Consider the following 71021-nt stretch of genomic DNA (forward strand, 5'->3'; position numbering starts at 1 on the left):
AGGCGCTTTTTAAAATGTGGATTTTAACCCAATAGAGTAGAATGCCTCCCAGGGAGCCATTCTAATTTGTGTGCTGTGCAAACCCATTTTAGTCCATAGATTACTGACCTGGTAATAATAATACTTAGTATGTTGCCTTTCTGGAGTACTTTGCAAGCATGAACAACTTTAATCCTAACCATCTCTACTACCAATCTGGGAAATGTTACCTTCTCCGTCTTACACAGGGGGGAGAACTGAGACGGAGGGCGGTGAAGTGATTTGGCCCAGGTCACAGACCAAGTCATTGGTAGAGCCAAGAACAGCACTTCAGAATCCTGGCTTCTGCTCCTCATCTCAGACCCATTCCCTGACTGCCACCATCATCTCTATTCAATTTTTGTTTAAAAAAAAACAAACAACAAAACACCCCAGTAACATTTACCTGGGAGAACCTGGATGTCAAGCTTCAGGCCTTATGGAATTTATACACCGCACGTGTAATCTCCCACAATGACAATGGGTTTGTAATTGAAAAGCCGCTATAGTCTTAAAGTGATATTGATCAGACTCGGCGTGAATCTGAGAGCCAGCAGGAGATGTGACAAAAAACTTTGCCCTCCCTGGCCTGCTCCTTTCCCTTTCCTGCCCTCTCAGCAACAAACAGATGCACGTTTAAGGCTCGCTTAAGTTTTAATAACTAAGGCCAGGATCCTGGAAGCTGCTCTGTGCTGGCAAACCCCTGCTTCATGCACAACCCCATGGCCTCAGAGATTTGTCTGCACGCAGCAGCAGGGAATATTGGAGCCTACAGCCTTCAAGCCCATTGAAGTCACTGCTTTTCAAATGAGTATTGTTGGAAGGTCCTGAAATGTTTGATTAATCTTTTCCTTGTTGTTATTCATTCCTGAGCCCCAGTGTGGGCTGGACCGTGATGGGACACTGAAGCACCAGCATATGGTAAGAAAGTTTGTTTTCAGGGTATCCCTGGTTCCTGCAGATTCCAGAAATCTAATGAGACTGATGTCTTAGAGATTTCTAGCCCAATTTTGCTGACACGAGGTTTTGGATCACCTGAAGAATAGGGTGTTGATCTGAACCCAAACTAGGAACCTTCCTGAGGATCCCCCAACACTTTTAATGAGGTGGGGATTGGAGAATGGAGTCCCAAATGATTTAGGGCTTCCCCACTTGACAGGCTGCCTCTCTCCTTGTGTGATCCAACTGCTATTGTGATTGGTGGCCGGAGGTGAGGTCTCCTTGGTTTAAACTGGAAAGAGGCTGCTGCCAGAGTTACCTCTGTGAAGGGAACTCTCTCCTTGCCCCAGTCCATCTGATCCTGGGCTTGTTAACCTCCTGGATGTGCTACAAGGCTCCGATTTGCTCCCAAGCATTTGATAAGGCTAGGCAGGCAGGTTGAAATCTGTGCCAAACTCTGTGAAGGCTGACTGGGGGCAAGGGGTGTGGGAGAGAAATAGCGACATCCTTTATTGTGATTACATTTAAAATGTGTAAGGGCTTGTCGACACACAGAAATTGACTGGAATAGCTATTGCAGAATGTGCTTAGTTAGACCAAGGAATGAATAGAGATTGAACTGCCTTCTCTCCACTAGCAATGGGGTTTCCAAGGTGTAGGTGACACCCACTGGTGAGATGGTGTATAGGTAACTTGCCCAGCATGTTGTACTTGTTCCAGAGGACTTCAGTGGCTGGGTGTGGGGGTGAATTGAGTTTAAATAGCTTTGGAGTCCATTGTATTATAAATGCAAAGTTTATGTAATATTGTGGGATTGGAACTTCTCTAGGGGGAGATATGGCCAATGTAAACCCTGAGCAGCGTTATGAGTTTTAAAGGCCGATATGAAACAAAATGCAAGACAAGGATGAACTTTGGGGGCAAACAGAGTTAAGAGTGTTTCCCAGGAAATTTCTAGAGGAAGGTGTATGCAAATGTACCCTCTCCTGCTATGCAAGAACTCAGCCTTTTGAAGCTTTCTCATAAAGGTTTTATTTAAACAGACACATTTTGGGCTTTCTCTTCAACCTCTGTGGCCCTGCTTATGTGCAACACAAGGCTTTCCCAGGATCCCACCCCCGACTTGATTCTGGGCACATGTGCAATTCACAAGGTCCTGGGAAAATAAATGGAGGTCTTCCCTGAAAACATGGTAACTGCCTAATCCAGTAGCCCCACACCAAGTGCCAACAACATCCCCTTTCCTCACACTGAGGTACTGGGATGGTTACTATAGCCCAATGTTGATGATTTTCTTGTGAGTAGCAATATTTGGTATTTTTCTTAAAGCCCCAGCTCCTGCAGTCATGTGATGAGGTGAGAATCTCAGCTTTCATCTGAATAAAAGTAAGTTTCTAGGCCTTGCAATTGAGAATAAAAGCTTGAAGACGTGATCAGAGCGCACTGTAAAGGCTCAACAGCCAGAAGGCAAATAAAGAGAACCCCAAAGTTATTATTAAAACAAAACAAACAAAAACCACCATCATGATTTTTTTTAGCCAATCTTATGCTTTTGGGGGCCTGGTTCATGATTTCTGAATGCCTGGAGCCATCAGGTGAGGTGACAATATCTCTGCTGCTTGCCTCCAGAAACAAAAATTATGGGGTCTGCGGTTCCTGTTCCTCAAATGGGAAGGGGGCTGGGCTGTTGTTCGGCATAGCGTTGTTATGGGTTGCGACCCCTGCCCTGCCCCCTCGGTGTTCCACTGCCCCAGCCTCCTCCAGCTCCTCGCCCAAACCTTGGGTCCCACAACAACCCCTCTAATGCTTCTCCCTGCCCTGAGCCCCCACAACTCTCCCAGCCCCCCAACAGCTCGCTAACACCTCCCAGGCCCTGCCCCCCTCAGCCTGCTGGCCCCCCAACACCTCCCCCTGCCCTGATCCCCCTAACACCTCCCAGGCCCTGCCCCCCTCAGCCTGCTGGCCCCCCAACACCTCCCCCTGCCCTGATCCCCCTAACACCTCCCAGACCCTGCCCCCCCAACCTGCTGGCCCCCCAACACCTCCCCCTGCCCTGATCCCCCTAACACCTCCCAGGCCCTGCCCCCTCACAACCTCCTGCCCTGGTCCCCCAATATCCCTCTGCCCCCCAACACCTCCCCGGGGTCCCAGCACTCCCCCTGCCTACCAGTGTGGGGGGGGACTGGAACGGTTACCATGGTTTCCCAGGCAGGACGGGAGGGGGGGGTGGCGCTGAGTTCCGGTTCCGGGTCAGCGGCTGGCGAGGCCGCGGGGCGCTGAGGCGGGGTGAGTACTGTGAGTGCCTCGCAGGGCCGGGGGGCGGCGGGCGACCGACCAGGGCGCGGCTGGGCTGCTGCTGGCGGCAGAGGCCGCTCGGGATCCCCGGGCTCGCGTGGATGGCCGGCCGGCTAGGATCGGCCCGCGGGGTAGGGAGACGGTAGGCAGCGCCCGGCCGGGGGCGGAACCCCTGGCCCCGGGGGGGGAGTGGGAGGACGGCACCCCCCAGTTCTGGGGAAGGGGGGCAGCGGAGTAGGGCGACGGGACCCCCCCAACCCTGGGGCAGGGCGGCAGAGGCTAGGTAGGGGGACTGCACGTACACCCCCCCCCCCCAGCCGGGGGCAGAGGGATCCCGCCGTGCAAGGCCGTGGCTGCGATGCCTTGCGCGGTCCTTGGCACTGGATGCACGGGGTATCCCGGCGGCTCTTTCCTCAAACGCCTCCTTGCTGCTGAGAGCTGCTGCTCGAACTCAGCCCCGCTCCCGCATCGGCTTTACAAATCAGATTTTGTTTTAAAGAGGGTCTCCAAAGGGATAGCAAATCACACCGCGATCCGCGCAGGACAGGACAAGCCAGGCCCGGCCGCAGGAAAGCTGGGCCCCTCTGGTAGCAGAGTGCTGCTGGTGTGCGGCAGTTTGCTGTTAAGAGGGGCAAAAGCGTTCTGGTTAAAAGGAAAGTACCTTTATTTCTATCCTAATCAATTGCTCTGCACCATACTCATTCATTGGAAGAAATGGCTGCTTAGAAATCTGTTACTTATGCTTAAGTTTTTGGGCTTCTTTCCCCCTTAGGTCTCAGCATCCACTTCAGTGACTTCCACAAAGATCAGGTGATCTGAGCAGGAGCCAAAAACACCTTAGAAAACCTTTTAGCTCTGTGATTTAAGCTTCTTCAGGAACAGCCAGAATGACACATCACCTGAAATTTATAGCCAGAACGGTGATGGTTCAGAATGGGAATGTGGATACTGCTTACAGGACACTAAACAGGTAAATGTTAACGGCTGTCGGACTCCACTCCAGAAGTGGCTGCATTTTACTGTGAAGGGTGGAGTGAGTCCTCTCTGGGCCCATGCTATTTGTTTGTGGCAAATATTGTTATGTGTGTCTCTGGCTGGTTACTTGCATTCAGAGAAGTTGTGATTTGTATTTTTTTTTTGCATACTATTAGAGCAAAGATACACTTGAGCAAATCACATTATCAATCCCTGCTAGGGGAAGGAAGATTTCTAAGAGGTAGTAATAGTTTTAATCATATGTGGGCTAGTGGTTAGTACAGTGGCTTGGGGGTCAGGAGCCTGGATTCTATTCTTGCTTCTGTCATTGAGTGACTGTGTGACCGAAGGGGGTGGGGACACCTGAGAACACAGAAAAATCAGAGAAGCAATTTAACAAGCTCTGGTAAGTTTGCATTTTCTGTTCCCTGACTTAAAACTGTAGTGAATAGAATCCTAGGTGGCTTTAAAGGGCTCTGATCCAGTTAGTCTGGATATAGAGGAGCTGTTCTGTCATGTCTTTATTGTGCTGTGAGAGCAGACTCTGAAAGAAGGTGACTAGTCCTGGGCATGGCAGACCTCCCAAGCAGAGGGAAGAACTCATTAACCCTGATGGGAAATAACTGAGTTTCAATTAAATGGAGTTCAGCAAATTTGGGTTCATCATCTAAGTGAAATGCACAACACAAGCACAGTCTTTATTTAACATTTTCATTTTGTCCCATAAAAATGCATGTCCCAACACTGCATTAATTAAAATCACTAAATTTAAATTTGTATTACTTTGCATTTCAAGGGGAAAAGGTAACATTTAGCATAGATTAAAGCCAGTAATCCTGTGAAAGGATGACTATTTCACACTGATCATGTGAGAGGGGACATAAAAAACATGCATGTATTTAAAGGGTGTAAATAGCAATGAGGGGAAGGATTTGTTTAGAGCAGCACAAAAGGATTCTAACTAGAAAATAGGGATGACAATTTAAAGAAAAGGAAAACATGGGCTGCATACTGGGAAGTATTTACTAATATCGAGATTTTGGACTGTGACATTCTATAGGATTTGAGTGAAGCTCGGTCATTTAAAACTAGAGGGGACAATCCACTAAAAACTGGACTGGAGGGAGTAATCCTGCACTGGATTGTACTAGATCAGTATTTCTCAATGACTGGTCCAAGGACTGGTGCCAATCCCTGAGATCTCCCTGAGTCAGTTTAGAAAGGCAGTAAGCCGGCCCCTGATATCAAAAAGATTGAGAAACACTGTACTAGATGACCCACTAAGCCTTTTCCACATCATATGAAAGAAGGATGATTTTGTGGAATAGAAGTGTGGTTTCATTTTCCCAACCTGCTGCTGATATATCACCTGGATAAACCTGTCCTGTCCAACCTTGGTAAAGTCACTTCTCTCTGTACCTCAGCTTCCCCCCGGGAAAATGAGGATAATGCCCACCTTGTAGATGTGTTGGGAAGCTTTGAGATCCTAAAATGGAAAGCATCAGAGAAGGATAAAGCAGGTTGTGAGGTTATTATGGTGAGCTGTCAGCACCCATGCATTCCAGGGCTCTGGCTGTCAACCCAACTCATTCAGTGCTGGGTGGCCGGAGAACAGCAGCTGCTGGTCAGGTGCCCAGCTCTGAAGGCAGTGCTACCCCCAGCAGCAGCACAGAAGTAAGAGTGGCATGGCATGGGGAGGGGATCGTCACTTTTGGGGGGAGTTCTTCATAGCCTGAAATATTTTTAAAGGGGATCCCAGCAAAAACGAGTCTGAGAAGCCCTGGCTTACAGCGTGGTCCAGCATTCTGTGTGCACCCCAAATTGCCACTGACTGAATGCAAGATCAGACCTTCAGTTTGCAGTATCTGTAGTAGAAACGAAGGTATCCACTGTATAGGGACAGTAAACTTCTTGCTGTGTTATTAACCCTTTACTTATTCTTCAGAAACAAACTAAAATGCTTAAGTGTTTTATCTCACTTGATCATTGGGCAGTGTTTGCTTATTGGACTGTGACACTTGCTTTCTTATTCCGAGCGATACTCTGAAAGGGCATATGTCTTACCATGAGGTCTAGCATACATATGCTAGGATGCCATTGTTTGGGACACTGGAAGGCATTAAGGATAATGCTCATCAGATCTGGATGAGGTCTTAGTTCAGTGGCACATTAACATTCATCTTTTCTTTGATCAAAACTGTCTTGGGGAAAGAAATATTAATTTATGCCGAGCCTTTTCATTTCAAGATAAATTGTCAAGCCTCATGGCTGGACCATGTTTAGAATTTAATGTCTTTTTCACTTCCTTTCCCTTATTCTTCTCTGACCACCATTTGATTCTTCCAGGTTAATGTGAGTTCATTGGACAGTACTCGACAGTGTGGGTATTTAGATCTCCATCCATAAGAGAGGAGGCATAGCATGTGTGTGATTTAGAGCATAAGTTGCTAGGAAATTTTTCTGTGTTTGTGCATTACTAAGTATATTGTCAGAGCTCAATAAATAATGGGCCTAAGTATAGGAGGCAGCATTCTGTGACCAATTTCTAGCTTTGACAAGGACTCCCTTTCTAGTTGTGAGTCAAGATCTGTGTTTCTCCATCTGCAAAATGTGAATACTCTACTTCCCTTCTGTAGATTAACCAAAGTCTGCAAATGTAACATGCTGCATAATAATAACAACACTTTGTCCTTCTCTAGCACTTTCCATCTGAGGAGCTAACATTAACTAAGCCCTACAGTTACTTGCCCCACGAGATAGGTGGTTTATCCCCATTTTACAGATGGGGAAACAGAGGCCGGGGGCGGTGAAGTGACTTGCCTAAGATGTGTTAGTTTGAGTCTGTGGCAGAGTTGAGAAGAGTATGATGATCTGACAACCAGTGCTCTGCTCTTACCACTACACCACTCTGCCTCTGGGGATTCCAATGAGTCCATCTTTGTGTACTTGAGGGTCCTCTTTGCAGGCATATGGATATATACACTACGCACTAGAATAATGGGACCAGATCTCTTGTTATCATGGGCACTTTTCCACTATGGCTCAGTGTATGAATCAGACGTAGTGACGCTTGTCTAAATTACTAACGTCCCATAAGCCCAGCACATATATTTTAACATAGTTTTGCTTTGGGATTCTACTTGCTTTACTAGCATGCGTGTTTGTATCTTCATTCAAATATCCACTAATCTGTGGTAATTGACTGAATTGTTTTATGCTGTGTGTCAATGTTACATTGACTCTTCAGTCCTGTGATTATACTGACCTCTACTGGCTTCATTATTAAAATCCAGAAGGGCACTATGTTTTCCTTTGTCAGCTCTCAGTCTCAATGTCACATTGATTCAGACACTGAATTAGCTTCTATTAAGTACTTCAATCTCCTGGACTAGTGTTTGAGGGCTGGTGTTACTACAAAAATTGTGATTCTTTGCACGTTGTTACATGTGTGTTTGTGAGGTATTAGGGTCCTCTGATTGTGTTGTTCCCTTCTTGTCTGATAATGAGATTATCTTTGGAAAAGATTGGACTTTGGACTTGGGGTTTTGTTTAGCATAAAACCTCTTTTTTGTTGTGTAAAGCAAGTAATTAATTTACTGAGGAGTGGTTTTGAGATCAGTTCTGCATTTTCATAAAGACATTTAGAAAAAACAGCTGCTTTTATTTCAAAGGCCTTCATTCTCCCTTGCTATGCACTGCTCTGCAGTATGCTGTGTATCCGTTGGTCAGCCCCCTTGACCCCAGAGCTGGCTGCCTTTCAGTGGTGCTCATAGGTGCTGGAACTAGGAGTCCTGGGGTGCACCCCCTGGCTTGAAGTGGTTTCCATCATATACAGGGTTTACAGTTTGGTTCAATGGCTCTCAACACCCCCACTATACAAATTGTTCCAGCATCCCTGGTGGTGCTGTACACATGTAGTTTGTGATGTGCTTTCATATCCTTTTGATTTGAAAGGTGCTGTAAAAATGTACAAGGTTATTAATTATAGGGTTATCTTCCTAAATATTAAAACATTTTGTTTAAGCCTCCCCCATAGTCCTGATTTTCTATCTAGCTCCCACTCCCAGGTGATGTGAAACTGAGAACTTTGCTGAAGTGTGGAGCTGGATTACCCTAGTCAAATAAGTGTTGTTTACGAATATGGTATGGCTCTGGAAAGCCACTTACTTCTGTATCTAAAGGATCCCTTTATATAACAAGCTTTGCAAAGCTATGCCCTGTATTTCAAACAGGATATACATGGTGCCCTATAGGCTGGCTCCATGCTGCACTGGGCTTCTTTGCTGTGTTATTGCATCATGGTGCATGCCAGGTCATAACTGGGTTGGAGCTGGCTGACCATGGCTAGAGGGGACCTAATTACCAGCTGCAGTTGGCAGATTCAGCACATAACACTGTGATTAGTTCATTTAAAAAACACATTTGCAGGTCAGCTTCTGGCTCTGAGATTCTTGACTGCATCCCTTTTAAACAGCAATACACACAATGTGTCTGGCTTTATGTTTCTTCTCTTGTTCCTGCGACAAGCAGATTTGCAGATCATAGCTGTTGGTTTAAATATAGATTGGACTGCAATTCCACCAGGAGTGTTTGCTCAGAACCGTACAAAGGGCAGCACGTTTTTAAAATGCCTGTGCAGCTGGTGAGCTGAACATGTGTATCTCTTAGCCCTTGCCTGTGCGACTGTAACTAAGTGCACGATGTTACATAACAAGTGCTTGATGCAGAAACACTTGCTGCCTTCAGATTGGGTGCTCTTTTATGAGGAGGAGGGGAACCAGAAACAACTGAGTTGTATCTTATTGGATGCTGGGCACCTGTGGGTGGGTTTTTGAGTCCATTCAAGACTATTTATCTTACACACGTTATCTGGTGACATACAGGCTGCGTGCGCTGCCATGTGAATGCTTATGCTCTAAAAGGGCTTCCATTCAAATCTGTTTGAATTTTGTTACAGGGAAACTGTCAGATCAAAAAATATATGTTCTTTTAAAGAGCAGAGTTCTTTATTTGTGATGTTAGCCATACTGTAGACTTCGTTATCTCAAGAGTAATGATGTTTTAAAATCTAACTTATCTGTTGCTGTTTTTTACTGTTGGGTTTTTTTTATCTGGCACTTCATTTTGTTTGGGTGATGAAAACAAACCAATCAATTTCACGTTTTCTGGTCAGTTTCATTTTCTGATTCCATGCCCTGTCAGAGCTGCTGTAGTGTTTAAGTTCCCAACACCAAAAGGAAATTTTAAAATCTCAACAAAAAACAGTTTTCATTATTTTTTTTAAATAATGTAATTGAAACCCTGTTAATAGGTTTGTAAAACCTTTTCATTATACAACTTAAATCGCAGACCTAAAGTACTGTAATTGACAATGTCCCTTTAAAATCCCTTACAGCGCTATATTACTGGGCAGGTCAGGCATCACTACAGCAGGTTGCTAAATCTGTATAAGCTCTAACTGAATTAGCCCTTGAAGTGCTTTTTGTTGTTGTCTTTGTATGGAGTGATAAGACATTCACAAGTAGACACATCAAGTACTTTATATGAAAGGGCAGCTAACCAGCAGTTTTCTCCATGTAGCAGTGAAATTCCCCTATTGTGCATTCTGATTTTCTTCAATCCTGAAGGATACAGAGCAACAATAAATGATCAAGCAGGTGGAGGGATCAGTTTAAGAGGAAAGATTAAGGCCCTGTCTGTGCTATAAAAATAGCCGTGTATAAACATGGCTTTAGGTGAACAATGTTAGAACATGATTTATTCTTGCCCATGTAGATGAGACTATGTTGTAATATGCATGTTGGGAAACTATGATTAAACTCTGATTAAATACTGAGTCTAAACATGGTTCCTTTACATGTCTTTTTCTATCCACACAAGCGAGAAAACAAATTTAGTGTTTGTAGTATAGGGGAGTCTTAAGTATAGTTTGGCTAAAAGGAGAATAGGGTGTAAGTTGAAAGATGAACTAACCAGGAAGGAGAGGATTTAAGTAAGGTGGAATAACTAGAGGTAATGGTTTGAAATTAAGAAAGGGAAAATCCTTGCTGAATGTCAAGGAAAACTTCCCAGTGTGATGTCTATTACGCTATGGATTCATCTCCTGTGGTAAGTGGTAGAAGCCTGCTTGCTTAGCATGTTTTAAAACCAGATTTCACAGACTACAAGTGGTTGGGCCTCAGTGTACAGATGGGCTGGGTGGCTTAGTAGGTTATTCTCTTACTTCTCTTATTCTGTGACTGCTCTGACGGGAGGAAGGATGGTTTTGCACAGAAGTGGGAGCTAGAAGGTCTGGCGAGTCACTTCCCCGATTCCTTTCTGCTTCCGTTTCACTCATCTGTAAAATTCCTCTCAATGTCAAGTGTATGCAGGATAAAGCAAAGGAAGCAACTATTCCTGACCTTGCTTTGGAAAAGCTGCAGAGTCTGATGTGACAAGATCGAAGCCTGTCTTTGACTGACAGCTGTGGCAGATAAATTCCTCTAGTGCCTGAAGGAGGAGATACGAACTTCCTATGCTACAGTTATTGTTAGTGTGCTAAGCCACAGGCAAAATGGATCTCTGGCAATTTTATATGAATTGAACTCTTATGCAGCATCTGTATTTACACAGTTTAACAGCTGGACTGGCTGAGATACAAGGGTCTTGTTAAAGATTATCCAGTGAAGTCAGTAACTCAGCCTTTCCATCAAAGCCTTTTCAGCAACCACTGGATCACCCTGCTCCTCATCTGAGGCTCTTAAATGTGCCTGTAGTCTGACATGGCATACCAGAAAGCCCACTACAGTCCTGTGCTTAGGAGATTTCCTCTGACCAGCAGGCAAGGCATGAATGCATGAAACAACTCTTTATAACGGATAGCTTGGCAGCAGGAATGCTGTTGAGACCATTTCCGCGAATAACATAGCACAGGAATGCCGCTGAAACAGACTTCCTCCATTCAGTGACATGTATGTAAACAGCCTTATTGAGAAGGCCTTTCTCTTACAAAATGTGTCACGTTGTGGATAAAAGGTTCCTCATCTCTATGATGATACACTGGGAGGCCTGATCCAAAGCCCCTTGAAGTCAAGGGGAGTCTTTCTATTGCCTGTAGTGATGTCTGGATCAGATTCCATTTCCAGGTGGCCTTCTCTAATCTCTCTGCAGCACTGCCCTCTGCCGAATAGCACATGTATGGCACTGTCGAATAGCAACGGAGGAAGCTGCCACAATTCCACTAATCCACAGCTATCAGATAGTTTAATAACAAAGTTTTAAAGGGCTTTATTTTCCTTCTTATAGTTTCAATGTGCCAAGGGGCACAAGATAGGACACAGAGCCCAAAATGAGCCCCAGGAAATAATGATTAATACAGGACACTTGAAAATTACATAGGGCCCATTTCTCTAACTGAAATCACCATGTTTTCTGACTTGACATTTTTGATGTTAATAATTTATAGAAATAAACAGTGTAGAGAACACCAGGTTTGCAGACAAATTTGAATCTGCAAACTGGGATATTTGTAATGAGAGGTTGTTGGGAGGGTTTATCATCTCTGCTGCTTAATAAAGTCTATTATGCAGAAGTCACCTGTCGGTGCCATTCATTGGGAGGGAGTGTGGATTGATGGTTAGAGCAGGGGACTGAGAGACAGGATTTCTAGATTCTATTTCCCTGTTTTCATGTGTGGGTAATTGACTTCACTGTGCCTTAGACTTAATGAATGAATGAATATTTGTAAAGCTCTTGTGCTCAAATGTAAGGCCCTAGAAAAATGCAAAATATGACACCTGATTAATCTCTTTAGAATTCTGACGGTGGATGGGATCATTGAGGAAGCCAAACGGCGCCGGTACTATGAGAAACCATGTCGCAAGAGGCAACGGGAGGCCTACGAGATGTGCCGGCGGATTTATAACACAGAGATGGCCAGGAAGATTTCATTTCTAACAAGGAAGAATCGACAGGACCCCTGGCTGGGCTGCTAGATCCAAAGAATTACAGTAACAGGGGAAACAGCCCAGTGACTTCTGTAAAAAGCCACTGTCAGATTTGATCGCCTCATCACTAGTCTCAGCTGAGAGGCCAATGACCGAATGGGCCATGGAGATTGAGCTCCCCTCTCCACCAGAGCACGATTGAAGGACATCATACCATAGCATCTCTCTGCTTCTGAGCAGTTGCCATGTTGTCTATCTGTTAATAAAGTATCCATTTTAGTATGGTGTCCTGTTGTACTTGGGTGAACACAAACATAAGAAAACCATATTAATTCAGATTTTAGAATTAGGTTTCCCTTTATGAACAATTCCTTTAAATAGTGCTTTTGCTGCTCATTATAATTTCCTACTTCACAGTGCTTGTGAAAAATAGGGAAAACCTGAGTTAGGTTTGATTTATTCCAGGATAAAGATGATGCTGGCAAGTATTTTCACTCACCCTTCCCTTTATTTTACTCTCCATTGATTGAAAGCAAAGGATGTGGATTATGGAATTCATATACATCATCTGCAGATGATTTTTTTAAGACTGTAGATAGAGGTTCAGAGCCTTATTCTCATTTACATTATAGTCCCTTTATGCAGCTCTAACTTTGTAAAGGGGCCTTAGAGCGAGTGTAAACATATCTGCACCCACTTCAATGCCTCTTTATATTGCTAAAATAAGAGTAAAAAATAAAAACAAATCCTCAGAGTCCTGGGAGAGTAAAGCTGCTTCTGTTGTGTTTTACATTTTTTTTTTTTTTTAATGGAGTTTCCATTTAATTTTCTCCAGTTTTTTTAAGGTTCCTCTTAAGCAATCATGTCGGGAAATGTTGACGTTAAGGTTGCAGATGCAGTTCTCACACCCTCCTTTGGCCACTTCAGTAAATACTTTCCTGAATATGATCACGCCTGTTTCTCGCATAATCATACTTTTTCTGACAGTCTTACACATATGTAGTATCTTGTAACATAGTTTACTATGTGTTTTGTTATATAAAAATACACAATAGTCGGTCAATAGTTGGGTTCCCCCCAGTGGAAAAATTTAGTGCTCGGTAAAAAAAAGGCTTGTTTCGAAGAACCTGTCTCAGAGGTCCTCACACTCTTTCAGTGTGGAAAGCATTTAGTGTATTTTTAGATCCCTTTTAATATGATTCGGCAGCTAGAAATCAAGAGCCCCTCCGTGCTTCATGGGTAATGCACGAGCTGCTGGGCCCCGAGCAATTTATTTTAAACAAGGCTTTTATTCTCCTGCTTTCGTACCTAAAGTCACATGAATTAGTTAGTGATAAGAGAGGAGCCCTGTGCCCCGCCCCGCGGTGCAGAGCATGAGGGTTCAGCGCTAGCACGAACGAAGAACGGTAATATCCTGCCCGCGGAGTTGTCCCATGATACTGGGGTTCCCTGCAGCCATTCCATTTCAAGCTCTGTTATCACATATTAGGGTGTGTGTAGCAAGATTGGTACTGGCATGGGAAACCTCCACAGATGAGCTGGGCTGTGATAGGAAATGTATGATGATGGCAGCAGCCGCGCGCGGAGCAGGAGGAGGTCAACCTACGTACAGCCACGTGAGGTGTGACGCGCTAGCGTGACGTCAGTGACACCTGATAAACCAGTAAGAGGGCAATGCTGTGATGTGGGGGAGGAGGCTCCTTGGTCACGTGGTCCGCCGGATGCAGGTGACTGGCGCCCGCATCACGTGCAGGTGCTCCTGGCCTAATGGAGACCCAGACCACCCCGTCTTCCCCCTCCCCCCCCCCCGCGAGCCCTGGGGCGCCGCTGGGCGGCCTCACTGGGGCTGTTTCCGCTTCCGCCCTAACGTTCCGTCTCCGTCAATCGCCGCGAGTCCTGCCAGGCCGCCGCGGCGGGGAGCGCTAGCGTGACGTTTAAACCGGGCTGGTCCGTGGTCCGCCGGATGCGCCGGCGCTGAGGTGAGGTGGGGAGCGCGGGCCCTAACGTTCCGCTCCGGGCCGCGGCAGCCGCCCGGCGGAGCCCAGGCTGGGGCGGGGCGGGGCGGGACTCGGGGCGTGGGCGCGTGGCCCGGCCCCCGGGCGGCGCAGGGCTCCGCTGGGCGCAGGCCAAGGCGGGGGAAACCTCCCGCAGCCGGCCCCACATCCCCGGGCGAAGGCGGGAGTCCTCAGCCTGCTCCCCGTACTCCGGCGGAGGCGACAGGGCCCCCGTCTGTGCTGGGGGAGGCCGGAGCGGGGGATCCCCCCGTCTGTGCTGGGGGAGGCTGGAGCGGGGGGGTCCCTCCGTCTGTGCTGGGGGGGAGGGGGCGCGTCTCCACTCTGCGCGCCGCACAAAGTTGGTAAATGACGTTCTGGGGGAGGGCAGGACACCGTCCTCTGTCTTTACACTCCCCTCCTTTCCCACGATCTGGGAGGGTTGCACTCCAGACCTCTTCCCTGACCCAAAGGATTCCCTTGTACTGAGCTGTGCGTGCTGTCCCGGAGCTCTCACTGGTACCCGTCTCTCATCCCCATGTTCCTTTTTCCTCTCTACTCCTGAATGTTACTGATAAAACAAGTGAATTATTAGCCCAGTGTTTTAAGTTAAACATCTCAGTGAACGACTCTGGGAATCTCCAAAGTCTCTGAACAGATTTGATTGTTGTACATCTACCTCAAAACTAACAATCTCAAAGTACTCTAGAAACACTGCTCTGATCATTTTGGCCCAGATCAGGGAGCACTCAGATCTGCGCTTTTTAGTTCTGTTGCAGGCCCCCATTCTATAGTGTTCTCACCCTGTTCACACAAGAAGTGTGGGTTCTGGGGACTAGGGCAGGCAACTGGGAGTTAGGGCTCCTGGATTCTGATCTCAGCTTTGCCACTGACTTGATTTTTGATTTCAGACAAGTCACTTAACTTTTCTGTGTCTGTTTCCTCATTTAGAAAATTAGTAACACTGATCTGTCTCGTAGGAGTATGGGAATAAGAAAAATCAATGCGTAGCTTTGGAGATAAAATGCTATATAAACGCATAGTTCTGATTTTTCTCTAACATCTAGCTCAGAAGTGAGATATGGAGTGGCTTTTTAAAAAAGAATTTGACTTGGATGGACAATCTCATCAATCTGCCACAGTGATGGTTTTGTCGAGAGGAATTTTTGCCCTTTATAACTCCTGTTCTCTATGCATCATAGGCAAAAAGCATCCTTTTTAAGGGTGTGTATTAGGTTTCATTCTAAACTTGGGTCTTCAGAATGCTTCAAGTAGCACTAGTGCCTCTTTAGGGAGGATAATAGTACTAAGAGTACACAGAAACAAGGGGTCACCCAATAAAATTGATAGGCAACAGGTGTCAAAACATAAGGAAAGTACTTCTTCGCACAGAGCAAAATAATACTCAGGACTCCTGCCTCCCATTTTCTCTCTAACTGCTAGATTACACTGCCTCCTTTGCTGGCTTGTCAGAGGTATACATGTGATAGTGAGGAGGGAATTGGCGCATTTATTTCCATTCTAGATTAATAAAAAAATGTATTAAAACAAATAAAATGGAGCAACAACAACAAGAGGTGGCCATGTGAGTTTTTACCTTTATCTGCGCAAATGAGTTTTATAAGCAAGGTAAGAATTGTCTGTCCATGAATGTGTTGTGATTGTGCAAGGTTGCTTCTCAGAAAGAAGTAAGGGGGTGGGTAGGAACAACCCAATCTTCCTATGTTGCAGAATTTGGTAAAATTTTCTGTTGATGTAAATGAGCTCTTATCCGACTACAGTTAAATTTGTCTGATTGAAGGCATCTAGATTTTTAGCCTTAGCATAGCAAGTCTTCAGACCTTCAAAGTAGTCGTATTGGGGCAGTGCTGTGAGCCAAAAGGGTTTCTATTGACATTGTACGTCTTACCATGGCTTTGGAAACTCAATTATAATTAGAATTTTTACTTAATTTTAGACATATATGTTTTACAGGATGAAGCTAAGTATATTGCTTATCTGAAGGAGCCACAGTTGCTTTGACAACAGCTTTGTGAGAACATCAATTTCAGATTATCCATTTACTGAGGAATAACATAGTGAAGAAGGTTAGTGGATGTAAACTTTAATGAGAGATGCATGTGTTGTGCAGTTTCACTCCGGGACCACCTGGTAGAAATCTTCTTATATTTTGCCTGTCACCTTACTTAGACATTTTAATAAACACATTTGGCCTTATATGCAAGGTTTAACTGTGTATAGAATACATGGCTGAAATATAATGTTTATCTATAAGTACTATATAATGGAGAGTAGTGCTTATGTGTTCTATTCACTCTTCTGATATTGAAATATCATGCTAACCTGCCTGAGGCTGAGTATTTTATTAGGTCTTATTGAAATACATAAATGAAGGTAAAATCCAACAAGGCATCACTCATTCTTATAGCAATATTAGCCTGTTTTTCAATATATAAATGAAGATATTAATATAGCAACTTGCTTGTTATGAAATGTAATAATGGTTCTTAACCTAGCTGAATTAATGATCATGAATATCAATGTTAACTTTTAACCATCATCATCTGAAATGTTACCCAACAAGCAGCTATAACTGAAAGGTATCTATAGGATGCCTGTAGGTTACATTTACTGTTGCTTTAAGTTTTCTTGCTCTTTGATGCTTAAATATGTAGAAAATTTCTTGACTGTACAAACAGAAAAATCTAGATTTTTATTTGTGCATATAGTCTTTTTATAGAGAATAACTTTATTTTAAAATGTTGATGTTCACTTTCTGATTTTATGGGTCAGTAGTAACACTTTGTAATTATACAGTACAGAGCTACCTCCCGATTTTTTTCTTGTAGGAAAGAAATGTCTTAGGCCCAGCATGTTTCCTTAAAAAGATTGCCCCTTTCCAGATAAAGGAAACTTGGTTTCCAAATCAGATTAAGGTCTGAGTTTATAATTAAACATTATTTCATTTGTAGAGTGTAACCCTCTCACATAGTAGTTTCTGTTTCAAACAATTAGTGAAGAGAGATCTTGTCTTCAAAATCTGTAGCTCACAACTAGATTCCAATGATAGAGGTGGGGAATATATTGCTTGTAGTTTGCAGAAGGCTAGTGCTGATTGAGGCCCTGAATGTGGAAATGCTCACACACACAATTAATTTTACATACGAGTAGGCCCATTGACTTCCATGGGGTTCTCAGACTTAAAGTTAAGCATGCCTGAGAATATTTCCAGGATGTGGGCCATAGATTGTGTAGTGAAACGTATATGTGCTTATGCTTGGTGAGGCAGGATGATCTTTTTGTCTAAAATGATTCTATTTGAGATTGGGAAGGAATTTTCCCCCAGGTCAGATTGGCCTTGGTGGTTTTTTTTTTGGCCTTCCTGTGCAGATTGGGGTACGGGTCATTTGCTGGTTTGAAATAAAGTAAATGGAGGATTCTCTGTAATTTGAAGTTTTTAAATCAAGAGTCGAGGACTTGAGTAAATCAGCCAGACGTTGTGGGCCTTTTGCAGGAGTGTGTGGGTGAGGTTCTGTGGCCTGCAATGCCCAGGAGGTCACATTAGATGATCATGATGGCCCCTTCTGGCCTTAAAGTCTGAGTCTGTGGTGAGGCTGCGAGTCAGGAGTCCTGGGAATGGCTAAGGTACACAGCAAGGAGACAAGTCAGCCTTAATTTCCCATAGTGTAGAAGGCTCACATGCTTAGCTTGTGTAGATGTTGAGGCTTAATGTCTGTCACATGTTTTGAGATCTTCAAATGGAAGGGACTAAGCACTAACTAGCGTGTATTAGGATTTTCAGTGCTTATCAAAAATATATTTCATTCTCATTGCTTGGACTTGTTCCTTTCTCTCTCAATATTGTAAAAACTATTCTAATGTATAGGGTGCTAGTGATGTATGTGAAACAAGTTTGGGTAGGTCTTAGTCCAGTTAGTAATGGACAAGGATTCACATCACATATCTACTACCCCATTGGCGCTAATTGGCTGCCTTATTAGCACAAGCCAAAGACTGAATGGACCATGCAGACAGAACTCCCTCTTCCCCCCCACTTGAGAGAGCCACTTAGGGAACTAATGCACAAACATGTTATCTCTAATAAGGGTCTAATACTTCCTTTGTCTTATATAGTTAGATTGTAAAGTCTTGAGGGCAGGGACTGTTCCTTGTCCTATATAGTGCTTAGAACAATGGCACCCCAATCTTGGTTGGGATCTCTAGAAATAAATACATTTATAAAATCTTTTGCACCTTCCATCAGCTCTAAATTCACACTAAAAAAAGAAAAATCACCAATATTGTGGTGATTTGGCTGCTCCATTCTCTCTAATTGATGCTTTTTCCACGCTTCATTTCTCTTATAGGTACAATTGAAATAATTCAAGTCAGCCTGCTGGTGAAGATGTCGCTCTCTAAACGGGAATTGGATGAGCTGAAGCCATGGATCGAGAAGACAGTGAAACGGGTCCTGGGTTTCTCAGAACCCACTGTGGTCACCGCAGCATTGAACTGTGTTGGGAAGGGAATGGACAAAAAGAAAGCAGCTGGTATGTCCTCCACTTTTCATTACGACACAGCACATTCATTGCTGCGAATTTAGGAGTATTAAAACTCCGTGACAAAAAGAGAGGGAGCTGTGTGAAATAGACACTAAAAGCAATACCCAGTTGAATTTATCAGGATTTCTGTTTAGCAACACAATCCATTTTTCTGCAAAGTATTTCATGTAAACTGTACCCTACCACGCTTTAGAGCTAAACAATAGCAAAGGAATAGAAGCATCACTCAAGAAAATGAAACTAACAATATAGACACTTGGTTTAGAAAGCAACTGAGTGAGGCTTTCAAATTTGTATTTGAAATAAACGGGAGTATTTGTTCCTGGGAATAGCTGTGAGCTTTACAAATGGAACGGGAAGAGCTGCAATGCATTTGAAATGGTCTTAAATTCATATCTCACTTCCTTATTCTTGGGCACTTCCTGACCTGACTTTAGTGGTGCTGAACTGCATGTGGCAAATTGTTTCTTCATCACTAGTTAAGGTGACAATGCTTCCATTAGATGGACCCCCTTTTATGGATGTGAAATCCACTTTGTTCTGAGAATGTCCGTGCTAATTCTTAGCTCAGAGCTAATTTTTATATACTTAACATTTCCAGACTTACTATGTGTTCACAGCATGTGCAATAATAGAAGCTTAGTTTGGATGGATTTTCTTGTACAGTATTCCCCTTTCCCTCATGGCAGAAGTTGGCATTGTCTATGAGGCTTTCAAAACACTTTGAGTGCTACAGAAACTGACAAGACAGGAAATGCAGTTGAAAAGCTCTATTGTTAAAGAAACTGAAGAAATTTGCTTTAGTCGTTGTTAGAGACTACCTTAAAAAGAGGCTTTTGTGGAATCACCGAACCCATAGGCCCTGTATTCTAGATGTCAGGGGAGTGGCAGACTGAACTGAGAGGCTGAAGTATAATTTTTATCCACTTATTCCTGTCTCCAAAAATGGTCATTGTCTAGTCGTCATAATTTCTCTTCCTTGCCAGACCATCTGAAGCCTTTTCTTGATGATTCCACTCTGCGGTTTGTTGACAAGCTCTTTGAAGCTGTAGAGGAAGGACGAAGCTCCAGGCACTCAAAATCCAACAGTGACCGGAATCGAAAGAGAGAATTGAAGGTAAGCTAAGGACTGATTGTGTTATTGTTTGTTAAAGGCCATGAATGCAGTACTGTTACTTTACCACATTCTCCTCTTCCAGAAAGGCACATCTTGTAATGCTTAAAGTTCAAGAGAAAAGACCCTTCTCTACAATGAAGTGTGTGAGCCTTTACATTTCAGTTTTTTATTCTCTTCTGAGGTGCCATGAGGTACCAAAATACTTTCCCTTACCATGTCCTGATTTGGAAGACTAAGCATCTGGTTTCTTTAATAGTTCCTTAGTAGGTTTAATGGAACAAAACAGCTTAAATGGCATGATTTGTGATTCTCTGCTGTTTTTCTTACTCCTGTATCACCCACTGCATTTTTGCCATACTGTTGAGTCTTCATTAACTATAGGTTAGAAGTCTGGGTTAGTCAGTCACAGTTTGTAGTAACTTTCCATTGCTCTTCCTTGCTCAGATGTGTCATTGTAAAATCTAAACTGATTTCACAACTATCAGTGAATGAATGTTGGTGGGTTATCTTGTACATTTTCACTTTCTGTCCATGTACTGAAGCTCATCTGGAACCCACAATATGCAACTTCTGGCAACCTCTTTTTTTCCACCAAAATTCAAGGTCCTGAAATACAGCAAGGATTTCCTACTGTTCTGGTGGTTTTCCATCTAACATTTGACTGAGATGGGGAAAGCCTCATGCATCCACAGCTGTATTCTGCTTCTCCCCGCTATCTTAAAGACTTTTGTGTTTGACCCTGGAATTACAATTTTTTCCATCACTTGCATACAGAGTTTAAAAATGGCTACTCTACATGCTTTTCCCTGGTATTAAAGTAAGTTTCCTTTCACTTTTTTCCTGAGGTTCCTATTTCATGGCATTTTTATATTTCTCTTTCTGAAGTTTTGCATTTATCAGTTCCTGAGTACATCAGTGACCTAGTATATTTCTTTACAGGGCTTTCAGCTGTGCTTTTCCAGTTGTCCAAGGAAAAGTGCATTGTAGTAGGAGGGGGATCTGCCTACACTTCTCAATATTTTCTGTCTGAAACTGTTACTTTTCTTCTCTGCCTGGCTGAGGCTTTAAAATGTGCTAGAAAAGGGTCTATTCACCTTTCCTCTTCCAGGTTTCAGTTCTGTGCACTGGTTAAATAGTCATGCATAAAGAAAAAGTATTTATCCCCAGAGTATAGACATTCTGGGTGGCAGCAGTGCATGCTTCCCTCGTGCAGCCCTGCCAGTGCACCTTAACCTGATCTGGCGTGACACTCGCTCCCCCCTGCCCCTCATTCCCCAAAAGTGAGAGGGAGTTCAGTCTTCCATATCTCAAGTCTGGTCTACATTGCAGACTTATATCAATATTAACTATGTCATGCAGGGGTGTGAAAAACTCTCACCCCTGAGCAACGTAGTTATAATGACCTACCACACCACACCACACCACACCACACCACACCACACCACACCACACCACACACACACACACACCCCCCCCCCCCGGTGTAGACAGCACTATGTTGTCAGGAGAGCTGCTCCCGCTGGCATAGCTATTGCCTCTCCGAGAGATGGATTAACTTTGTTGACGGGAGAGATCTCTCCCATCAGTATAGAACATCTTCATTGAAGTGCTGCAGTGGTGCAGCTATGCCGATGCAGCGTTTTAAGTGTAGACATGCCCTCAGTCATTGGCACCTCTACTGAGACTATCAACAAGGGAGCCAACAAGTGTTAGGTGGTGGTATCTTTGTGCTGTGGACACATTTAATTAGGAATTAGATGGAAACTCACTAACTCATTTCACCTAGGCCACCAAACTGTCCTCAGATTGGTTGTGATTGAAAGCCAGACAGCCATCATCCTTTGTCCCAGCCAGATCTCAAGTTTCTCATCTCTTATATCTTGGGGAGACAGAGAAGAAACTGGAATATCTGAACTATGCCATGCAGACACATGATATCTCATTGTCAAGCAGATGGTTCTGCAGATGAACCCTTTGGCTGATGGATTACAGTCTACACTTTGAGTGGTGATTGTCTTTTACTTCTGTAGCACTTCTGTTGCAAATGGATCCCAAAGCTCTTCACAGTCTGTTACAGATCATTTATAGGACATTGCTTTACCCACCCTGAAAGTACATTCTCGCATGATGTGGAAGCTACTTAGCATCAAACAGCAACACCTTACGATGCTGTAGGACAGAAAGGGAAGACCATTACACTCTGAAACTCCATGGGAAATCTTATGGAGGTAGGTGAGATACCTAAGCAGGGATTTGGACCAGGCACTGGGGCTAATGCCCCTTCTCTAGTGAAAAGTGCTCTGGGATCTTGAATGACCACAAGTGGTCCAAGTCCATAGTTTTGTATCTGATTTAAAATTCAGCCCTTCCAGTAGCACAGCATGCCCAAACATCCTGTGATGGGGCACTGGCTCAAGAAGAAGAGGATCATCTACTGCATCACCAGCTCCTCTTCCTGGTGTTAACTTTCTTGGAGGTGTCACATCCAGACATTGATCTGCCCTGACCCTGCTTAGCATGAGATCTACTGGAATTGCAGCCCAAGGTAACTTTTCCCTATTGGCTCTTCCTGGAAAACATTAGTTCTGCTTTTACACATGCTCACAGAATTAGGATTGTAGTGGTGGACAGAGGAATGATTAAAAACATTAGATAATACTCATGTTAGCTGTCTTCAGCATTCTGTCTGGCCTTCTCCTTCTCCTCTCTCCCTTGTACCGTTTCATGGGGTAGATCACTGCTTGGGAAGTTTCAGGAACTAAAACGTAATGGTCTACACACTTTATACTATGGGCAAGTCCTTTCTCTTGAACTTGTAGGTATTCCAAGAAGTACCTGTGTCTGGCTGAGGAAGTGTCCTTGTAGAATATGAACCATAATAGTGAAGAGGGGATTTCAACTAACGCTTACAACCGGTGTGTATATCTTCTTTTCAAATAACATTCACTTATAATACAGTATGCCTATTATATGGTAGATTAAGGGCTTGTTTACTCACACAAACTTTTAACTAATCAATTTAGTTAAATCAGTGCAATCTCCTTTTAGAGACACTCTTAAATCAGTTTGAGATTTAGAAACCAATTTAGTTAAATCAGTTCAGTTTGTGGGTAGACTAGACCAGTGGTTCTCAACCAGGGGTACATGTACCCCTGAGGGTACTCAGAGGTCTTTCGGGGGTACATCAACTCATCTAGATCAGTGTTTCTCAACCTGAGGGTTGCAGCCCCCAGTGCGGTCACAGGATGAATTTTGGGGGGGTCACAAGTGCAGAGCCAGCATTAGGGGATGGCAGGCAGGGCAACTGCCTGGGACCCCATGCCACAGGGGGCCCCACAAAGCTAAGTTGCATGCTTCAGCCCTGCTGCCGGGGGCTCAGGCTTCAGACATGGTTCACAGGTAAAAATCAGACTTAAGTATCACACTGAAATGTCAGTACAATATTTATATTCCAATCAATTTATTTTATAATTATATGGTAAAAATGAGAAAGTAAGTAATTTCTCAGTAAGAGCGCGCTGTGACACTTTTGTATTTTTATGTCTGATTTTGTAAGCAAGTAGTTTTTAAGTGAGGTGAAACATGGGGTACACAAGACAAATCAGACTCCTGAAAAGGGGTACTGTAGTCTGGAAAGGTTGAGAACCACTGGATTAGACCTATATCTGTGGGCAGATGAGCGAGAACACACAGGCTTACTGGGAAGAATTATGGACCTAGGAACTTTAATCCATGCAGAAGAATGATAGTGCCTTTCACACAATGATCTGAGTGCTTTGCAAACATTAGTTAACCTTCCCTTCACCACCACCCTTTTAGATGGATCATCGCTTACCATTTTACAGGTGAGAAACTGAGACACAGATTGAATTTGCGCATGATCCCACAGTGGGTAAACGGCAGGGCTGAGCATACAACCTAGAGTTCTGTATTCTACCCCTTGCTGTAACTGCTTAACCAAAAAAAAATTCTAAATAGCTGGACTTGAGTGGTGGTTTCTTATCTTTATCAGTAGCCTCAAGTAGCCTTGTTATATCATTGATCATAAGCTATCCCATCCTGTTCCTGTAATGTTAGGATGTGTTTGGTGATGACTCTGAGATCTCCAAGGAGTCGTCCGGCGTTAAGAAACGGCGTATTCCACGTTTTGAGGAGGTAGAGGAAGAGCCGGAGGTTATCCCAGGCCCGCCTTCAGAGAGTCCTGGAATGCTGACCAAGCTACAGGTTAGTCTTTTCAGGCTGCTCTCCTCTATCACCTCCCCAGAAACCGAGATCTTGGATCTTAACATCTTAATTAACATTTAGTTTCAGTGTGGGGGAATAACAAATGTTTCAGGTATCTTATACTTCATATCATGATTAGAAATTTGAATGTACAGGCCCAACATCCTTTTGAAAACTAATGGCAAGCTGCTTTTCACTGTGTCATTTTCAGAGCTTGCTGCTACTATTAGCTAATTTCAGTAGAAGTTCTCTAAATCACAAGCCATTTCTCGAAAACTGAGTGACAGAATGCCATGTTGATGCCTGGGATTGCTAAAACTTGTTACTCGCACAGAATCTATATTTGCTAAAAGGCTATGAAATGTTAACAAATACAACTAAACTACACTGTGACTAAATGGAGAAAATACATTTGTTATGCAGTGTCCTTCATTTGTTTGAAGAAGTGTTGACTTGCACTGAAGTGTGTTTACATGACTGCAAGTGGTATAAACTATTCATTAGCTGAATGCCATCTGTATACTTTGGCACATTTCATTATTTTTCTTAATTATACAGTACCATAAATGTACATGGAGTTTTGCAAATTCAGAAAACATGCTCTGTCTGAAGCTCTTAGCCTAAATTAGACTGACCAAATAGTTCAGAGACTTCAAGTGGTTTACCAGTAAATAGCTTAATCTCCAGGTACTGCGAGTTTTTAATTAGTGGATTAATGTCAATGAGTTTAGTGGAAGAGATGTTCTAGAATTAGTGAGATTCTCATCTGACGAAGTGGGTTGCAGCCCACGAAAGCTTATGCCCGCAGAAATTTGTTAATCTTTAAGGTGCTACAGGACTCTCGTTGTTTTTGCTGTATACAGACTAACACGGCTACCCCTCTGAGATTCTCCTGTATATCATCTTGAAACATTTTTTATAACGGGAAAAGGCAATTCAGTTCTTACAATTCTCAGTGTCAATGAGCAGACTGAATTGATTAAGAACAGGCCAGGAAATCATTTTGCAGGTCCTTTCACTTTCTTTTGGAACATGCAGAGCACTTGGTCACACTTGAATTCAGCCAACAAAACTGTTAGAGAGAAAGGGGAGATCCTCTTTACAAATGAAACAAGTAGACAAAGTTCCTTTTCTGTACGGTGTCCTAAATGGGAAGAAACAAGTCATGGCAGTGGGCACTGACTACATGGGGTTGCTACTGCAGAATTGGGGGTCGTTGATTAGAATTGTCCCAGTTGGTAGCTGAGTTAGTTCCACTAAGCTGATTTGCCCTCATTTGCCACTATGTGAGGAGCCTCTGCAGACTTCTGACTTCTTGTGAGGAGGAAGAAACGTAACTGTCCAACTTTATTTTTGCAGATCAAACAGATGATGGAGGCAGCAACACGTCAGATTGAGGAGAGGAAAAAGCAACTGAGTTTCATTAGTCCTCCTGCACCCCAGGTACAGCCTTTGATAAAGGATCTGCCCTTTGCTTTCCAGGATTCAAATAGATAACATTGTCTTTCTCCTTGAACTGTGATTTGCATGCTTATTCTGACACGTATCTAACAATATATGTCTCTCCACAGCCAAAAACTCCTTCTTCATCACAGCCAGAGCGTCTCCCCATTGGCAACACCATTCAGCCCTCACAGGCAGCCACATTCATGAATGATGCTATTGAGAAAGCCAGGAAAGCTGCTGAGTTGCAGGCCCGAATCCAGGCTCAGCTGGCCTTGAAACCAGGACTCATTGGCAATGCCAACATGGTGGGGTTGGCCAACCTGCATGCAATGGGAATTGCACCTCCGTGAGTACAAGCAACTTGTCAATACACTGTAACCCTGGTAACTTTCGATAGAAACAAGACAAATGGAAGAATGCATACTGTCAGGCTTCATTATTACCTTTCCGCCCAACTTCATGTGTATCGACTTGGATTTGTAAACTGGATAATCACAGCTCTATGTCAATGATGGAAGCACCAGAGAGTGATGTTGGACAGGCATTGCTCTTTTAGATGTTTTCTGGCTGCTGCTGTTCATCTCCACTGTTACAACTTGTAGTTGCCCTTTGAATGTTAAATTGATTTCAGGGTCAGCTAAGAGTAAGTAGTTCAGACTACACCAAGTCCTTGTGGCCTTGTCTACACTAGAAATTTTCTAAAACTTTTCACCACAGCCAACGTGGGTTCAGCTTCATCAGTGGTTGCAGTGGTGGGAAGATTAGGGTAGACAAGCTGCTGGTTGTCAAACTGCCGAATGGTCTAGACCTGCTCAGTCTAGATTGCACGATGGTTAGAACGCAAGATCGCGCTCTCAGCTTAATTATACTGGTGCTTCCATCATTGCAGCCATCAATGTAGCGAAACCAATGATTGCAACAGTGGGAAATCTTAGTGGGGGCAATGCCTCGGGGCTGACACTGTTACACTCAGGTTCCTTTATGCCATTCTGGCAACATAAAATTTTAGTTGTATAACATTTACTTTCACTTTAGGGCCCCTTTACGCTGCCAAAGAGGTGTAAAGATACCTTGGTGTAAATGAGAATCTGGCCTCTAGTGTAAACACACCCATATCATTCATGGTGTCTGAAACTCATTTCTGTTCCCCAAAATATCAAGAAAAGGGAAGCGTTTAGGTTATTGATGTTCTGTGAATGATCAAAATGTGGAAACCTCTGTGATGATGCCTCAGTCAGACTTATCCTAGTCTGGAGGTCGCTCTAGGCTCTGTGGACCATAATACTGGCACCCTACTGTTTGAATACTGTTGCAGTAAAATGGTTTCATATCTATTTCCTTTAGATTATGTTGGTTAAAAAGGCTTAGAGAAAACCACCAGAGAGCAGATTTTTCAAGGCCTATCTGGTGGTGGTCACAATACACTATATTCCTTTCGAGTTAATGCTACGTGACTGTATTTTAACAAAATGTGTCTTTCATTAGGAAAGTGGAGCTAAAGGACCAGACAAAGCCTACCCCACTGATCCTGGACGAACAAGGCCGAACTGTTGATGCGACTGGTAAAGAGATTGAGTTGACTCACCGTATGCCGACCCTAAAAGCTAACATCAGAGCTGTAAAGAGGGAGCAGTTTAAACAGCAGCTCAAAGAGAAACCATCTGAAGATATGGAATCCAACACTTATTTTGATCCCCGGGTTTCCATAGCCTCATCCCAACGTCAGAAACGCACCTTTAAGTTCCATGAAAAAGGCAAATTTGAAAAAATTGCACAGAGGTTGCGAACAAAGGTATTGTCTAGTTTTCTGAATGCAGATATTAATGAACAGCACTAGAAGTGGGGGAGTGACCAGGGGACTGAACTCTTATGTTTCATTCAAGAATGATGGAGGTTCATTCAGTCTGGGTACCTCAGGACAAAAAAGCTTTCCACCTGGGATCGTTGAAAATTTTCCATCAAAACCGTTTTCAGTGGAAAATTGGGTTTTGATTAAACAAACATTTTTGTGTAACGTGTCTTTCTGCATTCATTTTTGACCACACAAAGAATTTAGTTTTTTATGAAAAGCTTAAATTTACCATGGGAAAAATCCAATTTCTGATCTACTATTTTCAATAGAAATAAATGATTGGGGGGTGGAGTGGACCTGTAAAAATTTAAAGGGAGAGAACTTGCCTACATTTTAACCATATGCAAAAACATCGGTGTAAGCACCCAGTAATTGTTTGTTGCAGTGCCAAGTAAGGTATAACTAGGATTCTTGGAAAGAGGAGCTGATTTAGGCTGGATATTGGGGAAACCCTTTCTGATACTGAGGTTGTTACACCATGGAAGAGATTGCTCCAAAGAGACAAGTGTGAAGTGCTTTGAGACCTACTGATGGAAAAATGCTATGTAAGGGCTAGATGTTATCATCACTGAGACATTTTAAAAGTGGGCTGGGCAATACATTGGGAAGTATCATCTAGGAGAATAATCGTGTGTTAGAGTTGTGCAGTAAGCCTTGCAGGGTCAGGATTGTGGCAGGTTTAACACCCACAAACTTCCACAAAACCATCCCTTAGTCCCGGGCCCCATTCTGTGCTGCTTCTATGGCATGCCCTGATCAGCTTGTAAAAGAATATATCCAGTTTGTTTTGCTTTTGAAAGGCTACGTTGTGACCTGCTTGTATTATCTCTCCTCTTGTTCTCAGGCTCAACTAGAAAAGCTGCAGGCAGAGATCTCTCAAGCTGCCAGAAAGACCGGGATCCACACTTCTACCAAATTAGCTCTTATTACCCCTAAAAAGGAGCTGAAAGAAGGGGAGATCCCTGAGATAGAGTGGTGGGATTCGTATATCATACCTAATGGCCTTGACCTGTAAGCTACTGGGGTTTGATAACTTTATTGTAGAGAAGAAATTAATGACCTGCCTTTTCAGAGTTGCTGACCACTCTCAGGTTCTGTTGAAATTGATGGGGGCTGAAGTGCTCAGCACCTCTGCAAATCAGGCCATAAGCCTTTACTGCATCTTGCACAGAAACAAGTGCATCTGCTTGAGTAACTGCATTCTACCCCCTAAATTCCCTGCTAGAGGTTCAGTTGTATATTGTTCGCTCCCTGCCCCAATGTGTTGCGTTGTGCCAAACAGCTGCCATGTTCTATCCCAGCTTATTCCCATGACTGACAAAGCAGTTCCTGAGTGCAGTCGATACAGCAGTTTGAGTGATTTTGGCTAAAAGCCGGTGTTGGATTTTCAAAAGCAGCTAAATGATTTTGTAGTACAAGCCCCATTGACTTTGTCATTAAGTATTTTTGAAAGTTCTGCTTTTAATGTCAAAATGTAAGATCAATACTTAGAATATCTGGGACAATGGGAGGGACACCTGTACATTAATACTTTATGTAGGGCCCATGCATCTCCCTGCTTCCCTTGAGCTCTGGATTTTAGAGTGCCTGTCAGCATCTTGTGTAAGTTTAATAGGTAGCCTGTGTTGGAGGGTGTGGGGCAAGTTGCTTTGTTCACAGAATGCTGTTGCTTGTGAAACATTGAAGGAAGGAGGGAAGCCAACCTTAAGATGACTTAACAGCGATACCCCAATTCTCTCCTGTTTAGAACAGCTGGAGTCTCCCCTAAACGAGATGACTACTTTGGGATCACAAACCTTGTGGAACACCCAGCGCAGCTAAACCCACCAGGTACTGTTATGAGCAGTCTAGTTCAAGGTGTCCTTGTTGTCTCGATCAGTTCATGATACATGGGGGGTCTTGTAACAAGACTGTTCCAGTGCTCTAAATTACTGGCAGCCTGAGACCTGAACCAGCTGCATCCCTTCCTGTTTTGTGATACCACTGACTTCATTTCTCACCATGAAAGAAACCTTGTTGAGGTAGAACATAGGGCTCTACTAGCGTGGTGAGACTGCTAGGACTAGGAAGGTCAGTCTGCAAAAAGAGTGGGGGAGATCACATTTAAAAATATAGTGACCAACTAGATATTGGAAACTGGTAGACTCCCACACGGTAGAGGGAATAGCGACTGCTACTTGGACATTATGGATATGTCTGCACTGCAGCTAAACACCCCTGTCACCTGAGTTGGGCTCTTGGGCTGTTTATTTGCTGTGTAGATGTTCAGGCTTGGGCTGGAGCATGAGCCCAAGCCTGAATGTCTGTGCCACAATGAAACAGCTGTGCAGCCCAAGCCCTGTGTGCCCAAGTCAGCTGATGCGGTCCAGTGGCGGGTGTTCAGCTGCAGTGCAGACATATCCCAAATGCCTCCTGTGGTCCACATGATAACATGGCCCCCAAAAAAGGGACACAAGATAGTAAAGAAAGGCTTAGATGATTGGGGTTAATCTGTTTAGCATAAGTAGCATTGTAACCTGTTTTCTGGTGCAGCATTGATGTAAACAATCTGCAGTAACTCAAGGATCACAGATTGTAGCAGAGGTAACCTATAGAGCTGAGATGGGAGAGCTACATGCTCAAAAAGAGGTGATTCTGTAAGTTACAAGCTGACTGGGTGGGTGGGGGGAGGACAGAAAAGGTGGTGTTGAGCTGCCTTAGCATTAAGCATGAGGAATTGATTACCTAGACTGCAACTATTTCCATTTCCTTTTCCCCGTAATGATCGTTGACCGTATTTGGTCCTGCTCTTGGGAAACTGGTAAATATAAACTGACTGTTCGTTGGTTTACCTTTCTAGTGGACAGTGACACACCAGTGACTCTGGGCGTTTATCTAACTAAAAAAGAGCAGAAGAAGTTACGACGTCAGACTCGGAGAGAAGCACAGAAGGAACTGCAGGAGAAAGTCAGGCTGGGTCTAATGCCGCCTCCTGAACCAAAAGGTAGGAAACTACCTTGTGGAGAACAGGCTGTATGCAAAACGCCACACTGTGAAACATGCAGTCTCCAAGTGGTGACATGTTGGCTAGTTAAAAAACCCATGTTAAATTGCAGCAGGAAAAGGAGCTGTGAGAAAAATCCTATAGATCTACACTGTTCATGAATTTACATGTATGCATGTACATTCATAGAGTTAAGTCCAGAAGGGGCGATTGTTATCATCTGGTGTGACCTGCATAATGCATGCCACAGAATTTCACTCAGTAATTACTGTGTCAAGCCCCATGTACATAGGACAGCATTCTGGGGTGACTTACACCTCATCCAACCCCATTGACTTCATTAGGCTTGCACAGAGGTTGAATGTACATACTACATGGAGTGCTCAGATGAGAGGAACCACTTTTTACTAAATGTAATGTATTGTTGCTGTGATCTGTCAATCAGTTGCCACACTGTACCTAGGAATATCTGCATTTCAGAGATAAGTGGTGTCTGTTCACGTAGCTAGTAAATCTGTAAAACATTTTGAGCCTGACAAAAGACAATATAGAAGGCTGTTTTAAAACAATGCTGGGAAGCCTTTTAAAGTAGGAACAAGCCTTATAGAGGGGATATGGTCTCACTTAGAAATTAACTTGTACCTTTCTTTCAGATGTTTTCCCTCTAGTGTTTTTTGCTCTTACATCTTTGCACTCAGATTTGTTTAAAGTAAAACTTCCATTATGAATACTTTTTCATTTTTAAGCTTTTGTGGCATCTCTACTCCTATACTTATAGGAAATAACAGATGCCTTTTGCATTTTGACACAAATTATGGCAAGTTGGTACTTGATAGAGGATCGAGCCCTTTAAAATGTTCCCCTCTCTCTTTCCCTTGCAGTAAGAATTTCTAATCTGATGCGAGTACTTGGGACAGAAGCTGTTCAGGACCCGACAAAAGTGGAAGCTCACGTTAGAGCACAAATGGCAAAGAGACAAAAGTAGGTTGCATGTCACTGCTTCCTTGTTTATTATTTTATAGTGGATTTAGCGGTGGTGGTGTACTGACAGCCTTAGAGACTGAAGTCCTCTATTGAAGCACAGAACAGATGTAGCAAAGACAGAAGGAAGGGCAAGTTTTACTCTCATTCTACCCCCACAGTGTATTTCAGCTATGCCTTGAAAGGCTCCCCTCTGAGAGCTAGAGGGGGTTGAGTGTTTGTGACCCATCCATTCTTGGCTCCTTCTCCTGCAACTGCCAGCAAGAGGCCCAGTTGCAGTGGTGGCTTTTGCGTAGAGACAGCTATCTGCTACGAACTGGAGTGAGACCCTGACTCACTTCACAGACTCATCCAACAACTACTTGTGTAGTAATAACTTTGAGGCATGGTCCTCCTGAGCTCACTGCATTGAGTCACTTACACTGAATACTCTCAAGTTTAGTACTGAGCAATTGACTACTCCAGACAGCAACATTTCCACAGTGATGTGAAGTGGTGTGTGCACGTGTTCATCCTCAAGGGATGTCATCTGAGAAATGCAGAAGTTTCACTCTGATAAAGTTGAACTGAGTAGGCACTTTAAGAAACTAATCTAAAGCACAGTTCCTGAATTAAAAGTCCATGTGCGTAGTCTCAAACTACAAATAATCAGAGCTGGATTTTTCAAGCTGTGGTAATACTGGGCCTTATGCATCATCATCACTAGATCAAATGCAGCCTCTAGCAGTACTGACTGAAAGTTTGCACCATCTGATGGTGGTTTAAAGATCTATTTAAAATTAGTTGGTGCGTTTTGATCCAGTTCACGCCACAAATCACCACCATTACAGCTGGCACTAATTGCTCGCTTTCAACAGATACCAAGGACTAAATGGATTGATCCCTCATCGCTAGAGGCATTGAAAGCAAGTTGGAGGGTCAGGTTGCAGGAAGGTTGCAGTACTTGTTTGTGCTTGTTACAACCTGGTCCAGTTCCTCTCTGGATGGAAACCAGTCTCTTGAGCTCTAGCAGGTTGGGTCCTTTCACATGCTTCTAAACCAGCTGGGTCTGGGCAGAGCCCAGTTCACTGTTCCTAGCTCTGGGTCTGCAAGCGCAGCCAAGGCCCACTTCCCTTCCAGTTCTGTGGACAGACATCAGACAAGCTGCATTTCTGCTTACCTGTTGCCTCTTTCCTCCCACTCAGAGCTCATGAAGAGGCCAATGCTGCACGAAAACTAACAGCAGAACAGAGAAAAGCAAAGAAGGTTAAAAAACTTAAAGAAGATATTTCACAGGGAGTGCATATATCTGTGTACAGGTGAGTGCCTTCACCCACAAAGCCAAGAGGTGCCTAGTCTCAGACGTTTTTCCCGTGTGACTTTTTTTTTTTGTAAATACACATGACGACAAACTCATGTCTACAAACGTGTGCTAATATGGAGTGTTCCTTTAATACAAGGCTGTCGTCATCTGGCTTCCTGAACTCCATTAGAAACAATGAAGGCTGCTCAAATTATTTTAAGGTAGAGAGGAACAACCCCCGCCCTCCTCACACACACACTTTCCCAAAAGTAAATGATTGAAAAGGTAACTCCATTCTTCACTCATCTTGCTGGAGCATTCAAGGTGAATGTAGGAAGTCTCGTAATACTTAGTTCTTCTATAGCACCTTCCGTCCAAGGATTATGAAGCATTTTATGAATTTAAATCCTAATGACTGGGAACCTGAGACACAGGGAGATTGAATGTCCAGTATCACAAGCAGAGCTGACAAATAGGACCCAGGAGTCCTGACATGATAAAACACCATTTACAGTCAGATGAAAGCTTCTATTATAATATAAATATTAAATTATTAACTCTTACCCAACTAAGGATGGGGCCTATTGTGCTAGGTACTGTAAAAAGGTGAATAGGTCCCTGTTCCAAACTGAATAAAAACCTGTTGAGCATAAGGTTTTCCATATACCCCACAGTACTGGAGAGCTTGAAGTGAGTGTAAATATTGGACTGAATGGGAGAAGAGTGTTATCCATAGTTCATAGTTCTGTAGTTCCTTTTTCAAATAGATAAACCTTTGCTTTTATTTCCTCAGAGTCAGAAATCTGGGCAACCCAGCAAAAAAATTCAAAATTGAAGCAAATGCTGGACAGCTGTACTTAACAGGAGTGGTGGTTTTACACAAAGATGTCAACGTGGTGGTAGTAGAAGGAGGTAAGCCTTAAGGTTGTGGGCTCTGGTTAGAACATTAAAAGTTCAAAAGCTTGTTTCTGATCAAGATACCCAAATGTGCAAATTGCCAATTACTGGGATTTATGGAAGTAAAGGAGGATGTTAGGTTGCTATACTTAGGATGCTGCTTAGATTTACTCCGCACCAGCCCTTTGGTAGTCAAATATGTTAGCTACTTAAGTATTTTAAATAATCCTTTAAATATTTAAAGCTTATATGTTTAAGAAATGCAGCATTGTTAAATCTGCTAAATTTGAAGTCTCAATATTTTGACAGTGGCAGCTTCTCAGGAAAGACTCTGCCAGCCAATCTGAGTCTGCTACAATGCTTACAACTTGCATAGTGCTTTATAAATGTTCTCACAACACATTTTGTAAGATACTATCCCCATTCTATAGCAAGGGAAACTGAGATGGCACGGAGGTGAAGTGACCTGCCAAAGGCCACAGAAGAGCATTGGTGTCAGAGGTTGGATTGGAATGCAGGGGTTCCTGTCTCCAAGCTCTGTGCTTAGGCTAGACTATGTTCCTTTGTCATTGATCAGCAGTGGTTCTCAGCCCAAGGGCTGCTTGTGGTCCAATCAGGACACAGCTATGACTCGCATGACCTCCTCAGGGCCATATAGGTAGTGCATATATTGTGTGGATGCGGCCCACATAACACAGGGAGAGCTGCATATGTGGCCCACAATAGTAAATAGGTTGAAGACCACTGATCTACAGTAAAAACAACGAGAGTTCTGTAGCACTTTAAAGACTAACAAATTTAATTTCTGCAGTATCTTTGCCCAGAGTTTTTAGCTGGAACTGAATATGTGTTTGAGTGTTTAGTTTTACTTCCATAGTTTCAGGTGTCATTAGCTTTCTCTGCCTTTTGGAGACAGAAAGTAACCCTCTTAGGATTCTAAATTGAAGTTTTCAATGAGCAAGAACTGAGTCAAAATGACTATCCTCTCCTCTCTCTCCAGGTCCAAAAGCACAGAAGAAATTCAAACGTCTTATGCTCCATCGAATAAAATGGGATGAGCAGACATCAAACACAAAGGGAGATGGTAAGTGTAGAAGTGTGTGTGTGTGTGTGTGTGTGTGTGTGTGTGTGTGTGTGTGTGTGTGTGTGTGTGTGTGTGTGTGTGTGTGTGTGTGTGTGTGTGTGTGAGAGAAAGAGACGTAGCCAATGTGACTGTACAGAAATGGCAGTTGGGTCATTTTGTTGCAACCTAGAAGAAAAGCCATTACCATGCAAATCCTTCTGCAGAACATAAATAGACTTGATCGTCTGTGGTGTAAATTTGAAGATGTCTGTAATACTGCTAAAGCAAACCAAACATTGGGACTGGAATTTAAATGATAAAAAGCCAGGAACTTCAGTGCTGGCTTACATACCTTACCATTGTTTACAGCAGTTTGCCAGACTGCCTTCTGCAGTGTCAACCCCTCCTATTCAGCTGTATGCCACGAACACACAGTGGAGCTTGAACTGGCTTTGCATTTGCAAGACTTGAAGTTTGAAAAAATACGAACTCCAGTATAGGAAGGTGTGTGTGCTGGCAGACCGAGGAGGTGGATGTTCTTGGGGAAGTGTATGTTGTAATTCTGTGAGGCACTCTGGGTAGTAGAAGAGGAAGCAGTGGTCCTCTAGAACCTAGTGCAGGTATGCATCCCTGAGACAGGAAGTGGGGAGCCCAAAGCACCAGTCACATAAGTCTGACTAATACTGGTACACAGACAGTGCTGGAAACCACTCCTCTATTAATGTGGCAGCTGTACAGTGCCATTGGCCAACTATTTTCTTCAATGGTCAGCTCTTCAGGACAAGGACTGTGCCTTCCTATGTACTTTCTGCATGCTTAGCCCAATGAGAGAGCTGATCCTGATTGGATGACCCCTGAGTATTACTGAAATAGATATTTTGTAATTGTGTAGCATGTAATATGAGAGACCAGTCTGTGGCTGTAGCTGTTGCTGTATGCCGGTGATACTCAGACAAAGGCTTGGGAGCCACAAGTGGCTCTTTAATGTGTGTCCTGCAGCTTTTTGCAGCACATATTAAAACACCGGGTGATTTAATTATTAACCAGTCAGGATGCTCTTACTATATCATTAACCAATTAAGTTATCAACTTGCACTAAGTTATTAATTTATTTGCTGGAAAATTATATCTCTAGATCTATAAAAATATAAAAAACTAAATATTTCCCCTGTCCTACTGTTTAAATACAAATATATGGTACTATAGCCATTTACTCCTGTGGCTCTTTTGGGTAATGTTGATTGCTAATTTGGCTCCTGAACCATTGAGGTCTGAGTATCGCTGCTCTAGGTACATGATAGAGCCTGAAATGAGAATAAAAATGAATGTGACAGAGGGATGTAATCACTTCTGAATCTTCTTTGCAAGTAAGTTAGATCTTCAGCAGTATTTGAATTAGATTTTGTGCTTAAATTTCAGATTATGAAGTCAGGTGTAACATAACCACTAATAGATGTGCAGGAATCATCCCTAAACACAATTAGAGAAGGGTGAAGGGAAATCAGCAAACATCCTTGTGCATCCCCAAAATGAGGGAAATGTAAAAGTCTGAGTCTAAATAGCAGAAATACAGCTGGGATTTAGAGGGGAAAAGTTCTCTAAGTGGAATGAGAATAGCAGCCTGGGTAGGACTGCCACTGTTTAGAGCTTTGGGGTGGGAAGGACTTGTATTTTAATGCTGGTGCTTTCATAGTGACTGCCTGGAGTTCCTTATTAGCTGTAGGTCTAAATATACTTTATTTTTTCAGATGATGATGAATCTGATGAGGAGTCTGTTAAAAAGACAAACAAGTGCTCTCTGGTTTGGGAGGTAATTTATGATCTTGATTTAAAGGAGAATTTTGGGCCTCCGGCTCAAGTGCTTAATTTCTGGGTCACTTGGCTTTTCATTACTGCTGATATAAAACATGCGTGCAAGCTATAAAACCTTGTTAACTGCTGTACACCTCTGTTGCAAATTGCTATGCACAAAGCATTTATTTCACTACCCACTTGATGGCATTTAGCTACCTGATGTTTGTTTTGATTGACACTCATGGCCAACTTAATTCAATCTGAAATATTCAGGGTTTATCTTTTAAACCTTATTCAGATGGAGAAAACAATGTGGTGACTTACGCTGCTTAGGCCCCACAGGAGTATTTTTTGCATTTGGAAGTGTATAGTGCTGGGAAATGCAGAGGATGCATGATCCAGTTCATATATCTAATCACCATTCAAAAGATGCTTCCAGGGTAACTTATTGGCTGCTTTTTGCAGTGCAGGAGAGCTGGGTTTCAGTCTCTGTCTCTTGCTCTGGTAAGGGGAGGTAGCATATTTAGCCCTTGTGGAGGAGAAAGCAGTCACTGCTTTCTATGGCTAACCAGTGACAAGAAACAAGTTGGCAGCTTTCAAAAGGAGTCCTGGCCAGAAATACTGTGGCTGTATAACTCCTTTGTGTTCCAAGTGACTTGAGGTTGGGGCCAGCACCCTTTAGTTTTCATGATCACATCCTTTGAGATGCTACATAAAAATATTAGCATCTCCAAAGTCTTTGGAGATAATCCTGCACAGCAGCATAAAAAACACTGGCTACTCAGAAAAAAGATGGATGCAGACTGGAATAAAACATGTAACTTTAATTGTAGCCACTGAACTGCTCTCAAACCCTTCCGTTTGTTGGCGACTTATCAAAGGAAAGTATTTTCCTGGCAGTTCTTTTAAAAGAAAAGATTACTAAGTGACAGTGGAAATTGCCCTTATTTAAGCATATTTCTACACAACTTTTCACCCTTCCACAAATAAACATAGCACTAATTTAATTATGCAAATCATAGTTCCTCTTTGAACACTTGTTTAGAAACCTGAGAAATTACTTTCTTTCAATTCTAAAGAGGTTTATTCTCGATTCCTCTTGTAGTTGTGGTGCATTTGCTTGGTGGTTTTTCCTGTCCACAAGATGCATCGGAAAACTCCTCTTTCTGTCTGTTGCAGGGTACAGCGAAGGATCGCAGCTTTGGTGAAATGAAATTTAAGCAGTGCCCCACTGAAAACATGGCACGGGAGCACTTTAAAAAACACGGAGCTGAGCACTACTGGGACCTGGCTCTGAGCGAGTCCGTGTTGGAATCCACAGACTGAGGGTGCTGCTGCCCCCAGCGTTCCTGTTGTTAATTTGAGAACAATACCTGGCTGAAACTTGGACAGAACTCCCTTCCTCTCCTCAAATCCCTACAGTACAATGCATATGATTAAAGAAATATTTTTAAAACAACAATCACAGCTACACTGTTTTCTGGATAAACCCAACTCTTGGAGATATTGGTGCAAAACCATGGGAAAGTGGTATCCACCAGTGATGCGAACATCAGATGTGCTCTTAGGTGTCTCTTATGTTCTCTGGAGAGAATTCAGTTTTGGGGAGGTAGGAGAGGCAAAGACAACTGTTTTCAGTAGTGTCATTAGTCCTTCACATACAGCTGTCTCAAATGGAAGTACAAACACCTCCTTGCTTTGTCCAGTAGATGAGGTCTGACATTGGACAAACTATATGGTGCACACAATCAAAGATTGCTCCTTTATTTGAGGGGGGGCAGTTGTTTGGGAGCAGCCCCAAATAGTCTGAGGAGGCAGAACGGAGCATTGGAATTTGTAAAGCAGAGTAGGAGATGGGGACTTAGCCCACATCCTATATTTACATAATAAACTTTTTTAAAAGAAAGTCAAAGATGTGTTTCTTTACATGGGAGTTTCAAGTAGCTTGCTGTTGCTCATTGCAAACTGTTTTTCTGTTCATGGCTCTTGCCTCAGTTTTATACCATAGCGTGGGTATATTGGAAGGATCGTTTGACAGTAACCTCAGAATCAGGAGCCCATTGTGCTACAAACATGGAGGAGGAAAGTCCTTGCTCTACCTCTTAAAATCTAAGATAAGTAACAAACAGGGTTTATGGGGGGGAAGGATACAAGACATCGGCAGTTCTCTAATTATAAACAAAAGATGCCAGCTCAGCATTCATTCATTGGCTGATCTTAGTTTAAGGGCATAGCACATGGTGGGTCTCAAATAAGTATTTAAAGAGGAAAATGGACCGGCTTTATAGAGGAGTTGAAGGAGGATGTTCCATGCATAAGAAGCAATTGGAGGAAGGGTCATTTGTTTTCTTGTGAAGCTGATTTGAGCAGCAGCAGTTGAGGGCTGATGTTTGGCAAGATGAGCAGACAACAATGAAGAGGCAGGGTTGTGAAGCCTGAACTTCAATATTTAGGAAAAAGTGGAATTCTTGTAATATCCTGTGCAGTATTATTAATAGCAGCAATGAATATGATCAGCATTTGGAGCTGTAGTGTGCATTGTACTATGGTTAGAGGCAGTTACTGTCTCGGATTGATCCTTAGAAGGAAAATGTTGAAATGAGTGGTTCCTTCAGTTAACATTAGCGTGTGCTTCTACAGCCAGCACTGCTTTGTCTTGTATTTCATGCAAATTTCCCTCACTGTATGACAAGCTTTGAACCTGCTTTTATATTAATGGAAATGCTTTGGTGTCATCCCACTTACTTCACGTCTATGTTTATCCCAGCTTGTGCAGAGATGAAAAGTAAATAGCATCTTTTCAATGTCTTTTTTCATAAAGTGGGAGAGGGTTTCCCTAAGTACATTTTGTTCTGTTTTCACTCAAGTCCCATACTAGCTGGTAGGCAGACTAGGTTAACAGCTCTTTAAACAGGTTGATGCATCATGGGAAATGTAGAATATTTTTCAAGGTTGGAACAAAGGATCCTGTCCTTCCATCTTGTGCAGTCAACTACATCAGTGCAAAGGGGATGTCAAATGCGGTCAGATCGGCATTGGCAGTCCTTTACACCCATTTCATACCAGTGGGAATGAATGTGCAGGGTGCAGGACAATGGAGAATGTTTGTGTTACTGCTTCATTGCATAACCCAATGTGCGTGTTACTGCTTCATACCATACCTGGAGTCAAACTATTTGAGAATGACTTCTGACAATTTCAAGAGTCATGACTTCAAGAGAGGAATAAACAGCTCACATAGTATGTGGGGGCAAGGGTAGATGTAGAAAATGCCATAATAAATGTTTTTTTCTAATCCTGTATGGTTGTGCTCCAGGTTTCTAGTAGGATTAGTCATTTTTTGGCTGTCTTTGGCACAACAATGCTTTTGTTTATATTCTCTGCTCTTTACATCCTGATGCCAAGCACTACTTCCTGCTTAGCTCACTCTATGAAAGGAACTTTGCATATATTGGGTCCTGAATGTAGGAAAGACTCCAGCTTGAATTAATATCACATTATAGATTTTTTTTTAATAACACTGACGATTCTTAGAATAAGCCTGTTTTACTCAATTTTTTGAGGAACAGGATCCAAGACATGATCTTATGATATTTACCACAAAGTAAAATATTGTCTGATGAGAACGAGGGCATGGCTGGTGGGTAAAGAAAGACACAGCTTCCCAATAACCATCTTGCCCCCCATGAGAATGCCCAGGCCCCACTTCTCTTCCATCAGTCTGCCTTCTGCAGCAGAAGTTGGGGCTACGTAACACTTCCATGTCTATCTTGTGAGAGCTTAAAACTATGCCTCCTCATTGTAAAGAGCCGCTATTGTTAAACACAGTTTTTTTAAAAACCAGCTATTCTTCTGTTTCTTAAACCATCTTAGTTTAATAACAAAATATTAAAAATTCAGTCTCAACTTTTTGTGCTGCTTGTTTTTTGTAGTGTGTATTGCCTGAGGACAAAGCCAATCTTAGTCCGAATCCTCTCCTGGGCCTAAGGCTTTGCTACCTTGGCTGTAAATCACTGAATATTGTCTAATGGTTGGTTTATTTTTTTTAATGTCGTATAATGAAGCAGGTGGGAGGCTCGTCTCTTTTGTAAGAGCTTGATTTTAACAAGTTTAGCGAACGCCTCATTACTGCCCCTTTAAAAGGGGTATGTTTCTCTCGGTCTGTCCTTTCTTCAGCCTCTTCTGGGGTAGGCTCTGCTCAGCCTGTTGCTCTCTCCCCACAAGTGGACGGGTGCAGCTTCTCGCAGGGCTGTGGGGGGGGCTATAGCCCCACCTGTAGCTTTTGCAAAAGGGCGCTGCATGAGCTGCTCTGCTGGGCCGAGGAGGGACGGGGCAAGGTGTGCAGGCCCAAAAAGGGGCTAGGGAGAACCAGACCCAGGGTGTAGCTGGGGCCCTGCTATGCAGGGAGGAAGGCCCGGTGGCCATATGCAAAGCCCAGGTGAGGCGGGCAAAGGTGAAACCTAGACTTTGGTCAGTGGGCGGAGAAGAAAGGCGGGGGGAGGGGCACCAAGGATAGTGTGAGTGTGGCCCTGGGTGCAGGTGGAGCACAAAGGATGCTGGGAGCCTGTCCAAACTGGGGGGGGGGGGGGCGGAAAGAAGCGCAAAGGATGCTGGGAGCGTGGCTATGCCCTTCACGGCGTGGGTCCCGCGCCTCAAGGCAGCTGCCTCCCTCCCTTGCTCTAAGTGGGAAGCCCTGATTGGACTGACGCCCTCGCGGGAGGGGGAGGAGTGTTCTTTCGCTCGCGCTCCCTTCCCGCCTCATTTCTTCTGACTACCCTCCCCGCACCGCGGCCGGCCAACCGCCATTCGCACATGCGCAGCGATTGAACAGGGAGCCTCAGCTCGCTCGAGAGAGCGCGGCGCGCATGCGCAGGAGCGTGCTTGCCTCTGAGGCCGCACAATCAACCGACTGGGAGGGACGCGGAGCGTGCGCGTGCGTCGTGAACACCTCGACTCGCAGGAGGGGCCCGGCGCGCGTGCGTCGTTGGCGTGCGTGCGTACTAGACGTCGTCACGTCCGTGGTTCAGTCACTCAGTGTGTGTGTGTGTGTGTGAGGGTCGAGCGAGAGAAAGCTAGTACAAAATGGCGGCAGGTGGGCGGTCTCTGAGCTGTGGTGGGGATGGAGAGTAACCAGCCCATGGCAGCCGCCTAGCCGGTTAACGCCTCAGCGAGCAGAGGAGCGGCCCGGCCCCATCAGGGGAAGGAGTCCGTTAAAAACCCCGCAGAGAGCGAGGGGGGGGCGGGGCTGCGGCGCGTACCCGGGGAAGGAGAGTGACTCGCGCGCCCTCGCGAGGCTCCTACCACCGTTTTGCGCGCGCGCACGGCCCGGCCAGTGTCTTGGGACTGGGGAGCGCGTGCCCGTGAGCCAGGCCGCCGGGCCCGAAGTGGGCAGTGGCGGGGGGACAGAGCGACACTTGTGTGCCAAGCCATAGTGGGGGGGAGGAGTGCAGCGGCCAGTGTCGCGCTCAACCCGCGGACGGGACGGGCACCGCGCAGCGTGGAGGGGGGTTTCACTTTTACGTTGTGCCCGCTCTAGGGGGCGGGGATCGAGCAGCTCCATTGCAAGGGGAGGTGGGTTGTGTATTGCATTGCTTGCTGTTGCATTGCATGCGGTGGAGGGGGGAGTGATGAGATCCTCGCGCGCGTCGTAGGGGAGGGTGGTTGCGCGCGTGGGTTGCATGCAGGTGAGGGGGACAGAGGCCTAGGGTTGAACCAATGCTTCGTAGCATTCTACGTCGGGGATGGAGACAGTGTAGAGAAACCCTAGCGCATAGGGTAGAGGTGCATTGCTGCTCATTGCAGTACGTACCCTAGGGAGGCAGGGAAACCCCAGCACGCGGGGGCTGCACGGGTGCATTGCTTAGATTACCGCGTTGCATGCCTTTAGCCGGACTGCGAGGCCCTAGCGCAGGGAGCAAAGGGTTGCAGCGGGTGCATCGTTACATGCATCCTTTGGAAGCTGCCCTGGTTAAATATAGCCCGACCACCACCCGTGCAGCAGCAAGCTCGGAGCCGCCTCGGCTCCGTCCGCGCGCGCGCGCACGAGAGACGCGTCCCCCCCGGACGAAGGGGGAGGGGAGGACGGCGGCTGAGCGGTGCGCGCGCTCCCGGCCGCGGCGGTAGCGGCGCTGCGCGGCTGCTTGTGTGCGACCAACAGGGGAGGAAGATGGCGGCCGGCGGCGGAGGCAGTAGCAAGGCCTCCTCGTCGTCGTCGTCCTCGGCGGGGGCCCTGGAGGCCGCGCTGGACAGGAAGTTCCAGTCGGTCACCAATACCATGGAGTCCATCCAGGGCCTGTCGTCCTGGTGCCTGGAGAACAAGAGGCACCACAGCACCATCGTGTATCACTGGATGAAGTGGCTGAGGAGATGTGAGTGGGAGCGGGGCTCTGGGGATGGGGGGGGCACCATGGCGGGAGGTGGAGATGGGGGGGGGAGGGCCGGGAAAAAGGAATCACGGTCTCATTATCTGTCCCTGGAGGAAGTGGCTGAGGAGATCGAAGGGGGCACCAGGAGGGAGGGGGGCGGGGCACCACAACCCCATAATCCTGCACTGAAGGGAGAGAGGCGAATTTAATGACTTGCCATCCAATCACTGAATCAGGTTATCCGGGGTCATGGTGGATTCTCCATTACTGGCAGTTTTAAAATCGAGATTGAGTGTTTTTCTGAAAAGCATGCTCTAGGAATTATTTTGGGGAAGTTCACTGGCCTGTGTTGTGCAGGAGTCTGGCTAGATGATCACAATGGTACCGTCTGGGCTTGGAATCTGTGAATTGGGAGAGTGAGGTTAGGATGGAGGCATATGGGGTTGTGAGAGACTTTGAAGGAACAACTCCTTTCTTCCTTTAACTTTCCCTCTATGTCTAATCCCTTCTCCCTATTTTCCAAACCATGTTAATCCATATATATCCAGGATATGAATCCCCTCAGATTTATCTAAACCCTATTAATCAAGATATGTGCTCCCATGTCTCTTACTCTATGATTCCCCCTCTAAAAACTCCTTTAATTTGTATTTTATTTATATTCCTCTCTGTGCATCAGGTTCTCAGTGGCTTCCTCTATAGTTATTTAAGCCACCGTACTCCTACCCAAATGTTTCCTATGCTGTGTTTTAGATAGTTTTGCTTATAGAGTCCAAGTATCAGTCTATGTATAGCTGGTACAGTTTGAGATGATTTGTAAAATGCGTTGGGTTTTCTTAGCTTGAAAAATGCCATTATTCAGTTATTGATACAGGTGATGATTTGTGGTGTTAATAAGAAATAATAGAAACACATGGTACCTCTTAAACAAGGATCTTTACAATCTATTTAAGAATTTATAAATTCTTGCTTATGAATTTTTAGTGATCAGTTGGGAACCCAGTGGTTTAGTTTAAATTTTGTAATTGGTTGAGGTCTTTGTTTGTAGTTCAGGATGAGTCTGGGAAATGTGTAGCATTGCTTGCAATTTTTTGTGTGTGGTATTTGATTCACAAGCAGAAATGTTCGGTTTGAAATGGAAGTGAGTGTATAACATTTACAGTAATAGACATTCTAACAGAACTTCACTGAAGTCCGCAAACTGTAGTGGGAATCAATAGAATGTTTGGGTTGGGGAATATGGTCAGAGATGAATGGGAGATAACTACTTTGTTGTACCGCAGGTTTCAAACATATATTTAATAATTGATATTTAGTCTTCTTCCATCTTTATTTCACTTACTGACGTTAAGGCTCTCTGGGGCACAATTATCCGGAGAAGAAATTTTTGGCTCATATAATTTCTAGACAAGCTGTTTTAGTCTCTCACAATTTCATCAGAATGGCATTAGCATTGCTGTATTCCTTGCAGTATTAACCAGTAGCTGAGGAAGAGTCTCCAGAATCATGAGTTGTGCACTTATTTATACTTGCATCTGAAAGATTTTAGTATACAATTCCAAGAAAAAAATAGGGATGTAAATTAACCACCCAGAACATCAGCTCTCATATTTGGAGGCTAGTCACTCCCACTCACTTCCAAAATAGTAGTCTTTTTAGATGTGGGTAGGAGGAAGAATATTGGATATTAAAATCAGATTCAGAGCGCCCTGGCCATAGTTGTATTGTTGACTTGAGAGTGGAGGGGTTAATTTTTTTCACTACTCTAAATATGGTTTGATCATTTTTGCTGGAATTGCCCTTTCATATGTCAGTAAAACATTCAAATCTAATTCAGGAGCTGTGTCCTGCACTTGCATTATTTATTCTAATCTGAGCAGGCTGAGAAATGCAGTGAATTAATTGGCAGAGTAGATTAAGTGTTGTGAATCTTGATACTTGTGAGGAGCAGTTATTAGGGCTTGAATTGCAGGTATTTATCTAGATGCAAAGATGATGGTGAGTAGCTATTCCATGCTACTTCAGTTAACATAACTTGTTTGCATTTTAAAATCGCACATCAATTCTTCCTGGAAGTCTGAAAGTCTCAAAAGCAAGACTTGCTTGTCATTTTGAATAAACTGAGATGTATCTTGAAACACGTGTAAATGAAAATTAAGGTTTTGGAGCTAGTCTGCAAGTAAAGGGGCCATGAGAATGGGACATTTGCAACCCAGCTAGCATGGGGGTCAAAATATAAAACTAAACTATTTTCCCTGCCTTTTAACCAGCATAAAAACCATTTAATGGTTGGAACTTTCAGCAGTACAATTGTCTGATTTAATCTCAAACTGTTTAAAATTTCAGCATCAAAGGTTGTAATTAAACTTTATTTTCACACATGTGAACTCAGATGTGTATCTTAGTGAGAAGTGAGTCTTTCTTCTAGGGATTGCTGGGCAGAGCAAAATAGTTAGAGTAGTGCCAAGGAGTTAAGTTGTGTCTTTTAATGGTATAATGCAAGAATCAGAGTATTAGCTTTTAAGAAATTGCTTTTGCCAAAACCTCTAATGACCTCTTTCTTGCTAAAGCTCAGAATCAGTACTCCATCCTTGCTCTTCTTGATGTCCTGTCCTGTCATGGCTTCCATGACTCTGTCCTCTCCTGGTTCTCTTCCTACCTCTCTAATTGCCCCATTGCGTCCTTTGGAGTATCCATCTAATCATCCCCAGATTTCTGTGCTGTTTTCACAGGTTTCTGTCCTTGAGTCCCTTCTTCCTCTATAATTTACCTCTGGGTAATCTCACCTGCAAAGAAAATACAATTCCCATTTTTCTCTGCTGAGGACTCAACAGATCTAACTCTTTATTCGAGACATGTCCTTTTCTGTCCAAACTAAAATCTCAGTCTGTCTTTCTGACATCTCCTTGTGGATGCCTAGCCATCAAACTCAGTGATAAACATGGATAAAACAGAGCTCTTAATCTCGCCCTGTTCACTGTGGACAAAACCCTCATCCTGCTTGTCACTCAAGCCTGTAACCTGGTCATCATCTTTGAATCAAATCTCTCTCTAGTTCCTCATAGTTAGGCTATGTTTAATTTTGTGTGTTAGGGCCTTTCTTATTCATCCACATTTCTAAAACTCTTGTCCATGCTGTCCTCTCGCATCTTGATTACTGCAACATCCTCCTCTCTGTCCTTGACAAATGCAGTCTTGCCCCACTCATAGCCATTCTGAATGTTGCCACAAAGATCATTTTCCTAGACCATTGCTTTGACCATGTCACCCCTCTTTTTGCATCCCTCCTCTGGCTCCCTCTTCTCTATCACATCAAATATAAACTGTTTTACTTTCCATTTGAAGGAGCTTCATGGCCTGTCTGCTTCCTACCTGTCATCTCTCATGCACTATCGAGATGTTGACTTCCTGCCTCTAATCAGTAGATGATACAGCTTCCATCGCTCACTTGATACATTTTCAGACACCTTCTTGCTTTCTCACATGCTGCCCCTCACGCTTGAGAGGAACTCCCCATAAACACCACAAAAGTAATAATGCTCCTTAAAATCACATCTTAAAACTTTTCCTTTTCTATCATCCCTACAAAAACTTGACAACAGTTAGGCTGTTGTACTGAGTCCACTGTGGCCTATCATGCTGAACCTATTATGTCTCATTGTTTCCTTGTAGTCCTCTGTCTCTCTGTTGTTTCTTGTCTTGTACTTCGGTTGTAAGCTGTTTGGGGCATGCACTGTCTTTTAGTTATGTTTCTACCGTACTTTCATGTTAATCTTTGTACAACCCCGTTTATCCGACCCTCCCTTATCAGGCTTTCTGTATTTAACTGAACAATCAGCATGCACAGGTCCAGAAGTGGGCAATCTTTCCTGTAGCCTATAGATGGTGCTGCAGACTTGCACTTTCCCATTCTCTGGCTTACCCAAATTTTTGATTTGCGATCTGGCGCTGATCCTGTTTAGATTGAATAAACGGGGGTTCTGCTTGTTTAGAGCCCTGTTCTGGACTATTTTTGTAATCTTGCTGTTGTCCTGCCCCGCAATTCCCACTCCCGCATTGTTTGAATTTTTATCTCGCTATTATGGCCGCGTGTCCTGTGGGATTCCAGTCTGCTGCAGGGATGCTTGTACTTACATTGAACTGAAAAATATATGGTGTTTACATCTCTTAGAAGGGTGACACTGTTAAAGCATTGTGCAAAAATTAAATTGAGCAACATTATAGGTGGTGTTTCTGAAATATTTGGCTTATACAGTTTTTATGGGTTTTATAAAAGCATTTAAACATATGAATAAGAGAATTAGAACTTTTTTATGAATTAGAATATTTATTGTCTGTAGTGACATTAGCACCACTGTTTAAAAAAAAATCATTGATTTTCAAGCTTCATGTTGCAAACTGGTCAGGAAGAAACCTTCCCAGTCAAACCTACCATCATATAATCTTTCACACTTGGCTAAGTTCTCATCCAGTGGTTTCTACCATCCTTTGGATACTGCTTGAGACAGAACATTTGTTGATTTTTGTTTTGATATTTGAGTTATTTTTCTTTAATTCCATAGTTTTCTTCCTCTGTTTCTATTGTATAGTAAGTATGTATGTGTTGTCAAATCCTGGCAGATTTTTTCTCTTCTACATTTCTCTACTTTACGTCTCTTAACAGAAAAAGTACTGCCTAATTCTTGTACAAGAGATGTAAAGCTATTTGAATGGGGCAGTTCCTTTTTTAATGCAAAATTAGCACTGACATTTAGATATCTCTGTCAGCATGATTGAATTACCTCTTCACCAGTTTAAGGTTTGGTCTAGTACTATAATCATAAGGATAATGACCACTTGCTTAAAGCTGAATGTTTCACTAAAATACACAATGTTTGCATTATAGAAGTATAAAGTATTTAATACTGTAAATCACTTTTTCTCCAAAACTCACTACTGTGAATTAATATTGTAGAAGACTTTCTGACAGGACTATCTACTCTTTTCAGTGTGTTTACATAAATACTACTGAGCCACAAATTAAATATAACTGCTTTTCAAGTCAATAAGCCATGCATTTATTCACTTGAGACATGTTAGTCCATCAAGCAATATAAAATCACTTAAAAAAATGCAGGAGGTGCACTTGAAGGATAATTTGAAAAACATTTGACCATAGGCAGTGTAAGATAATAATGCAGTTTACTATTTCATGAGAAGAACTGATGTTTCCTTTACAATTTGTTGAGACATCATTATAGAATAAAAGGTCTCTTCATTCATTGATTAATAATGATTTATTCAGGTTCCTCACAGTACGTTAACCTCATGCATTCCCAGATTATCACTTGCATAATGCAATGGTATGATTGAAATTTGCTGCTTTTTTGTATGTGATTCTGTTTCATAGAAGCAATGTGCAGTTAGTGTGTTCTTACTTTGATATAGTTGTTAATCACTAAAACACTGCATATTATGCCTTATGTATGACAATAGATGTAGTAGGAGTGGCCAAACTTCCTGAGCCTCATACAACAATCTTCAGAAGTACAAGAGCTGTTGGCATGCCTGCTGTGCCTTGGGGCGTCAGCCCTGTGGCAGAGTGGTGGGGCTTTGGTCTTCTGCCCTGGTGAATAAAAATCAATGAGGTTTTTTTTTTTTTTTTTAATAAAAAAAAATCGGATTTTTAATTTTTTTTTAAAACCAATAAAATACTCAATTTCTCTCATTTAAAAAATAACTGTTACAATTAAATCTCACCACAAACATGCTAAACCTACACTTAGTCTCATAAAAATGAATTAAACTGTGAACCAAAATCAACTGTCACGTGTGCAGTTTTGTCACAGACAATGCTGCAAACGTGGCAAAGATGAGAAGATGCTTAGAAGAAGAAATGGAAGGATGCTCGTTAATAACATATGGCTGCAGTGCCCATTTAATGCATCTTTTAGGCAATGACTTAAGTACGTCTTCTCCAGGAATAAAAGAAAATGTTGTTGAAGTCGCAGAATACTTCCATAACAACCATTTTGCTTCAGCTTCACTGAAGAGAGCAGGAGGATCCAAACTAATTCTCCCTCAAGATGTTTGCTGGAATTCTGTGGTTGATTTATTTGAACAATTTATTAAGAACTGGCCTATTCTCATAAAACCTTGCGAAGAAAACCATGATAAAATAGATGGAAGTATCTCATCTAAAGTATCTAACGTTGGATTAAAGAGGAATGTGGAGGATATGCTCAGTATACTGAAGCCTGTATTAATAGCTTTAAACTTCAGAGAAATTGTTGCTGCACATTGCTGATGCTGTTGAAATTTGGAAGGCACTTCAAGAGACATTGAAGAAAGAAATACCTCACCAGAAAGTTAAACTGCAGAACAATAAAGAAGTGAATGGATCAAGCACCAACTCCACCTCATTTTCTTGCAAACTTTCTTGACCCCAGATATAAAGGTAGATGCCTAACTTGTGAAGAAGATGCTGCTGCCATGGCATGGGCATCTCAAAATGACTCCTCAGTTATGCCAGTCATAATACATTTCGGGGCTGGAGCGGAACGATTTAAACAGTACATGTTTACTGATGATGTTTTGAACAAAGTCACTCCCCTGAATTGGTGGAAATCATTAGCCAGGCACCTTGAAACAGAGTTCCTTCAGTTGCTAAGCCAACTTTTCACAACAGTAGCTTCCTCTGCAGGCACAGAGAAAATATTTTCATCGTTTGGTATTCTTTGCTCAAAGCTAAGAAATTGACTGGGTGTTGAAAAAGCAGGAAAACTCATATTTCTGTTTCAGTCTTAAGAATAAAAATGACAGTGGGAGTGGGGAAGATGAGAGCTAGATGTAGAAGTTTTAAGGACAGCGTACGTTTAGTGTTGTGATGACTTAGAGTTAATAAAATTTGAAAATTAAAAAAAAGAAAGTTTAAGGACAACTGTCAGCCGGCAACTCAGGAGACTGCTGCAATTGCAAATGTGAAACATTTAATAGAATATAAGTGCTATTATGTTTGTGTGTGTGTGTGATTTAGTTCTTGAGCCTCACTTTAACTGTAAAAGAGCCGTAGATTGGCCACCCCTCAGATATAGCCTTCAAACAAATCAGAGTTGATAACATACGTTTTTTGTAGTTTGTAATTTGGAAAGATTAGAACCAGTTGACCCTAACTGAAAATATAAATCTTAATTCTGCCTCGGGTGCATGTGTTAAAAGTTCAATATCATGAAAACTATTGTGATGTTTCAAGTACTGGATTGTGGCATAGTTAATTGAATTTGGCTGATAGAAGTAACCGACTTTATTTGTCACTTGAAGAAATCTATAGGGTGGTTGATTGTAAAAGCATATTAAGATCTATGGATGAAAAGCACTAAAGAAGAGATAAGAATTGTTTTTATTAACAAACATCTTACTTTTTTTTCATAGTGTTTACTGTTAAACATAAATTTGGGGGCTAAACTACTTGAATGTCCTGTTTCATAACTGCTACTGTAGTTAACACAGCATAATGAAAACTGCAAGAAAAATAATAGCAACAATAATAGTCCATAAATACTTGAAAAATGTAATTTTTTGCTAGTCAGTAATGAGTGAAAAGACTTTCCTCTGGATTAGGGATGCAGCAACTGTAAAGTGAGCCCGTCATGAGCCTTGTAAGTTTCATTTTGCTTCTCCTGCTGGGACCCTCCTGTGGGCAGGAATAGCAGAGGCAATGGACTGTATTCTGTTCCTTCTGGGTTGCTCTTGAGGAAGGAGGAAGATAAATTAATCTAGCTTCATCATCCCATTAGCAGCCTTTGCTCATTCTGCTCTTCCACTTGGGGATCTGCAAAGTGTAGCAGTAAAAGAGTCTCGTGAACCTGAGCCTATTCCTTCTCCTAAGGAAGCATCAGAGGCAACAGGTCAGTGTCTGTCACTTCTACATGTTGCAGGTCTGCAAGAGGAGCAGCATAGTGAAATTTACAAGAATATGATCAGTTTCACTGCACTGTAGCAGCAGCTGGAGGGCATCATCCTGCAGAGAAGCCTCACCCCCCCTTCCCAAAAGGGGGAGTGTGGGTGGGCATGCTCTCACAAATGGAGAGGAAAAGCAGCAAAAAAACCCAAAACTATGTAGTAAAGGATAGAGAAGGGAAGGGATAAAAGTGGCATTTGGGCGCACATGCATCTTCTCCCCCAACATTTACATCTACCCTTGTCTTTTCTCCCCCTCATCCTCAGTGGCCAGGAATGACAGGGATGGTGAGAAGAGATTTCCTCCTGCTTGTCTACTGGACATAGTACTCCCTCTGTCATCTGCCATCCAAAGTTGATACAAAAACTGGGGGTAGAAGGGGGTGGGCAGCAGTAGCTAAGATGGGAATTCTTGACAACTTGAGATGGGAGGTGCAATCTTTTTTACTGGGTGCTGGCCTGTTAGTATCTAGTAAAATATTCAGGTCTTGAAGTTAGCTCTCCAATGGACTATGTATAGTTAGTATCTTGAATCAGATGTGACTTAATGCTTCAGAAAACACATTAATAAGTAATCATTGCATACATTTCCATGCTTGATGCAAATTCTTTGCAACTGGTGATCTCACACACCTTTAAAATAAGTTCACCATTGGTACTTGCCACAGGTAATGCCAACAACCTAAAGTAGCTTTGACTAATTCGTGCCATAGCTTTCTTCATTTGATAATTTTCTGCCTAAGTGCTGAAAAGATGTCCCCTTTAGAGTTTTGCTCTCTGAAGACAAAAGGAGTAGAGTTGAAATTGTAGACTTTACCACTGAGAGAATTAACACTTAGTTTTGGGTTTAAAAATGTACCCATTGTATGGCATGGGCATATTTACTGAGTGGATTAAAAGCATAGGTGCAACTATTGCATACAACAGGTAATATAACAGGAATACATGACTACCTGAATTGATGCTAAAAAACTACCCACTTATCTCATCATGGAGAAGCACTGAGTGGGCCTTGCACTGTGCCTTGGCTTTGAGTTCTGGTAAGAGGCAAAAATTCCAGAGTTCAAGACCTTCCTCCCTCAAGAAAACGCCTGCCTTTAGTTCTCCAAAATTCAAATCTAGACCCTGCACAAGCTCTTCAGCTGTTGGCGTGTCGCAACCTGGCCCAGTTCCCCCTATGTGGATGGTCATCAGTCTGTTCTGATAGGACAAGTCTCCCAGCTCTGGGTGGTAACCGGTCACTGTTTCTAGTTTTGGGTCTCTCAGGCAAACTTCCAGGTGCAGACCCCATGTCTGACACCCTTCTTGGGCAGTGGGACCCTACTGTCTGGCCTCCTTAGAGCCCCAGCCTTCTTGGGTCCTCAGTTGCTTGTATGTGCTCCCTTACAGTTTCTCCTCACACAATGACCATCCACATAGGGGGAACTGGGCCAGGTCCGTAGGCTAGGGAGTCCTTCCTGCTTTTCCTCTCCTTAGCCTGGCCTTCTGGCATGAGGTGGTGGATGGCCTCTCCTCACAGAGACCATTACCCATTAAATATAGTTTCTGACCCCTCGAGGGAATGTGCCAAAGCTCTGGAACTCTAGCCCCTTCTCCAAGTCAAACTTCAGTGTAGAGACTTTACCTCTCAACTAGGAGCCTGTCCACAAGAACAGTGATCAGAGCTGTTGACCCTAGTTTGCTCTGTGCCAGCTTCTTTCACATAATTCAACTAAATGTCAAATCCCTACTACAAAATGGATCCTCTAATCCACAATGAAAGTTGCAATACAAAGCATAGCCCCTGAAAAGCAATGGTGGTTACAAAACATGATTGAGTTCACAATTTGACAGATGTATCCCAGTCTATTGCAGTGTGGCTCATAGAAAGAGAGATAGTCTGCTAGTTTAGTCAGGGTCTATGTCATAATAGGATGTTAGAGATTGTAGCTAATGCTTTGCACACCAGTAACTTACTCTAAATCAAGGTTGGGAAGGAATTTTCCCCCAGTTCAGATTGGCAGTGACTTTGGGGTTTTTTCACTTTCCTCTGCAGTGTGGGGCACAGATCGTTTTCGAAGATCATCTGCATATCTCTCTCTTCATAAATTCCTGCCTTTGCAGGGGCCTCAGGCATTGGTTCACCTCGGTCCCTTTTGCTCTCTGCCTGTGGCACGCAATATCTTAGGGCTTTTCTACACTTGCACTTATGCCGGCAAAACTTATGTGGCTCGGCAGTATGGTTTTTTTCACACCCCTGAGCGACGTAAATTTTGCTGTCATAAGCACAAGTGTAGACAAGCCCTTAGTCTCTTGAGAACTTTTATATTTAGTCTAATTCTAGTTGGCTTGATGTGGGAGTGGTGGGGTGGTGTTCAGTGGCCAGTGATATGCAGGAGATTAGACTGGATGATTGGTGCTCCCCTCTAGCCTTACACTCTGACTCTAGTAGAAGTGTAAAATTGCAGCTGTGATGTTGCCATGTGTTACTGCTTGCCAGTTGTCAAACACAGACTTGTGAAATTAATTTAAATTTTTTTCCAGGTTTGTACAAACTGGTTTTAGCAGAGAGAAGGGGGAAAAAAAGAGCTCCCTTTGACAAGTCATAAGACTTCTCACTATCCTTTTCCTTCATTAAGGTTGTCATCTTGTCACCAAACACAGCTTATCCCTTGATACCCATAAGCAGATCCCCTTTCTAGATGTGTTCATGCAGGCGAGCAGAGGTGATTGGTTCATTTCTTTTCCAGAGGTTCAGTAACATCCCAAAAGTGTTTGCATTAAGCACCCTAACTTAATTCAGTGAAAGAAATAGGGAATGTGGCTAGTGGTGTTTCAATAGAGGAGGGGCAGCAAATGTAAAAGAAACTTGGCCACTGAGTGTTTTAAATTTGCAACATGTAAATTTAAATTTGCAAAGTATTCTTTCTAGTGCACGTTCCATGCCTGACCTAAAGGCCTAGTATACATGGGAAAGTTTTTTGGGTTTTTTTGGGGGGGTATAACCCAAGGCATGAATTTAAACCAGTACAGTTATACTGGTATAAATCCCTTTGTGGTCATTTTTTCTAGTGTGAGTGCCATTTTTCATTTAGCTTGTGGCTTGGGAAGGGAGTGTAAACTAACATGAAAAAGGCTACTCTTTTGCCTGAATAAAAGTTTCCACGTGAGGGGGAGGGGTTAATACCAGTATAGGGTTAACTGGTAAAATTTACCCTATGGAGCTTAGGGTCTACCTAGGCATGTCTACAGAGCAGTTAAACTCCCACAGCTGGCTCGTATCAGTTGACTCTGGCTGCGGGGTTGTAAAATTGAAGTATAGCTGTTCCCTGAGTCCTGGGACTATCCCCCCTCGTGGGTTCCCAGAACTCAGGCTCCAGTCCGTGTCTACATGGCAATTTTACAGTGCCATACCCCAAGCCCAAGTCAGATGACCTGGGCCAGCAGCAGGTGTTTAATTACAGTGTAGACATATCCATAGAGGCCTGTCGCCTGGTCTAGATCATGTTACCCAACATGTCAAAGGGACGCTGTAAGTGAATACTTCTGAATTCACAATAGGTAGATTAGAGATAACAGCTAGAAAAATCAGAACATAGATGACATAGGTCAAAGGGAATCTCTTTGGTCATCTGTTCAAGCAGGAAATGCCCTTCCCATAAACTTGTTACTATTTGACTGTTTGCATGGTATGGAGGGAGAGCAATATAGTAAACTCCAAGAGTTGTATCTCTTCTAATTTCAGCAAACATTGCCATCAAATGAAAATGAAAATCTATAAATTTCTCCTAACACTCTTACTTTTGAAAGTTAAACTATTTAGCTACTGTGTCACAACTTGTTCAGACCAGATACAGTGCAGCAAAATAAAATAAAAGCTGCATCTAGCACTTCAAAAAGCCAAAAAATAGTGACAGCAGGGAACAATACAACAGCTAGGGGAGCGAGGGGCAGAAGATACATTTCATGTATCAATTAGGAGATTTGTCTTAGTATTTTCTGTATTGCTAATAAGTGTAATTCTAAGTGCTCATATGAGATATCTAGGGCTCGTCTCCGATTAGAGCACAATACAGGATAGGTCTCTTTGCACATGCCTTATAACTGAAGCTACAAAATTAGGTGCAACATTTTTCTTTTTCATAGCTGTCTGCATTATGATAGAAATGTTTTAACTGAACGCTATATGAAACATTCTACCTCTGCTAAAGAAATGGATTGTAAAAACGTTGTTATGCAGTTATTTTAATATGCTTCCTGAATTTAGTTCACATTTGGAGTGGCAGTAATGTTGCTAAAGTGGGTTTAGTGGCGTTATGTTTATGTGGAAAGTCATGTTCAGAACAGTAGTCAGAAAGCAAGTTTACAGTTGTGGAATTTTAAAAACACAACGTTCTGTTTGCATGTTAACTGTGTGCCATTATATATAACCATGTATGAGACCTTGCTGGAATAGCATCAGCAACTGGAGGAAAGGTTTCTTCAGGCTGCTGTAGTGGTGGGGCCAGTGGCTTTTAATGGGGTATATACAGCAAGTGTATATCCCGCTTCATTCTGGAAAATGTTTTTTCCCTTGTGGAAAAGGGTTGCACCTGTGCTGCTGTCTGATGCACCATACTTTCCTCAGTGGTGCTAGTAGGAGCATGGTAAAATTAGGGCAGACCTAGTTGGAATTCTATTGGTTTGGTTGGACTGTAGGGCAAGAGCTTTATATAAGTGCACCAAAGGCATAATCATTTTGCCTTTCATCAACTTTTCAAAAGTAGCAGAGGATTTACACCTGTGCTTTTTCAACACTGCTTTTCCCATGGCCTAACGGGAGCAGGAGGGTCAGACCATCTATGCCTGTGAACCAGTGCAGTTTTGTTGCTGGGAAAGTGCTTTGTGCACAAGCAGCATTGTATGTATATTCCTGGGGGAAAAGTGAGGAGGTAATAAATGGACTAGGCACACAGAAGTGAAAGCAGCAGAGGGCTGGCCTGCTTGGGTTTATCAGTTTGCTCCTTGTGACAAGGCACTGGTAAGCAGTACACTCTACTTTGTTAAGGCTGAGCTTTTCTTTGCCCTGCCTAACCAGCCTGAGTTGAATGAAGGTGCAACATAAGCAGTGTCCAGAGGGTGCCATATCCATCCCTCCACAGCCAGAGAATTGCTTTGTTGTGTGGCCTTTTGGGGAGGGAGCGAATGAGAAAGAAAGGTGGGGAAATTCTGAAAAGCCCCTGCAAAGAAAGAGAGCTTGAAACAGCGAGTGAGGCTAGGGCTGGAGAAGATGGTACATTGGATCTTGTCCAGTGATGTTTAAATGTTCTAAAAATAGAACGCTTAACTGGTGAAATACAGGGGGCCGGTAGCGGGGAGGGGAGCTGTGCTGGGCTTGGTTTAGCTGTGGCTCTCCCACCCTGTGTGCAGAGCTGTAGTTGGCAGCTATTGCTCGGGGGGAGGCACACCTTCCCCCCGCACGTGTAGCTCCGTGCCGCCCTGTGAGCAAGAGCTCCTATTGCTCACTGGGAGTTGAGCCCAGCTGCCACTCCCCTCCCAGTTTAAATGGTAATCAGCTGTTTAAAGCATTTAAACAGCTGATTACTGTGTTTAGGCTTTTACATTCCTACTCTGGAATTGAATGTGTGGAAGGTGTTCACATTCAGAGGTGATGGGCTGAAGTATAAAACTCAAAAATAGGTTAGCTTATTGTGCTCTGTACTAATAATTAGTACTGTAGTGTGTCAGCTTGAGTTGGTTCAAAAATTCCTTTTTAAAAATCCCATTTCTGTTAAAGCCTTCTTCAAATATATACTGAAAACTTAACAATCCTTTTAAAAACATTTTTTATGAATTTTTGCTGCTCTGTTAGTTATAAGGATCTTTTCATCAAGGGAGAACCTACTACACGGGAAAGCAAGTAAACTGATTATACACAAAGCGCTTTCAAGTACAAAGTGAGCAAATTGAAAAATGAGGAAAAACTAAATTTTCTTAACTATTTAAATCATTGCCGTTGTTACTTGTAGCTATTCTGTCTGAAAAACTTTCAGATAAATAAACTTTCCAAATTGACAATGTCCATTTATAATAACAGCTTCCCATTTGCTAGTGTAATCAAATTACTCTACAAGCTAAAATCTGTCAGTTGTTGTTACTTCCCTTGGTAATATTCTTACTCCAGTCACTGCACTCAGTATGGCTGTAGTCTAGTTACCCAGCCAAGAAGGAGGCACTGTATGAGTGATTATTTTTTTAGAAGTATCAGGCTTCTTAAATTACATATGAAAAATATTTTTACAAAAATTTCATTATCAGGGCATCCAAAAACTGTGCAAGCTACAGTGCTTCTTCCTAAGCTGTAATGGCTGCATACCATACAGATTTTCTGGGCCAAACTGGCATTTTCTCCATCTAAGATCACATCTAGTATTTATTTTGATCTTTTACTACCACTCAATGTCAGTAGTCTTTATGGTTATATGGGCTGAGTAAAAGACTACAGATGTTACAAGGAGTCAGTGATTATTTACTATTTATTTAGGTTCCTTTTATAGCTAGCTTCAGAATAGAGACTTGGTATTTGTAGAGAATGTTTTCATTTAGTTGCACCTTTCATGCAAGGATTTTGAACCACTTCCCAAAATCAACTTTTCAAAATACCTGAGATAAATTAGTATTGTACCCAATTTTCAGATGAGGAAATGGAGGCAGTGAAGTGATTGCCCAAAGTCACACAACGAATGTTTGGAAGAGCGATGCATAGAATGTGGGTGTCCTGACTCCATCTCCTGTTTTAATTATTAGTCCTGGTTTGTCATCTTTGTATCATTAAGATAAATGTTGAAAAAATCAAGTTATATATTTATAAAACTTAATCAGAAATGCTAATGGTACTCTTTGCTTTGCAAAAACTGAATTTTCTTTTCATTTTATCTTTAGCTGCTTTTCCTCATCGATTGAATCTTTTTTACCTGGCCAATGATGTCATACAGAACTGTAAAAGAAAAAATGCAATTGTATTTCGGGATACATTTGCAGAAGTGCTTCCTGAAGCAGCTGCTTTAGTTAAGTAAGTGATATGTTTTGTTTGTTTGTGGGTTAATAGCTTAAAAATGTGAATTTACTTGCCATCGACCTGACAGATCAAGCTATATAAAAGTGCTAGAAATATTTCAAAGGTGTTTTCTTATTTACTCAATACAATAAATTGTCCCACTTTTAAAAAATTGTACAGCAGTACAAAGGTTATTAATGCACACATCCATGCTTTCACATTTGCAAAGAACAGAATCTCTTGCATTAGGACATTGTTTATTGATATTGATTAAAAAAAATCTTCTCCTGGCTGGGACATAAACACAGCTGTGCCAATTGAGGATCTTGATGTGGGATGGGAATAGAAAGGAGTGTACATTTGACTTTATGGAAACTGTGAAATATTTCTTAATATTGTAGAATTTCGCTGGCGTTGTAGACTAAGCCTCAGTCTATCTCCCCCATGCTGAGACAGGACTAAGTTTAACTAGATTATCCATGACAGATGTTTATCTAATCTGTTTTTAAAAACCTCCTGTGATGGGCACACTTAACTATCCTTATAGTTAGAAAGATTTTTCTAATGTCTAACCTAAATCTTCCTTGTTGGAGATTAAGCTCATTGCTTCTTGTTTTACCTTCAGTGGGCATGGGGAACAATTGATCACTGTCCTCTTTGTAGCAGCCCTTAACGTATTGGATGACTGTTATCAGATTCCCCCTATAGTCCTCTTTTTCTTAAGACTAAACATGCACAGTTGTTCAGCCTTTCCTCATAGGTCAGGTTTTCTAAACTTCCCATCATTTTTGTTGCTCTCCTCTGAACTCTCTTCAGCATGTCCACATCTTTCTTAAAATGTGGTGCCCAAAGCAGGACACAGTACTCCAGCTAAGGCCTCACCGGTGCCGAGTAGAGTGGAACAATTACTACCTGTGGCTTTATAGTTATTTGCATTTGTCTTTATAGAATTTCATCTTGTTGACTTCAGACCAATTTGTCAAGGTTGTTTTGAATTCTAATCCTGTTCTCCAAAGTGCTTGCACCGCCTCCTAGCTTGGTGTCCTCCATATATTTTATAAGCATACTGTGCAATCCATTATCCATATATTAATGAAAATATATAATAGTACCGAACCCAGCACAGACCCACTAGATATGTCCTCCCTTTTGAGTATGATTTTTCAACAAGTTATGCACCTGCTTTATCTGTACAGGGTGGAAACTTTCTAAGGCGTCTCACCATATTTTCATTTGTTGTTTGACACTCTAATAGCTAAACTGTAATTTTACTCTAGGATCAAGCAGAAGGGCTATGAAACAGGAAATGCCTATTCATTCACAAATACTAATGTAAAAGGATCTTTGTATTTTGAGAGTAGATGTACTCCTGTTACTCATTCCCCAAGTGAAGTTCCAGTCTTTTGTGGCAGCTCAATAATTTTCACAGAAAGGTAGAGCCGTTAGAAGTTGTTTTAACTTTTATTGGAGAGTTTCCATCTTGCTTTTAACTACATCTTGTCATTAACATTTTATTTAATGGTACTCTATCCCTGTGAAGAAGCAAAGAAGTGCTGTCCCCATTTTTATGGGTGTGAAAAGAGGTAAAGTGAGGTTAAGTGACTGGAATGCCAACATCATACCATGTCTGTCACTTTGCTGCCAGTCCTGTGCCTTAACCACAAGACTATCCTTCCTCCAGAGTGCCTTTCAGTTATGTTATAAACCCAAATGCTATGATTTTATGACTTAAAAAACATAACCAAGCTTTTGAGGATATATTTGTGATGCATTCACTTTGGGTAATGTGTTTTTAATCCACTTTGTTCTATTCTAGCAGAGCTATAGGTGTGAGCATTGCTTTCTACTTAGAACATTTAGGATAGTCCATCTACAATCTATATGCTGACTTAATGATCTTGAAATTTGCTCTGCTCATGCGTGTGTTTGGTAGTGTTAGTGATCCAAATTTGAGGTCATCTGAGCAAGGGATTTCCAAGATACAGCCCCCTCCCCCCTAAAAAATAGCAGTTTACAAAATTAGGGGTGGTGGGAGGCTGAGAGAGGATCAACATGAGGGTGGGGTGCTGCAGAAGTGAGGAAACTGTCAGCCCCACATTTTCCGCCATCCCATTTGAAACTATTGTTTCAAGCTGTATTCACCTGCTTGGGGTGTTCCCGCTCCGTCATCTGACGGCACCTCACTGAGATTAATTGGCCACTTCACACATTTCTGCTGCTTCTATGCAGATGGATGTGCAGAGTCTATGCTTAATACACTTATCCCAGATGTGGCAGGGGGACTTTTCATCTCCATTTTCCTGCCCCCATCTTATACTCAAACTCCTCGCAGTCACACCACCTTCCCACAACTCCTCCGTGCTTCTGAGGGGCATGGAGTGACAAGGATGACGGAGGAGCTGGTGCTGGGGAGCTTGAAGGGGTGTGTGCGGGGGGCTGTTTGGTTCAAAGCAGCAGGGTGTGGGAGTCATTAGAGCTGTAGTTCTGATGGAGGGAATGTAGAAGGAGTTGGAGCAGTGGGAAGGGTCTGGACATTTGGAGGGAAAATGGGGGATCAGAACAATAAGGGAGGGAGTGTGTATGTTGAAATAGTATTTGAAAGAGTGTGTGAAAAAAGGAATTGGAGCTATAGTGGGGAGGTTTCATCTCTGTCCCTCAAAAATCCCCTCATCTAAGTCTCCTTGTCTGCCCTCCTTCAAAAAGTGTCCCCACAACACCTGCCTCTCTGTGTCGAGAAGGGAGAATCAGGCTGTGCTGGATAGACAGAGAGATGGGGCATCATGCAGGGGTAATGAAGGGACTAACAGGCAGCCAGTACATTCTGTTAGTGGAGTAATCATTGCCAAAGAGCCCGAGGCAGTGGATGAGGAGATGTGGGCTGTTGTACATGGGGGGACTGAGACACTGTTAGAAAACAAACAAAAACAAAATCCAAGGAAATATAAAAGGTGCCTTCCAGAATGTGGAAAGTGGCTAAACTTAAACCCTCTGTAAATCAGGAAGGTATTCTCCATCCCCGGTGATGCAACCTAATTAGGATTTGTCTACACTACAGATGCTACACTGGTGCAGCAGAGCCATAGTGGAAACACTTGCTACCGCGATGGAAGAGATTTTTTCCTCACTGTAGTTAACCCAACCCCTCGAGGTGGTAGCTAGGTCAATGGAAGAATTCTGTCAACCTAGCAGAGTCTATACCAGGGATTAGGTCAGTTTAACTATGTCTCTCAGATGTGTGAATTTTTCACACATCCTGGACAATGTAGTTAAGTTGACCTAAGTTATAGTTGTAGACCAAGCGGGTGACATAAGTTTTGCTGGCATAAGCGCTTGTGTGGACAGCACTATGTCGGCAATAGATGTTCTCCCACCGACATAGCTTCTGCCACTCATTTAAGCGGTTTTGTTACGTTGGCGGAAAAGTTCTCTTCCGTCAACCTAACGTGGCTACACAAGCTCTTATGCCAACAAAACTTGTCAATTGGGGTGTGTTTTTTCACGACCGAGTGACAAAAGTTTTGCCAGCATAAGTGCTAGGTCGACTTACCTTTATAGTGTAGGCAAGACCACAAACTTTTGAGCCACAGAGCTTTTCCTCAGGTCTGGGAAAGATACTCCCAGTGTCACAGCACAATGCAAGGTGGAATATATTGTTTAGCATAAGTAGTTAGCACATATTTTACGGGACCATTCCAGGTAGAGAGGCCTGTTAACAGCCCATAGGCCCTTTTACACCTACAATCTGGCCAAAAGAGAGGGTTAGTGGGTTACAGATGGTTGTACTAAGTCATAAATCCAATGTTTCTGTTTGGTAAATGATTTTAAGTGCCTAGCAGAGTAATGAATTTAGGCTCCCAGGCTTATCTTTTGAAAGCGTGGTGTGCAGGTTTCCTTTTGAGGATGAGGGCTGATAGGTCATACAGTGATGGCTTTGTGAAAAGTGTTCACCCACAGGTGATAGGGTGTTTTTATTCTTTATCGTCTTCCTGTGTAAGTTCATTCGAGAATGTAGTGAATGTCTGGTTTCACCCACACAGTTGTTGTTGGGCATGTGACAGGCATGTGCAGGTCCATGGATCTTGAAAGGTTTAATGTGCAGGGTGATCAGTGTAGCAGTGGCATAGTGCATCAATGTCCCTTCCATTTATGCTGTTCCGACCACTCTTGGCACTGAATATTAGTTTATGATGAAAAATAGGGAGGGGTTGCAAGTGCTTTGGAGGATAGGATTATGATTCAGAATGATCTGGACAAACTGGAGAATTGGTCTGAGGTAAATAGGATGAAATTCAATAAGGACAAATGCAAAATACTCCACTTACGAAGGAACCATCAGTTGCACATGTACAAAATGGGAAATGACTGCCTAGGAAGGAGTACCGTGGAAAGGGATCTGGGGGTCATAGCGGACCACAAGCTAAATATGAGTCAACAGTGTAATGCTGTTGCAGAAAAAGTGTACCTGATTCTGGGATGTATTAGCAGGAGTGTTGTAAGACAGACCCGAGTAATAATTCTTCCCCTCTACTCCACGCTGATTAGGCCTCAACTGGAGTATTGTGTACATTTCTGGGTGCCACATTTCAGAGAAGATGTGGACAGATTCGAGAAAGTCCAGAGAAGAGCAACAAAAATGATTAAAGGTCTAGAAAACATGACCTAGGAGACAAGACTGCAAGAACTGGGTTTGTTTAGCCTGGAGAAGAGAAGACTGAGAGGGGACATAACAGCTTTCAAGTACATAAAAGGTTGTTACAAAGAGGGAGGGGAAAAAAATTGTTGTTCTTAACCTCTGAGGACAGGACAAGAAGCAATGGGCTTAAACTGTAGCAAGGGATATTTAGATTGGATATTAGGAAAAAAATTTCCTTACTATCAGAGAGGTTAATCACTGGAATAAATTGCCTAAGGAGGTTGTGGAATCTCCGTCATTGGAGATTTTTAAGAGCAGGTTAGACAAACACCTGTCAGGGATGGTGTAGATATTACTTCACCTTGCCATGAGTTCAGGGGACTGGACTAGATGATCTCTTGAGGTCCCTTCCAGCCCTATGAAGCACCTGGGCAGAGTATTTTAAAATATGAGGTGGGATGACTACTGTAATGTGTATGATTTATCCCACTTACAGTGAGTTTTGAGAGATGCTGTGGTGCTAAGTGCCTCTAAGGTTCCTTTGCAATTAGTTTTGTATTTCCAATTAGACAATTTATTATTCTCATCTCCCAAGTTCTCTAGGGTAATTACTTCTACCTAGGTGCTGAGCAGCTCTAGGCTCATGTGGCCAGTTGAAATTTTTTACTGTTTTGCCATTGGAGCCTGTGTACATGATCTTTAATTAAGATTACTTTGAAAGGAACACTACTCCCTGTAGTGGCTAATGAGTGACTGGGTGCTACTATTTGCTTTTCTTTTCCCCATGTTGTTTCTGGAACAGTTTATTTATCCCTGCATTTTTGTATTGATTCAAGGAATTGTGAGGGGGTAGGGGAGGGATTTTTATTTCTGGCTGTGTTGTTTCACGTTTCTCTGTATGTAGCCCTAGAGAGTTCTGTCTAGTCCCAACCAGCACCCTGGCTTAAGGAAGGATCTTGAGAAGTCATTGACATTTAAGGGAAATTCCTGCTTTTCTCCACTGGTGTAGAGAATTTGCAGTAAATCTCAGTATGAGTGTCTTCTTTTTGTTAGAGGAATTTTATACCTTTCAGATGGCTTCAGGCTTCCAATTCTTGTCTTGTGCTCACAGAGGACGGCACAGACTTCCTAAAACTTCTTTTGGCCTTGACAAATATGTGACTTTGTTTCTGTTAAATGTGTTAACATTGGATTCCTGGCCAGGCTAGGCCTGATCACATTGAATCAATTTATAGCTCTCGATATCAGTGTGGAATTTGTCACAATGTCAGTGTTGAAGAAGCAGAAACAATATATTGAACCATCTCTAATAAGTTTGTCTTAAGTGTTTGTCTTATAGTTCTTAAGTGTACTATATTCTCCTGAAAGCCGACAGTAATTTAAAGAAATCACTGTTCATGAATCTGAGAAAGTGAAGCTATTCTTTTTGTCTTTCAAAAGCTGCTTAAAATGCCTCCTGTATCTTTTCGGTCAGCTATGGAAATTGATCATCTCTGGTATTGTTCCTTAAAGTGTGAATTCTGTCATTATTGACCACCTTCCTTCTATCATACTTGCATCTCAGTTTAGTCACTGACAGGAGGACTTTTAATTCTGTTAGGGGTTAAAAATCATTACCCTATACTTTAGCTGGAAGACTGAGCCTACTAGCCTCTGTGAAAAATGCCTGTGGCGGTAGGCCTCCAAGTCATCTCTACTGTCATTTAAGGGAATGTAACAGCTATGTGGTGTGTTGTGAGCTGTATTTAATTGTAATGTTTATTCATTTCTAAAAATGTAATTTACTTTATCTGTCTCACTCTACTCTTTCCATCTTATAATAGATACCGTTGTAGCCTTTTTCAGTTATTTAAAGTTTTGTTTTCTCTTTCTCCACCACCCCTTTGTATCTTTCTCTTTGCCTAAGTAATTATTCTTTAACTCCCTCCCTATATTTTGTCTGTCCCATTTCTCTCCCAGAGTACTCTAAATACTACTTAAATTTATCCCACTGATCTCACCCATCGATGCCCACTTCCTAGAAAAATTTGCCAAATTATTAAACTACAATGAAGGGCCCTATTGCCCAGGTGGAAGAACCAAGCCAGTTCCCTCTCCCTCTGAAGCTGCTAGGAAAGGCTGTTTGGATTATTTTTGTGACCTGTGACTAATAGGTTTCTGAAATTTGAAGCCTGTTCCTCCAAGTCCTCTGACTGCTGGAGGAGATGCTTTTTTCCCCTTACTGTTCTTACTTTCTACCCCAGAACTCCTCTAGCTTTTGCAAATGTACTGGTGTGAGTCTTTGTTAATCTGTCCCTCACCAGCCTCTGTATTTTGGGTCCTCCTCCCCAGTGAACAGCTCCAGTGCCTGTTTACACTGCTGCTTTAAACTCTGCAAATAGCAGCAGAAAGAAATTTAGCCAATACTTGACAATTTCACTGTAACCCACAGAGTTTTGGGAAGTATCTGTGAAACGGACCAAATTTTGTTAAATTCACTCTGCTTGCAGTTTGGGAAGGTCTGAAGGGGGCAGAAGCATTGGAGGTGTCTGTCTACTGATTTAGATGAATATTTGTTCACATTTGGAAGATTGTATTTTCAACTGTAAGAGCCACAAAACTTAATTTAAAGAGAGTGAGAGAGCTATTCTGCAGAAGTTGGTGGTACTTATCTGGAAAAGGTTTCTACTAACTTTGAGGGAGTAGATTTTTCAAGCTCTGGATCAACTTCAGCCCTTGGATGCTTGTATGGGACTTTTCTTGAAGTAATAGGAGCCCCTGGCCAGCTTTTGACAGTTGAACCTGAATCTTAAAAAATATCTTTCCATTTTTGAGAAATGGGAAGGTGTCAATTTTAAGGATGACTAAAAGCTCCCCAAATATCTTCTAATTGTCTGTTTCAGGGTGTCCTTTATTTTTGTTTGTTTCAAGTTGCATGGTAGGATTTTTTTTTACAATGTATGTTGCTTTTTGATTCAATGTATTTTATAACTTTACATTTAGCTGGATTGTTACCCAGACTGATTTTACCATGCTACATGTACAAGAGATACTGTGAGATGTCTTAAAGAGAGAGAATTGTGTGAATTAATTCAAGTGTGGTATCTATATACGTTGAGAGTAGTTATTTGTAGATTATTCACTTTCCCGTCAACTTACCCTTGAATCAGAAGTCACTGAGATAAGACAGCTGGTGTGAGAAGGAATTGATCTTGAGATGGTGGTAAAATGTTTCTACCCATTTCACCCAACTACAACACTGTTCCTCATGGATGGAACTGCAAAACCTCCAAAACTAACTGGTTCTTAGAGCACAGAAAGGAGGCTATGTGATCTCAGACTAGAGTTCTCCGGAGTATAGTAGTACCAGGCCTTGTCTACATGAGGGAAATTCAAGGGCATAGCTATTTCAGAATAACTATCCTGATGTAATTTAGCTATTCTGGAATAACTCTTCTGGATTATAAATGATTTTATTCTGGAATAGTTACTGTATTTTGCAAACAGAATAATTAATTATTCCATAATAGTCCCTTTTATTCCAGAATAGTGTGTCCTGGCGGGGAGCTATTCCATAATATCTAGATCAGGCAGTTTTCCCACGTGGAGAATAATTTATCTTGTTCAGGATAGAATTGCTAGTTTTCTATGTGCTGGCCTCTGCCAGTTCAGCCCATGCATAATTTTAAGCATAAGAATAGCTCCACTGACTGCAGTGGGACTACTCATGGTTAAAGTTATGCGTGTGCTTAGGTAGCTTGTTGAATTGGGGCTTGCCTACACACAGGCTGACATATCGAAAAGATCTTTTAGAACTTTGCTTTTCTTTAGCATTGGGATTACACTTCTAGCATACAGTTTTCCATTGTAGAATAATAGAAAATTACACTGTGAAAACACAGTAATGTTTTATGCCCTTCTTTTCAGGGATCCATCAGTCTCTAAATCTATAGAAAGAATCTTTAAAATCTGGGAAGACAGAAATGTATACCCTGAAGAGACCATTGTGGCACTAAAGGAAGCTTTAAGTAAGTCCTTTATCTTTTGCCTTTCCTAACACGTGAGCTAATTTAGTATGTGTTTGTAGTGTTTAAATAGTCTGAAGTCAATAAAATAAAACATTCATTAAACACTGTTTAAATGCATTCATTGCTCTTTCTACATTTGCAGGAATTAAAAAAATCCAAAGATAGTAGGTTAATATGAATGAGCTTTGCAATAATTACTTGCCACACAATTCTTCCATTTAAATAAAGGCAATGTTAAATCCTTTAATTTTTAAGTATAGTGTTAATTGCTGTTGTACCAGTTGATAGCAAGTTTATATTATGTTTAAGGTGGCTCTTTGTCCGAACGGAGTTCTGAGCATCATGCTTACACTGAAGCTAGGTGTTAACTGTATGGAATTTGTGTCCTTGACTCCTCCCCTTATAGTTTGAGGTTTTGGGATATTCAGACTTTACATCTGAAACTTCAGCTGATACTAAGATTCATCCCGGAAAGAACAGAAGAGCAGAGTAAAAATAATCTCTTCCATTTTCTTTCTGTAGATTGTAGTAATAAGGTTGAATGTTATTGGTAATACATCTACCATATAGGGAAAAAATATGGAAACACTGATTAGCGTATGGAATAGTTTAAAAGTCCTCAGACACTTGTGTAAATATATTTTTTTAAAATCCTGAGATTCCAAATATGAACTGAAAGCAGCATGCACAGTAAAACTAAATAATGGAAAATCTATTCTTTCTGATTGTGAAGAAGATGAGTTCATGTTTCTGTTTTTCCTGATTGTTATTGACAGCCACTTTAGATGTGGCTTTTATATGATTGTGTCAGTAGTAGTTACAGGAGAAACACAAAACCCCTGTACTTGCTTCTTGGTGGATGAAAAGACTTTCAATTAAACATTTAAAATCCATAAAAATGAAGTCTATATATATATATATATATGTTCTATTAATGATTTGGAATCTCATACACCTTTTGTAATTTAAAAAAAAAAATTTCAGCTCACTTCTAAATTTGATTTAATAAATATTTATTATGCTGTCTCGCAACAAACATTTCAGTGGGATGCAAGTCTTTTTAATTTAGACTCTGGATAAATAAATGCTCATTTAAACTACCAAACAACATACCTTACTGTTTATCCTGAAATGTGTTGCTTTCCTATTTTCTTTTTTTGGCCAATTATAAATAAGTCATTGTCCGAGAGTTTAAAGAGCAAATTATTTCCATCTCTGTCGTTGTTGAATCCTTTGTTCTTTTAAAGGTGAGCAGAAACTTGCTTTAAAAATAGAATGACCATCGTAGAAGTTGCTGTATTCCTGAGTAAACTTGGTTTGTCTTGGGCATTCAACAGCTCATCTAGGAAATTTGGTTTGTGGATTTTAAAACAAATTTCTGTTAATCTTTTACCATGCAACCATATGAAACCAAAACCAGAGATCTTTAAAGGAATCCCATAATACCAGACTGCAAAAAATGAAATGTTTTCCAGGTACCACTTTCAAAACTCAGAAGCAGCTGAAAGAAACTCTGAACAAACAACCGAATAAGCCATGGAAGAAATCTCAAAGTAAGGAAACAATGTGAACTATCTGAACTAATATTAAAAATGCCTTCTTGAGGAACAGAAGAAAGACTAGCACAAAACTGGCAAAGTACCTGGCCCAAAATATGAGCAACCATGTATCTTCCAGACTTGTGACGCTCCTTACTGATGTGTAAAACACCAAGGAGTTGCTGCTAGAAAATCACTTTTTAAAGGAATGAAATGTGAATAAAACTTAGAGAGCAAAGATTATGAACAGTAGATAAAAGATCTGGTGGAACTTTGTGGAAACTGGCGTTAGACTATTCAGAGATGAAGAGAAGACAGACATAACCATTTACATTGGCAGCAGTGAAACATGACATTCTCTTCAAGTTCAGGAATACATCTTCACCAGCAAACTAGTTATAGGATCAATGGAATACTTGCAGTGAGGCAGTGCAGTTAATGAATCATCATTCTACGCTATCAGGAGTACAGTTTGCTAGCTGGAACCACATTTATAATGTATCAGTCTTCAGCCTTGCAATAACTGTAATTTGGAAAAGCCTTGAGTTGGCAAGAAGGCAAGATGATGGAACATTAGATGTAAAAATTGGCACATGCCACTCTGAGTGCCGAGACTACTGGGACTAGAAGGACAATAAAAGGGAGCTGAAGGGTTAGAAGCTTAGATTACCAGAAAGAATTCAACCACAAGATATGTATGGAAAATCATTTTCTAGAACAAAATTGGTCAAGGGGGCAGCATTTCTTATGTGATCATCTTATTGTACATTTCTTTCCTATTTTTTAGTAACCAATGGATTTAGATCTCATGAAATGTGATTCTATATATTTTTCCCTTAGTTTCTCAGTCAGTAAATGAGATATTAGAAGATAAGCATAAGGGAGGGAAATCTTTAAGGAGAGAGATTGGTTAGTCCAAGTAAAGGAGTTAAGTGATCTATTATCCCAAGGAAATAGTAAACTCAGTGGGTCAGTTCTCTGTCTAGAGTTCAGGTAATATAATTTCCTGAAGAGAAGAAAATCTTAAACTAGCGCTCAAGGTTAGTGGATCAACCTTTGCAAGAACATTTCTTTACAATGGAGCTGGAAAAGGTTTTCACAGTAACTGTTTATGTAGTGCATATATAATAATGGGAAAACTACAGTCTGACTTGTTGGCTTCTAAATTGTAGCTCTAACGTGTCTGAAAGGCAGATAGAACATGGAGTGACATCTGTGTGGAGGGGGAAATGCAATGAAATGGCAATCTGTGTATGTCTTGCATAGAAATGTGTTAAAAAGTTTTTGAAATAGCAGTCTTCTGAATTTTGATTGCAGTTGATACTGAATGTTTGTACTTAATCTTTGTATTGGTATCTTAATTTCTTTATGCATTTTTATACCAACAGCATCCACAAATCCAAAAGCTGTTCTAAAGTCGAAGATTGTTGCAGAATTCAGAGTAAGTTGAGCAAGTGAAAACATCTTTTTCATTAATCTCTGTCCTTGGACTGTAGTTAGGTTGACTACTTTGTTTATATCCAAGAGTCATGGGGGCTTGGTTTGAAGCTGTAGCCCTCAGTGTTGATTTGTGCATTATTGTATAGTGCCCATAATGCCCTCTAGGCTGTAAGCTCTGCAGGGCTGCAATCTATTCAATGAAATGTCATGTGTGCTCGTGCTATTTAAAAACATTCATACCAGAGGACATGGAAAGAGAGCCAGGGATAGGGATAGATCCCTTTTGCTATGAAAATAATTTGTAGAGACAATTAATTCTTTCAAACCATTTAGAATTACCTGCTGCAAGGAAGCAGTTTGCCTTCTCGCTAAAAGTGAAATACTGTAGCTTGTGTAACCATCAGATATAATTATGATTGCACATTGTTTTAATGTATGTTAAATATAGGAACGCTTACTAGGGCCTTGTCTACACTTAAGTGTTTACTGGTAGAGTTATGCTGGCAAACCCCTCTAGTGGAGATGCAGCTTATACCAGCAAAAGTTATTTTGGTTGGTGTTATAGTTTAAAACAGTTCCATGAATGGAATTGGCTATATTGGCAAAAAGACTTTTTACCAGTATAACTGCATCTACACTATGGCTTTTGTTTGTACAGCTGTGTCAGTTAGGATGTGATTTTTTCTTTCCAGACTCCTAACTGACATACCTATGCCAGCAAATCTTTCTCCTACTTAACCAGAGTTCTCATCATCACCTTGCTCATTTCACTTCTATTTGTTATTAATTTAAACCATATGTTTCTCTGAATGAACTTATTCCAGCATCAGTGAAATAGCCTCTGCTTTGATACAGTGACAGCTTTTCAATGGTGTAATTATTTCCATTGCTTAAAAACAAGTCCATGACATTAACATTGCAAAGTTAGGGCTTCTCTTCTGCAGAATGTGATGAGAATGCTGTTCTTGTTTTTCAGCCACAGTCCCTCATTGATGAATTGTTGTTATATAAGCGTTCAGAAGACCAGATAGAATTGAAAGAGAAGCAGCTTTCCACCATGAGGGTGGATGTATGCAGCACTGAAACACTTAAATGCTTAAAAGGTACAGGTCATGTATACTGGCAGTCATATTATCAAAAGAGAGAAAAATGTATCGGTAGTTTTAGTAATTCATGGGCTCTGTTACATCATAGGTTAGATTTCTGCCTTATTGTGTAATGAATTTCAGATTCTAGAATGCTAAATGATGTCAAAGCACAATTAGCACATTTTCAAAGGTTTCAACTCCTTTTATTTAAAATATACAGTATTTCTGTATTCTACTTTAATGATTCAGTATGCTACTGCAATATTGATACTACAGCATTTTTGGCTGTTACTGTAGTATTATTTCATAAGTCACAAAGGACAGAAATATTTCTGATTTCAGTCATGAGAATATCAACAACCTGCTAATGTTAAGTCTCCCAATATCTTGTTTTCATGTGTAGTAGATCCTGTAATTCTTCTACAGTCATTTTAAATTAAAAATATGGTTCTCTCAGTGCATTTATTGAATGTTTTTATTTTTCAAATAACTTAAAAATGCACATCATTTTTCATTGTGCCCTTACAGTCTGAAGTACAGAACTTCAGAGTATTTGTCCTCAAGATGTAGTTAGTAACAGCTTCAGTTGTGGGATTGAACCTGGGACCTTGAATATCAAAAGCACGTCTCTACTGCCTGAACTAAAGGAATAA

At 42.2% G+C, this 71021-nt stretch overlaps 3 protein-coding genes across 7 annotated transcripts in view; all 3 read left to right on the forward strand.

Moving 5' to 3' along the window:
• The first annotated feature begins 920 nt into the window (after positions 1 to 920).
• MRPS21 (mitochondrial ribosomal protein S21) lies at positions 921 to 12431 on the forward strand. 3 transcript variants are annotated; one of them, XM_067569602.1, is made up of 3 exons: positions 921 to 939; positions 4025 to 4222; positions 12020 to 12431. In XM_067569602.1, the coding sequence occupies exons 2-3, from the start codon at positions 4140 to 4142 to the stop codon at positions 12198 to 12200; spliced, it is 264 nt and encodes an 87-aa protein (XP_067425703.1). In that variant the 5' UTR covers positions 921 to 939; positions 4025 to 4139; the 3' UTR covers positions 12201 to 12431. The 3 variants fall into 3 exon arrangements, with proteins under 3 accessions (XP_067425703.1, XP_067425702.1, XP_067425700.1); XM_067569601.1 differs by lacking the exon at positions 921 to 939 and adding an exon at positions 3178 to 3243; XM_067569599.1 differs by lacking the exon at positions 921 to 939 and adding an exon at positions 3319 to 3394.
• A 3647-nt stretch (positions 12432 to 16078) lies between these two features.
• Positions 16079 to 40634, forward strand: PRPF3 (pre-mRNA processing factor 3). The gene is made up of 16 exons (XM_067569481.1): positions 16079 to 16230; positions 18511 to 18693; positions 19692 to 19822; positions 23900 to 24046; positions 25406 to 25489; positions 25618 to 25838; positions 26978 to 27284; positions 28189 to 28355; positions 29092 to 29174; positions 30184 to 30327; positions 31209 to 31308; positions 32493 to 32606; positions 33384 to 33502; positions 34488 to 34571; positions 36299 to 36360; positions 37524 to 40634. Exons 2-16 carry the CDS (start codon positions 18549 to 18551, stop codon positions 37668 to 37670), a joined length of 2055 nt encoding a protein of 684 aa, XP_067425582.1. The 5' UTR covers positions 16079 to 16230; positions 18511 to 18548; the 3' UTR covers positions 37671 to 40634.
• A 1624-nt stretch (positions 40635 to 42258) lies between these two features.
• RPRD2 (regulation of nuclear pre-mRNA domain containing 2) overlaps positions 42259 to 71021 on the forward strand; it is a 40480-nt gene continuing 11717 nt past the window's right edge. Inside the window, exons 1-6 of one of the 3 annotated variants that reach the window (XM_067569400.1) lie at positions 42259 to 42712; positions 57548 to 57677; positions 66202 to 66302; positions 67778 to 67855; positions 69229 to 69281; positions 70257 to 70383. In XM_067569400.1, the coding sequence (XP_067425501.1) occupies positions 42511 to 42712; positions 57548 to 57677; positions 66202 to 66302; positions 67778 to 67855; positions 69229 to 69281; positions 70257 to 70383 (691 nt within the window). In that variant the 5' untranslated portion in view covers positions 42259 to 42510. The remainder of the gene's footprint in view (positions 42713 to 57547; positions 57678 to 66201; positions 66303 to 67777; positions 67856 to 69228; positions 69282 to 70256; positions 70384 to 71021) is intronic. The other 2 variants (XM_067569401.1, XR_010924087.1) reach the window with 2 other exon arrangements.

The sequence above is a fragment of the Emydura macquarii genome, unplaced genomic scaffold (assembly GCF_026122565.2).
Source record: "Emydura macquarii macquarii isolate MOO-44397 ecotype Brisbane River unplaced genomic scaffold, CSIRO-AGI_Emac_v2 contig_2924, whole genome shotgun sequence".
Classification (NCBI taxonomy): domain Eukaryota; kingdom Metazoa; phylum Chordata; order Testudines; family Chelidae; genus Emydura; species Emydura macquarii.

Excerpts from the sequence above, each read along its gene's own strand:
- MRPS21 (XM_067569602.1), top strand. The coding sequence starts at position 4,140 with ATGACACATCACCTGAAATTTATAGCCAGAACGGTGATGGTTCAGAAT. Across the intron at positions 4,223-12,019 it reads GCTTACAGGACACTAAACAG|AATTCTGACGGTGGATGGGA; the intron begins GTAAATGTTAAC and ends TAATCTCTTTAG.
- PRPF3 (XM_067569481.1), top strand. The coding sequence starts at position 18,549 with ATGTCGCTCTCTAAACGGGAATTGGATGAGCTGAAGCCATGGATCGAG. Across the intron at positions 25,490-25,617 it reads TTAGTCCTCCTGCACCCCAG|CCAAAAACTCCTTCTTCATC; the intron begins GTACAGCCTTTG and ends GTCTCTCCACAG. Across the intron at positions 36,361-37,523 it reads AGTGCTCTCTGGTTTGGGAG|GGTACAGCGAAGGATCGCAG; the intron begins GTAATTTATGAT and ends TGTCTGTTGCAG.